Here is a 72,089-nt window from a genome sequence, read left to right as displayed (position 1 = left end):
AGGACACAGGTCCAGGGGCCCCTTCCTCTCAGCTCAGAGATACCAGCACCACTAGACTAGTGTCTCCTCACAGTATCAGCTCCACCAGACCCCTCTTATATATTTCTAAGTTTTAGTTATTTCAACCTCTTACCTTTTTTTTCCTTTAGCCCTAGAGTCATAGCCACTTCCAGCATTCATTGACTTTGGGAGTTTTCTTTTTACCCTTTTAGTTACTTAGTCAACAAACTTATAGCTAATTTTTTTCTAATAAATTCTCTACTTTTTAAAAAAATGATGTAATTTCTTTTTTATTTCAAAGAGGAAGGGAGAAGGAGAGAGATAGAAACATCAATGATGAGAGAGAATCATGGATCGGCTGCCTTCTACACACTTCTTGCTGGGGATCGACCCCACAATCCAGGTATGTACCTTGACTGGTAACTGAACTGTGACCTCCTGGTTCATAGGTCAATGCTTACCCACTGAGCCACACCTGCTGGGCAAAAGGGATGTAATTTATATATTCTCAAAGGACTCTGCCTGACACTACATAATTGGAATACTGAAAATATAAAATTAGGCAAATCTCTAAAAGTAGAGCAAGAGACAAAGAAAATAAAATTAGGAAATTTACAAATTTTCCAGGAAACCAGCTGACTAATAAGCATTCTGAAAGGAGAAAACACATCGGAAGAAATAAGCAAATATTTCAAGAAAATTTCCCACAACTCAAGTACATGAATTTCCAGATTAAAAGAATCCATTGAGTGCACAGCACAATAGATTAAAACAGAGCTGCCTCCACATAACATGACTATTAAATTTAAGAACACGGTAAACACAAAACAAATTCCCATAAGATTCATAATAGGAAAAATGAATGTCACATACAAGGATCTCTAATCATGTTACCATAGACAGTGAATCAGAGGTCCGGGGAGTCTCCCCCATTGGCCAAGATGGCATGGAGTTGGGGGCAGTGGTTACACTAGGCATGCTAGAAGTATGAATGGATAAGATCTGAATACACCAAAAGCTAGAAAGATGAATGGATAGGGACCCAGCTCTAAAAGCTAGCAAAATTGGATAGAAAAGAAAAAACCCTTCCCTCTCTATCCCTAGAACAACTCCGGGCCTGAGCAAGAAGGAGAAATGGTCTTTCAGACGCGAGTCCACGCTTCTCCAGGTCACCTGGCACCTGAATAAAACCTCTTTCCTTTTGTACCAGCACCTGCCTCATGAGTTTGGCTTTCTTTGAGGCAGGCAGTGGAACCTGTGTTTTTTTGGTTATAATCAGAATGGCTTTGGACATCTCAACAGTGGCAAAGTAACAAAAGACATTGGAGCAATGTCTTAAAAATGTAATATAACTAATCAATCAAGCATGGGAGATGAAAATAAAGATACTTTTCAGACAATGAAAAGTCTCAAAACTACTTCTCATGTGTCTTTTAAAAAGAATTTACTGAAGAATGCCCTCCAGCAACACAAGCCTGAGAGTGGAAGAAATGGCATGCATAAAATGAAGCCCTGACACAGGCAAGGTTCAAAGGAAATTTCCACATTGACCATGAAGTGAGGTACCAGGTAACAAGTGTGTCATCAGCATAAAGAGCACCAGTCTGGATTAAAGTGAGATAATATTCACTCTAAATACCGATTTAACTAATATTTCTGCTATAACAACAATGGGAGTTTGAAAGGAAGAAAACAGGAATGACAACCTGAAGCGCTAACCTAACACTTACCCAAAGATAAAAATATAAATCTTATAGATGCAAGCATCCCTCATGTGTTGTGTGTGCATTTGTCCACACATGCGTATGTTTTCTCCGTATTTATTTCTATGAGATTTAGGGGAGGTGGGAATATTTAGAACTAAGTGACAGCTATATTTCTGCTGAAACTTGAAGTTTGATAATAATGAAGATTTATAAATATATAAATACATATATTTATATATATATAAATACATATATTTATATATATATAAATACATATATTTATATATATATATCTCAACCTAAAATATGGAGATATAAAAATTCCAGATCAAGGAACTGAAATATTCAAAAGTATTTGCCTCCATAATTCTATTTTGAACTTTGTGGAGTGGAGCAATATCATTATAATTTTATTTTGAACTGTGCCATCTCATTAAATTTGTTAAGTAAATGTGTTACTTGATAAAAATAAAATGAATTTTTGTAAAAATATATTCTTATTGATTTCAGAGAGGAAGGGAGAGGGAGAGAGAGATAGAAACATCAATGATGAGAGAGAACCACTGATCGGCTGCCTCCCGCATACCTTCCACCAGGGACCGAGCTCACAACCCAGGCACATGCCCCCGACCGGAATTGAAGGAATTGAACCTGGGATCCTTCAGTCCACAGGCTGATGCTCTATCCACTGAGCCAAACCAGCTATGGCTAAAACACCAGTCTTATAGGCCAAGTTGATTTGTTTGATCTATAATGCATTGTATTTATTTCAGGACAAAAACCATAGATCTTTTCTATACATTTTTAAAGTGTCCAAGTGAAAATAATAATTAACCACCCAGATGCTTTATCTACATGAAGACAGACAGATATTTTCAAATGTCCAAACAAAACACCAGATTGTTGATTGGGACTGTATCTGATACAGAGTATTCTTATAATGAACAAGTAATGGCACTCTTTATTCACACTTTTTTAGTGATAAAGAATACATTGTTTATGATTCAGTTATGTGTGCTATGGGACAGTGGAAATAATCTTTGAATGTCTAGCTACCAAACAGTTCTCATTCTCAACACAGTAAGATTCATTGCATTTAAAAATGCAAATTTATAAAGACAAGATATAGATTGATTGAGAGTTACTTATTTTTCAGGGAACACGGATTAAGTACATTAGTAGACATTATTCTCAGATCAAAGGATGAAAAGTAGATCACAGTCCTTGCCTTCCAATGATTAATGATATGTTGTTTAACAACAAATAACTACATGACATTTTCTTGTACTTCTACTTAAGAATTTCAATCCTCACTTCACATGTAACAGGAGACTCAGAGATTTCATGTCAAAAGTCAAGGAATGTTTAGTGACAACATTGGGATTTGAACTTAAATTTATTATGCTCTAAAACATGATTTTAGCAACAGCAAATTACCTGTATTCTTAGAAATAATTGTTTTATAGATAGATCAACTGTTAGCAGATGTCCTTCTAAGATTAACTCTATATGTGTTACTATTTAGTAGTTTTGACAAGGTTAATACAATTAAGTGCATATATACAGGTTTGATCCCTGAGATCTAAGAGGGTTATGTTTTGCATGTTTCTATGAAGAAGAAGGCCACCGATGCCTATGGTTGGAGCACAAATGCAATTCCTATGTCCTTTATATTTCAAATACCATTAGATGGTAAATTTTCTGTTTTCTAAATATTTGAAACATTTTAGAGTAGTTTAAATAATGTCTACTAAGGTACTGATTAGAACCTAAAAGTATAATATTATTTAATCCAACCCCCAATTTTATTATTAAAAAAAGTTAGAGACATTAAGTGACCAATGAGAGATCAGAGAAAATGTGAGGGCAGTTTGGGGTTTAAATCCACACAAGCTAACACACAGTCTTGTGCTATTTGGACCAGAGAGGCTGAAAAGGAACATTGAAGCATCACCATCAGGCTCTTTTTTCAACATATTGCATTGTTTCCTAATGATTTTCTTATAAAGTCTTTTGAAAATGACTGGTCAAGGCCCAAAATTATCCTATTATAAAGTATGTATATTGTAATAAGTGAGAAACTAGGCACTATTGGAAAGTTAGACTTGAGTAAAAGTGGATTGTCTTTTAAACTCAATATGAGTACTATGCAACATCAAGGAACAGTTACTTAGCTTTAATAGGGCCCAAGAGTAAATAATAAGATTGAACTGATTGACAAAAAGTCATGAGACTATTAAAACACATAAATAATATGTTATTCAAAGATACATACATGTTAGGATATAGCACATTATAGTGAGTGCCCATGATGGTGATACGTGGATGAGAGGAAGTGAGAGTGGATATTAGGATAAATGGATATACATCAAGTATAATTTTAAAAAATGAAATAAAACAAAAATGGACCTTGAACAGCCTGCTAACCTTATAAATAGGATTAACTGAATTCTCTGTACTTGAAGTCCAAAAATAAATATAATATAAATAATTCTTGTTGATATTCTTTAATATAATGAAGTTATCTTATAAAAGATAATTATAAAGATAGTAATACATACAACCCTACACAATTTATAAATAGAAAAACAACTAATCATTGGATTATTGCTACATTTAGAAGAATCATTTTATAATTTTTTTCAGATTTATAGACATATAATTGACATATAACATCAGGTAAGTTTAAAGTGATGATTTGATACACATATATTGGGTGGGCAAAAGTAGATTTCCAGTTGTAATGCAAATAAATAATACAATAATTAGTAAATAATAATACAAGAATAAACTCAGTTTCACATATGCACAACTGGAAACCTACTGTTGCCAACCACTGTATATTAAGAAATGTTTACCATAATAAGGTTATTTAAGACATCCTGCACCTCACATAGTTATTTTGTTATTGTTATTATTATTGTGAGAACATTTAAAATCTACTCTTGCCCTCGCTGTGTTGACTCAGTGGATAAAGCGTCGGCCTGTGGACCAAAGAGTCCCGACTGACTTCGATTTCAGTCAAGGGCACGTACTCGGTTGCAGACTTCTCCCTGAGTGCATGCAGGAGGCAACCAATCAATGTGTTTCTCTCTGTCTCTCTAAAAATCAATGGAAAAATATCCTCAATTGAGGATTGAAAAATACATACATACATACATACATGCATGCATAAAATCTACTCTTGCTTGGCTGGCATGGCTCAGTGTTGAATGTTAACCTATGAACCAGGAGGTCACAGTTCAATTCCTGGTCAGGGTACATGCCCAGGTGGCGGGCTTGATCCACAGTAGGGGGTGTGCAGGAGGCAGCCAATCAATGATTCTTTCTCATCATTAATGTTTCTATCTCTCTCTCCCTCTCCTTTCCTCTCTTAAATCAATAAAAAAAATTTTAAAAAAGAAGAAAAATATCTAGTCTTAATGCAATTTTAAAGCATACAATACTGTATTATTAATAATAGTCACTGGGGTGCTGTTCATTAGATCCCTGAAACTTACTCATAACTAAAAGTTTGAACCTGTTGACCAACATATGCTATAAAAAATTTTTAAGAACTTCTATAGACCAAGATAATTTAACTTCCTAAACATTTGGAACAGTTGCTAAATTTCCTTCAGTGAGAATATCTGGTTCTATTCCAAACATTTATTTTCAACATTTTTATTGCATGATTAATTACATTATATTAATTGCTTCACTGATGTTTTAAGTATTACTTTCTATGCCCTTTTTATTTCATAGTGCCAATAAATGGAGTATGCATTATTAAATATATTTGCATCCTGTCACACTTTCCTGTCACTTAGAACTTAAACGTATCCATGCAAATGAAAGTAACATTGGTGACAAAACATGCTTTATATCAGAAGGCATAGCAGTTTCTAGGGACTTATGCATCCTATATTGGCTAGTAGATAAGTAGAAATCAGCAATTTAAGTTAGATAGGATAGCTTGCACCAATACATAAAACCCTGATGGTAAAATGCAAACAAAAATGAAAATAATCTTTAATATTTACATAGTTTGGTTGAGTCTTGACAGGATAGTTAACCTCCTATTGGGTGTAGCTCTGGCAAGCCCTATGCTCTGTACTCAAGTAGTAGTTATATCAATTAGCATGCTTTTAAACACATGTAACAGAATATCCAACTATTAATGACTAAATTAATTATTAACATGGTGCAATATTGGTGAGATAACTGTATGCTTAGAATGAGCAACAGTCTGGCAAATCATTTAGACTCTCAGAGCCTCCATTTGTTTTTGTGGAAAATAGTGATGTTAGATTGCACAAACTCTTAGGGTCAAATATCTTTTAACATTATATAATTCCAATTGCATTCTAATGATGTTAGCTATTTATATGAATGTTGTAAGGTTATGTGTCTAATCTAACATTATTTGAGGTGAATTATGGCAAAGCAGGAGGAAAGCTCTATTTCAGAAATTTCCTACAGAATCTATACTAATTAAAGGGTAATATGCTAATTAGACTGGACGTCTTCTAGACATCATTCAGGACGTCCTTCCTGAAAAAGCTGGAGCCAAGGGAAGCCGGCCAGGGTCCAAGGTGCCTGTGGTTGGCCCGGGGCAAGCCGGTGAGGTCCCGGGTGCCTGCAGCCAGCCTGGGGCAAGCTGGCCCGGGTCTCGGGTGCCTGTGGCTGGCTGGAAGGAGGGAAGCCTGGGTCCTGGTGTGCCTGCAGGCAGTGGGGGGAAGGAAGCCTGAGTCCCAGGTGCCAGAGGAAAGCTGGTGCTGGCAGCTGGGGGAAGGAAGGCCTACTCTTGCACAAATTTTCGTGAATCGGGCCTGTAGTCTGTATATATAAAAGGCTAATATGCAAATTGTCCCTGCAGGAGTTCAACCGGGAGACTGGGAGTTTGATCGCTCGCTATGACATGTGTTGACCACCAGGGGGTAGCGTGGAATGAAGGAAGGCACCGGCTGGCAGCCAGTAGGCCCTGATAGACCCTACTTGCCGACCAGGCCTAGGGACCCTACCCATGCACGAATTTCATGCATTGGGCCTCTAGTATGATTATAATTTGGGTGGGGCAGCAGGTAATTAGCTAATGAGAGACGAGCTACTGATGTAATAGCCATGGGGAGAAAGAACAACTTTGCTCACAAGGCCATGGTGAGTAAGGATGGGTGAGGAAGCATGTGAAGGTTGATTTCCCTTTAGGTTTTGCAAATGTGTCCAGGAACAGCCTTATTTTTTCATGAGTGATTGCAACACTCTTTACTATCTACTGACACTCATAAGAATAGGATCATCAGTAAAAAGTGGGGCCATAGCAACAGCTAAGTCGTTAACCCAAAGTGTATCAATCCCAAGGAATGTCTACATCATGAATGTTTCTAAATTTAGTCCAGGGATAACAGAAAGGTTGCTTGAATCTTTTACTGTTACTATATTTCCCCCTTCTTTTATGTCTACACGTACAAAATACTTATTTTTTTCAGACCTATTGTAAAAACATGGCTAATTTTCATGATATAAGCAAAGGAGAACTGAAATATACTCTGCAGGTAACGTAGACCAAGCTAGAAGTCATTCTGAAATTGATACATAAAAATCCATTTGAAATATTTTCTATTTCAGTGAACAGTTAGTAAGAGGAAAAAAGACATGCTATATCTTTTGGTTCTCTTATCTTATAGTCATGAGAATATCTAAAACAGATTTGTTCTGTTTGTCTCTCAACACACACACACTCAAATACACATACCAGGCAAGTGTAATTACCAATTAATAAATCACATTTATTTATTTGAATGCGATTATTTGAAAGGCTATTTTAATAGCATTCATGTTAGTGTATGTATCATATTTTTTACTTCAATAATTGATTGATGAATCTGTTGGGAATTAATAAATAAGTTTACATTTTCCAAGTTGGAACAAAATATATGAGTTTTATAGGTTGATAGTTATGAAGAGTGAAGATAAATAAAATTGCAAACATAAACGTATTTCATAAAGTTTCTTATTATCCTTGCTAATGATGGACATTAATTTAATCTGGTTTTACAATCCTAGACCAACTCACAACAAATATTCTTATTTAAAAGACAAAAAATTGTAATTAATCTTAATCATTCTGTTTACAAGATGTCAGAAGTACTTAAAAATTACAGGTTTTAACAAGTTAGATGCACTTTAGATTTTAGGGGAGACCATATTTATATAGCTGTGTTATGGTACTTGGTAGATTAAACTTGTAGGTCCTGAGCCACATGCTGTGATGATGGATTTAACACCTCATGATGAGCCCTAAGTAATATTTACTGCGTGTTTTTATTTGCATTAAGTTGCTTTATGTTAGAGTAATAAGAACCTTATGTCGAGTTTATTAGAGTAGTATTAGGTTTAAGACCTCCAGACTTTTCCCCATCTGTTAACTAAAATAACTTTTACTTGTGAAGGCAAACCAAAATAAATGTACTTCAATTAAGCTCCTTGTTTCATAGCCATATAATTTATTTTGCACTTTGCATTTTCAGTCTCTGTGGGAGTTGGAGAATATGCAGAGGTAATGGTATCTTTATTAAACTGCTTGACTCCATTCAAGAAGAAAATAAATATAATTAATGAAAATCATTTGTAAATTAAAGACAAACAAGACAAGAAAACTAGAAAAAAATGCTCAAGCATATAATTATAAATTTTACATCTCTCCCTTCTTTTAGCTTTTTATACAAATAACATTTTAAGAGTCAAGGTCAGTATTTCTGCTCTGAATTCATTTTACTATTTTTTACATATTTAATTCAGTTATAGTTATGAAAAATTGCAGTCTATTTATGGATCATGCAGACAAGTAGCTAAATAGAGGATAACCTTCATTTTTAAGGCATATGTGTCCAATTGAATTAGCAAATTAACTACATTTTATCACAGTGAAATATGTGTGAACCCTGGGCTACTGCAATTAATTCCTACAGAAGGGTCAAGTGTGGCCAGATACAGCCCATCAAAAATGCTGTTTCTTTTCTGATGCCCTAATTCTTTCTCTTTATCATTCATATTTAATGGGAAATATCTTTCCTGCAATAGCTACAAAAACATCTGACCTATCTTTATTTTGTTGTTTTTGTTTAACAAATGGTCTTCAAACCCCTATCCTAGACCACTTAATAGTTTTTTATATATTTTTAAAAGTATCAAAACTAACTAACTACAGCAAGTTTGTAAATCTGGTGAAGTATGTCTTTCAGTGAATTATTTTCCCTTTTGATATTTTTTCTTGATTTCTCTGATCTTTATAGCTACAGTGTTCTCTCTATTTTACCTCTAACAATATATCTGTATACCAAGTCATTCTATACATAAGGTCATAATGTTTGTGGATTAAGTGTCCTTTAATCTGATTCTAATAATGAAATATTAGGATTAGGGGAATGGCCAATGAACTCTTTGGAAGGGTAGGAAAGCTTCTTCAAGCTTATCATGTGGGTGATTCCTTACCCATTCTGTGGAAGGAATATGTTTTAAATGGGGAAAAGTAGCATAGTTACAGACTGTGAAGTCATTCTGTTTATATTTTTGCATTATTTGTAAATCATTTAAAAAGAATTTTCATTTCATCTATAACACCAACATCTACAGAATCATCGTAAGGAGATTTACATATATAAGACGACACAAGCAGTCAAGTAAAACTATTCAGTCATTTTGTTCAAATTGTCTGACATTTGATCAGTCAACTCTTTATTACATATGGCCTTTATATCTATAGATTGTACTAATAATTGTGCTATTGTTTAATTGGTTAAGTAGCTTAGAAGCTAAGAAACAGTTAACACGTTTTTTAAGTGAAAGATACAGAAACATTGAATTAATTAAAGATGATCTACAGAGAATAGCTATGAAAGTTTTAACTATGAATTGAGGAAATTGTGGGTAAATTATAATTAAATGTGTTTATTTTAAGAAACAAAATTAGGGTAATTTACATCATAATAAGGCTTCTTGTAAGCTTAACTTTGGGAAAGTTTTCCTTTGTTAATACTTCTAATATTCACTTCATATACTTAAAAGAATATTTAAATGACTTTAACTTTGATGTTGCATGAAATGCATTATTTTCTAAATCTGCATCATACTCAATGAAATTGTTTAATGTCTACTTTGGGTTGGAATGTAGAAATGACTTTTTTTCATTCTTGTTAATACAACAAAATTGCAGGGAGGCCTAGGGAGGGGACAGGAACAGGGTAGAGGGATCAATGGTGGGGAAAGGGGGACATCTGTAATACTCTCAACAATAAAGATAAATTTTTAAAATCACAATTTAAACAAGACCCCTATACATGTGAGAATTTGGCAAGGTACAGAATACAAAATTAACACCCAGTAATTGATGGTATTGTTATACACCAATAATGAACTCTCAGAAAGAGAAATGAAAAAAAAACAGTCTATTGCACACACAAAAAAATTAAAAAACTTAGGAATAAACTTAACCAAGGAGGTAAATGACCTGTGCTCAGAACACTACAGGACATTGTAAAAAGAGATAGACATAGATATAAACAAGTGGAAGGATATACTGCATTCATGGATTGCTAGAATCAACATCATTAAAATGTCCATAACACCAATACAATCTATAGATTCAATGCACTCCCTATTAAAATACCAATGGCATATTTCACAGATCTAGAACAAACACTCCAAAAATTTATATGGAAAATAAAAAGACCCTGAATAGCTGCCGCAATCCTGAGAAAGAAGAACAAAGTTGGAGGAATCACAATACCAGATATCAAGTTACACTATAAAGCACTGTAATCAAAACAGCCTGGTTCTGGCACAAGAACAGGCATATAGATCAATGGAACAGAACAGAGAACCCAGAAATCAACCCAAGCCATTTCACTCAATTAATATTTGACAAAGGAAGCAGGAGCATATCATGGAGTGAAGAAAGTCTCTTCAATAAATGGTGTTGGGAAAATTGGACAGGTACATGCAAAAAAATGAAACTAGACCACCAACTTACACCATATACAAGGATAAACTCAAAATGGATAAAAGACTTAAATGTAAGTTGTGAAACCATAAAAATCTTAGAAGAAACCATAGGCAGTAAAATCTCAGACATCTATCGTAGCAATATGTTTATTGATACATCTCCTAGGGCAGTGGTTGGCAAATGCGGCTCTTTGGCCCCTTGAGTGTGGCTCTTCCACAAAATACCACGTGCGGGCGCGCATGTACAGTGCAATTGAAACTTCGTGTCCATGCGCAGAAGTCGGTTTTCGGCCTGGGCGAGTCTATTTTGAAGAAGTACTGTTGAGATTTGGCTCTGTTGACTAATGAGTTTGCCAACCACTGTCCTAGGGCAAAGACAACTAAGGAGAAAATAAACAAATGAGACTACATCAAAATAAAAAGCTTCTGCACAACAAAATAAACCATCAACAAAATGAAAAGGGAGCCCACAGCATGGGAGACCATATTTGCCAGTGATACATCTGATAAAGGGTTAATCTCCAATGTATATAAAGAATCCATACAACTTAACAAAAGGAAGACAATCCAATTAATGGACAAAGGACCTAAAAAGATACTTCTCCAAACCAGACATACCAAAGACCAAAAGACCTCTAAAAAATGCTCAAAGTCACCGATAATTAGAGAGATGCAAATTAAAACGTCAATGAGGTATCACCTCACACCTGTCAGAATGGCTATCATTAGCAAATCAACAAATGGTAAGTGTTGGCCAGGATGTGCAGAAAAGGGAACCCTCATGCACTGCTGGTAGAATGCAGATTGGTACAGCCACTGTATAACAGTATAGAGTTTCCTCAAAAGATTAAAATGGAATTGCCATATGACCCAGTGATTCCACTTCTAGGAATATATCCTAAGAAACCATAAACATCAATCAGAAAGAATATATGCAAACCTATATTCATAGCAGCACAATTTACAATAACTAAGATCTGGAGACAGCCCAAGTGTTTCCTTAGTCATCAGGCGATGAGATGATGTTTTGACTCCTGGTGGGTCGGTCAGACCCTGCTTATAGGTTCTGCTTACTGGATTCACAGCCGAGTCACCTCCTCAATCGCTTAGCTGAGGCCTTGAAAAGAAAACTTAAGAAAAACTTAACCCCTTCTTCACATATAAGAAACTTAAGATTTAAAATAATATGATTATTTTTCACATTAATTCAGGTGCTCTATCTATCAGATTGTAAATCCCTCTATCACATGTTGCTGCCCACATATTGTGAAAATTTCCCAAGCACTTTTGAGAAGTGATTAGTAGTCACTAAAAGCACAAGGGTTTAAGAAAAAAATTAGGTAATTAGACGCAAACATTTATTTTTTTAAGTTTTAAAAGTTCTAAGATAATTATTTTATATTTTTATTTTTTTTAATTTTTTATTGATAAAGTTATTACATATGTGTCCTTATCCCCACATTACCCTCCATCGCACCCCCCACTCATGCCCTAGGACACAAACATATTTTATTTCTCAACATTATAGCCTGCATTTTTGCTTGCTATAGACCTAGAAGGGAAGAATCAGAAGTTAAATCCCTATGCATGACATTTTATTAATAGGAACTTCACTGCTTGAAAAGGTGTCTGTACTTTGCTGAAAATTTTCTAGATCAAGTGGGTGAAGGACATAGCAGTTTTAGTTAGTAATCATCTAGTTATTTTCCTGAGTATTTTAATACCATAATCTAAATTGTCATCTTTATCAGCATCTATTAGAATACCAGATCTATTTATTGATGGCATAATCCTACCACCATATCAAACTATTCAGATTGTATTATTTAACAATAGAATGTAGGCTGATTCAAATGAGTTGTAAGAAAATAATAAAACTGAACTATCATTCTGTCTTTTCTAAACCATGATTTACAATAAAAATATTTTCTGATACTCTCTCCCTATTTTATTTTCTCATTCTGTTGGGGAGTGCAAGGATCCACCCCTCACTACCCTTCTTGAAATATTATGGCTGGACTGATAATAAAATTGAAACAAGACCAGATGAACAGAGGAAAAAACAAGTTAATGCATATAGTTGGGAAATCAGAAATGATGCTCAGAGAAATGATGAGCCAACCTGTTTTCTTTAAATACTTTTTAAATAAAGAAACAATAAGTTTGTGAAAAATTGACAGGACAAATACACTTAGGTTTGGGTGCCCATTAGTGAGGAAATTAATTGGGTAGGAAATTAGTAAAGGAGTAACAAGGTTTGTTTACAATCACTTTTTGTCCCTGGTTTCCTTAACTCTAGTGATAAGAGGATCTCTCTCAGCCCCAATGGAAAAAGAAGGGCACCTTTTATGAGGAGATGTAATTCTTGCATTCAGGGAGACAAAAGAGGGCCAATGTGCCATTCTTGCACTGGCTGCTGGTCAAGTAACTTTCATCCAGAAAAATCTATATGCCATTATGGGATATTTTAAGGCAGCCTGCCTGGGCCCCAACAATTCTAGGTAATAAACATGAGGGGAAAAAAAGTCAGGGGAAAATGCTAACTTTTAGAATTCTTGGTGGGAGGAATTGAGACAAAAAAAGAATTCTTCAATAGTCAAAATCTTAAAATTTTAGAGAGTTAAAAAGTTTTTAATGTTTATTTGTCTTGAGAAATAGGAATGATTTAAACTATTCCTGATCAGCAGAACAAGTGATCTTGAAAAGACCATCACTGTTACTGGAAGGGCAAAACTTGGCCAGTGAATATTAATCGTAGCAAAGACCTAAAAGAGGTCTTTGATCACATTTTTCTTATTTTGAATGTTTTGCACAGGATATTCTAGATTAGTATGCATGTGTGCGTGTGGACTACAGGATTGAGTGTCTAAATGGAAAACCTTTCAGTTTCAGTGGTATAAACACAAATAGACAAGTTAAATATCACCAGGGAGAGTATTTCACTTATATAATTTTGGGTAGCTTTGCTAAAAAATATACCTGTAGACAATAGGGCTATAATAAGAAGTGTGGGTTTTCAGTACTGTTCTTCTGAGTTGTTTAATCTACCTTGCCCACATTTCCCAATTATCTCTTAATTAAAGTACAAATAAACCAAGGTAGTTTAATGGTATGAATTTAGATGAAAAGAGGACCTTGACTTGAAAAAAACAAAATCAGTTTGGCTACTTCCAAATATGAATGATTTTTTTCCCTCAAAGCAAAAAACTGTGACAAGCTATTATACTAGTAAATCTATGTCCCATGTGTTGCATTTGTCTCTTCCCCTTCAGTTTCTAAAGCTTCAAGGAGAGCTCTCACATGGCACCTTTGTCTTGGCATTCTCTCACCCTTTCTATTGCTTATTACACTGTAGAGGGCAGTACACCTAGGACCTACCCAAAGGCTACATGGGAAAGAAAATGACAATTAGCAGTAAAATAACATGGTGGACTCATTTGTCAAAAATATAATTTTAAAATAATGGGAAAAGCATAAACATTTCATATTGTTTATATCATGGCACATCTGTATACAATAATACTATATTACATCAACATAACATGTTAGAGGAGGGATTCTAAATAAAGTTTCATGGGTTGGCTCAAAGATAGGATTCCAGTGGTCTGTAAATATACTGTACTCGTGAGCAAAATTTCAAGTTTGTAGTAATATGTGCATTTTTCTAAGGAAAATACCCCTGGTTTTCATCATATTGTGAAAAGATTCTGTGACACTACCCCTTAAGATAATAGCACCTTTCCATTAGAGTTCTTAAAGCAACTTTACTCTGATTATTTCTGAAAATAACACTAGAGAGAGAAAAAAATGTCATTCTTATTCACACATAGGAGAATGAGACTCATGAATGTTAAGTAAGTGGCCCAGTCATACAGGTAATAATTTTAGAAATTGAGCAGAGATCCCAGGAAATCTGACATCTAGTTCAATGTTCTCACATAAAAAATGATTTAATTAGTTTAAATACACTGGATAGACTTCTTTTAAAATACAAACATAGCCCTGGCTGGTTGGCTTAGTTGCTTGGAGCATTGTCCCATACACCAAAGAAGGATGTGAGTTTGTTTCCAAGTCAGGACACATACCTAGGTTGCGGGTTTGATCCCCGGGTGGGGAACGTACTGAAGGCAATCGATTAATCTTTCTCTCTCACTTTGATGCCCCTCTCTCTCACACTCTTTTTTCCTTCCTCTCTCTCTAAAATCAATGAAAACCTATCCTGGGGCGAGGATAAAAAGAAACAAACGAATACAAAAATACAAACAGAAATTCAAATTTATTTTGCCCACTAAAAATAAAAACTATTTTTTTTCTGTTTAGAAACTGTCACTTCACTTGTCAAATAGATCTTTGGTCTAACACAATAGCCCAATATTCCTGCAATGTTATATTTTGGATTCTGGCAAGAGGAAACAAGCCTATGAAAACCGTGACTTGAATTTTGTGGAGAGTCAGAGGATGAGGGAAACTTATTTGCAAAGCAGTATTTCAAGGCTTTGCCCTCGATGATAAAAGAAGGTTATTTGAGAACTGTTTTATGTAAGAGGAAATACGATACTGATGCATCCAAACAAAAGACTACATAAACAAAAATGATTTTTTTTATTTTGCATTTTTCCCCTTTTAAAAATTTGGCTTGATTCCCTCCACCCCAACTGAACATTCAGTTAGTACTAATAAATTAGGAAGTAATCTTTGCTCACTGATGGAAAATGCTGTCTTTTGTAATTCACAGAGTTAGGGAAAATATATGTGATTTTAGAAGTAAATATTTTTTTGGTTAATAATAAATTGACTTTGCTCATATTCAAATGATTGTATAATGGATTTGTATAATGGATTGAAATAGGTGACCTAGTTAAAAATTTTTAATGGCTTTTGGTAACCAGACAAGCAAGGGGTCCAGGCTGCCTGTCACTACTTGAGCCAATTCAGCAGAGACAGGGTTGAATCATATATGAGCGTTTATTCCAATACTGCCGGCAGGATGGGAGAGCAGCAGGTCATCCACTAAAATCTGCTCTGCACCCCACCATAAGCCAGCTGCTTATATTGGGTAGGAGGACAAAGATTGTATGGGGAAGTAGGCAAAAGGGTATGCCGAATGGGCAGTTTACAGGTAATGCAGGCTGGAGAGTTGCAAAGGCCTTTGGGTATGCAAAGGGCTGGGGATCTTCAAAGGGCTGGTGATATGCAGAGGGCTGGGGGCTCTGGTTTCTGCAACAAGATTGTTAATCTTTCCATGATAATAGGCAGCTCCCAGATGGACAGGATGGGCCGCATTTCCAGGTGAGCTCCCAGGTCTCGCGGGCAACTCCCAGCCAGGTTAGAATGTGCCTTCCTTAACCAGAACAAAGCAATCACAGTTAACAGAGCATGATTAATATTTCTTACAATTTTAGCTAGTCCCCAAATATTCTATTTGTGCCCCTATCATTTCTACTTCTATCAAGTCAAGGCAATATTATGATAATAATACTACTTCTCAAGCCTTCTATAAAAAGTTTTAAACATGTTTTAATACATCTTCCCTGTGATAGAAAATAGACTCCTTAATTGTAGTGAGCTTCAACTTCTCCAGGACACAAAGATACACATATCACTCAGGATTCAACCAAAGAAACATAACCAATAGAAGATATATTTTAAGAGATTTATTGCAAGCAATTGGCTTATACAATTATGGAGACTAGCTAGTTAAGCCCAAAATCTGAAAATGCAGGAAAGGCAAGTTAGAATATTTTTTCTTTTTATAAACCTCGGCTTTGCTCATAAGGCCTTTCAATAGATTGAATGAGGTCCACCTAGATTATCTAGGATAATATCCTTTACTTAACATCAACCAATTATGAACTGTCATTCCTGCTACAAAACAACTTCACAGAAACACCTACATTAATGTTTGATTGACTGAAAAACTACGTATCATATCCTAGCCAGGTTGATACATAAAACTGACCATCACAATGCATAACTTACTAAATTGCCACTTGGTACAATAAATAATGCTTAGACATTGCACCCCCAAGTATATATTATTTATTCCATGATTGTACTAGTCTATATTGTTCTAAACCAGGGGACAGCAAAATTTTCTAGTAAAGGGCCAGAGAGTAAATATTTTAGGCTTTCAGACCATATGGCTTCTGTGGCAAGGAAAGTACATGAATGAATGGACATGGCTGTGTTCCAATAAAACTTTATTTACAGAAATAGATGGTCTACCTTTGGGCTACAGCTTACTGACCCTGCTCTACAATAGTATTTAAAATCTCAACATCATCATGGATTTTGGAGCATTTTTTGAACACTTGTAAACAAGGTGTGTATAAGACCCTGTGTTGGAGCCCAGCCAAGTTGGAAGTAGCATAAACATCTTAACATCTAGTGGGAGGAATGGATAAGCAGATAATTAAATGCAAATGCAAATCAAAGTGAAATTTCATATAATTAAAGTTTATACAGAGGACTCTGGGAAGAAAGATAAGGCTGTCCTTAAATGTGTCTGTGGGGATTGTCCCAAATAGTTGACTTCTGATTTGATCCTTAAGAAAATCTATGAATAGATAAGAGGGGTTGGGGAGCACAGAGAGAGAGAGAGAGAGAGAGAGAGAGAGAGAGAGATGGAGGAATACATAGAGAGAGGAAAAAAGGACAGATTCACTGGAAACTTTTTTGGAGGTAGAAAATTAAATAATATGCTTGATGGGCAGTGAATAATACAATGTCACTGGAGGAAGTGTGGAAATAATAACTAAGCATGAATTTAAAATTGTAGGCCAGGGCCATATGGTAAATGGACTTTGAATATTCCACTAGGAAGTTTTCTTTTTAAAAAAATATACTTTGCCCTATGGGCAAAACTTTGCCCTAGCTTATTTGGCTCAGTGGATAGAGCATCAGCCTGTGGACTGAAGGGTCTCGGGTTCAATTCCAGTCAAGTGCACATGCCCGGGTTGCAGGCTCGATCCCCAGTGAGGGGCGTTGCAGGAGGCAACCGATCCATGATTCTCTCTCATCATTGATGTTTCTATCTCTCTCCCTCTCCATTCCTCTCTGAAATCAATAAAAATGTATCTTTAAAAATAAACAAATAAATAATATATACTTTAATAATTGATTTCAGAAAGGAAGAGAGGAAGAGAGAGAGATATAAACATCAATGATGAGAGAGAGTCATGGATTGGCTGCCTCCTGCACGCCCCACACTGGGAATTGAGCCCACAACCCAGGCATGTGCCCTGACCAGGAATCCAACCACAACTTCCTGATTCATAGGTTGAGGACACTCAACCACTGAGCCCTGCCGGCCAAGTAAAATGGTACTTAATTGGCAGATTCATTTGTCTTCTGCATACCTTGGAAAGTTTCAGAATACTGCAACAAAATTAATGTATTTCCAACATTTTTCTCAGAAAGCAATATTATCTTATTTCCTAAGACTGCATAGTCATAAATAATTACACATCCCACTAGAGGCCCAGTGCATGAAATTCATGTACGAGGGGGAGGTCCCTCAGCCCAGCCTGCACCCTCTCTAATCCGGGACCCCTCGGGGAATGTCCGACTGCCGGTTTAGGCCCAATCCCACAGGGATCCCTTTCGCAATCCAGGACCGCTGGCTCCTAACCACTCACCTTCCTGTCTGCCTAATGACCCTAACTGCTCCACTGCCGGCCTGGTCACCCCCAACTGCTCTCCACGGCCAGCCTGGTTGCCCCCAACTGCCCTCCCCTGCTGGCCTGATCTTGCCCCCAACTGCCCTACCCTGCTGGCATGATCGCCCCTAACTCCCTGCCAGCCTGATCTCGCCTCTAACTGTTCTCCCCGACAGCCTTATCGCCCCTAACTGCCTCTGCCTCAGCTCCCACCACTGTGGCTTTGTCTGGAAGGAAGTCAAATGTCTGGAAGATGGCCGGTGAACCTGGTCTAATTAGCATATTACCCTTTTATTAGTATAGATAGGTTTTAACATGTTGTGTTTCCACTTTCATTTATTTCAAGAATTGTTGTTTATTTATTTTTATATATTTTTATTAATTTCAGAGAAGAAGGGAGAGGGAGAGAAATATAGAAACATCAATGTTGATTGAGTATCATTGATCGGCTGCCTCCTGCACACCCCCTACTGGGGATGGAGCCAACAACCCAGGCATATGCCCTGGCTGGGAATGGAACCATGACCTCCTGGTTCATAGGTTGATGCTCAACCACCAAGCCACGCTGGCTGGGTGCACTAGAAAGTTTTCTAAAGAAAATGGGAGATCATAAATTATATTTGAGGAGAATATATATGTGTTTCCAAAGTTCTATATAGTCTCATTCAAACAATTAGTTGCATAATATTTATTGATTACCTGCCTAATACTGATTTCTCTTTTTTATGGAGTACTCCAGTTCTTTTTTTATGTATGAATCTCTCCCTGTGCAGACCATACACTTTGAGAAGAATAGTTCCAGGAGCAGTCCTGACTCTGTTCTAAGAATAACCCCATCTTCCTTGCTATGGGTACAAAACAAAGCAGGGGAAAAGATGCTGTATTCTGTGAGTAAGGCAACTTGGAACAGTTTTCCATTTTCAGATAGTTTCTGGGACACCTAAAGCCTAACTTAACGAAAAAGTTGTCAGCATAAAGACTGTATGAGTTCTATGTACTAGGTATAAAATTGGGAAGTGGAGTCAAAACAGTTAAAATATCCATGGAAATTAAGTAACCTAGTTGAGCTAAGACCGGGTTTAAACAGGAGTAAGAAACAGATGTTATAGTGTACCCATATTTGGTATTATCATGTTTCTACTATGATACTGAAATATAAATTTTGCTTTAAAACTTAGAACCTTATGTAAAGCAACCTAATGAGAACACATTTACAGAGAGAATTTGTTTTCATTTTGTAGAAGTACACCATGGTCCTTTCCCTTTTTTTGACTGTGGGGAATGAGTGTCTCCCTGAGAGAAATAAATTATGCTGCTAGAAACTATATGTAGCAAATGATTTATTTAAGATATACTTTGAAAAGTGTATATGAAATGCTCAAAAGGTGAAGAGCTATAAAATGTCTTAGCCACTTCTCACAAGAAATTATGCATCTTGTAAATTTAGTGTACCTGCTGGAGTCTGTTTGCAGTTTATATTTAGCTTTTCAAGGACCAAAAAAGATACTTTTGATCTCCTAACATTGGTAATTATCTCTAATTATAGGAAGAGTTTTCTCTGTGTGTGAAACAGCCCATTTTTTTTATTTCTGTTGGTTGCATATTTTAACTTGCACGGTGCTTCCAAGCATCTGTTGGATTTAGATCATTAGCATTTCCACCAATATAGCAGTCAATGAGACCACAAGAGTGTTTGCCTGCTGATAACCATGAAGAGAAAAAATCCACAAAGTCATTTGTTTTCCCATTTCCAGTTAGAATCCTATCAGTGAAATTTAGCTTAATGTTCAGTCATAGAATATACACTGTTACAAAGCAAAACATGCAAAGTCAAGTTCAAGATGAATACCTATAGAGTCTGGATGTGTTTTCTCCTGAAACTGACTCTGAAAATTATAGAATTGTTATTTGGGTTATGTTTTTGTTCAGTGGATTCATATTGCATTGACACATCAAAATTCAGGAAATATGACTGTTTCTCCATCTCAGAAATGGCTAAGGTTTTACAGAGTAGTAAAAGGAAAGATTCCAAAATGTACTAAAGAAGCGCCGAGAAGCATATAAGGATCAGGGATTGAATGAGGCATCCCACCACTAATCTCACAATTGAGCCTCAGTTCATATAAACTCATAAGTAAGGCTGCATCAACTTACCTCTCCATGGCTTCTCCACTTTGGTACCTGGGCCCATATTTCCTCTATTCCAGGGTTTATAAGACCATTCTTTATGCTTGGGCATTGCTAATATCACAAACAAATAAACAAACAAACAAACCACAGAATCATATTACATCTTGAAGGACTGATACTTTTTAAGGCTTAAACATTCAAAATAAAACTATGTATTCCACAAATAAATAAATAAATGAATGAACCACTCAGGTACCCTTTTGGTAAACTGTCTTCTAACCATCAAGTTGACCTGGTTATATATACTCTCCTCTGCATTGGAATTATTGCATTAATGGCTGCATTCACTCACTCTTCTTTCTATCCATGCTCTGTATTGCTCTCCAACTCTAGAGGTCAACCAAAGGAACGGTATGCATGCATATAAGCATAACCAATGGATTCAGACACCGGGGGGTGAGGGTGTGAGTGGGGGGATGGGAGGACAATAGGGGGATAAGGACACATTTGTAATAACCTTAATAAAGAAAAAATAATTGAAAAAAAGTTCAAAAAAATCACACAAACAAAAGCATATTTGCAAAAATGATGCAAGAAGAAGTTTTAAAGGCATTTGTGTTTTCTGTTTGCTGTTTTTGTCCTCTGTCATCAGCACCAGAAAGCTTTGCCTGGGCTACCTTGCTGCAGGATGAGACACATGGAGTGAAACTGAATTGCCCCAACTGTTTCAACCAAGGCTAAACTATGATAATTCAGCAGCCAGCCAATCTCCAGAAATGCAGATAATCCCAATCAAGATCAGCAGAGTTATCTAGCTAACCTGCAGCTTACCACAGACAGATGGACAAGTTCAATCCAGATATGTTGTTTCCAGTCCAGATCAATGAATTCCTGCGGATCAGGAGTTAAACTCATGTTTATTTTTGTTTGACGCTGAAGTTTTTCTGGCTGTTTGTTATATAGTATAATTGTAGCAATGGATACACTTTTGCATGAAGACAATATGAATCATGCCCAGAAGACTTCCTGCATTCTGAAATCTCTATCTGCAATCAAGGTAACTCATCTTCACAGGTGCTTGATATAAATTTTAACATGTGTAGACTTTGCTGGGTAAATATTGAACTGGAGCCCTGAGTCTGTTCTGGATAAATGAACTGAACATACCACAAATGATGTTCATACTCTACACTCATCTACACTTCCCTCCATACCCCAGCTAAGATACTATGTCAAGTCTGAGACATGGTGGTAGGATTTATGTCTTCAAGAGCTGCTGGCAGACAAGAAAAGGTACATCAAGGGATGTCCAGAGCAGAGTCTGGGTAAATTGAGAGACTGGTAGATAGTAGGCTACTTGTGAATACTATAATTTCATAATTGGTGAGGTATTCCTCAAAGGAAAGTGCTCATTTTTTTCTTTATTCTGCACAGATTTATTCATGTTCTATTGTGTACCCTGGGGATACAAAGATAAATAACGCATCCTCTCAGCCCTCAATGGTTTTAAAGCCTAATCAAGAGATAAATGAAGAAAATATTTTTGTACAGTTTTATAAATATTCTTTTGTTTGTTTGTTTTAATCCTCACCTGAGGATATTTTTCCATTGATCTTTTAGAGAGAGTGGAAGACAGAGGGAAAGACAGAGAGAAACATTGATGTGAGTGAGAGAACACATCAATTGGTTGCCTTCTGCACGTGCCCTGACCAGGGCCCTGGCCAGGGAGGAGCCTGCAACCAAGGTACGTGCCCCTGACCAGAATCGAACCTGGGACCCTTTCTTCTGCAGGCTGATGCTCTATCCACTGAGCCAACAATGATCAAGGTACCATGGAGAAACATAGTGAGCAATCATGTTTGGCATGGGACTACAGGTGGAATTCATGGAAGGTTTCTCAGAATATACATTTTAAAAATGAGGTTAAATAGAAGTTCTCTAGGAAGACAAAAAGAAGGAGATAAAAGCTCCTAGAGGAGGGGAATAACAAAAGTACTTGAAGAACTGAACAGAAATGTGATCTCATTAGTTTGAAGATCAGTAAATTTCAGGGCACCATGAGTCAGGGCTTAACAAATGATGAGGAAGGAGAAGTAAGAAGCTATAGGAACATAGAGAATTGTGGGAAACATGAAAAAGAGGTTTGGCTTTATCACGTAAGTGATAGACATATGAAACAGCGAAGTATAAAAATTAGATTTGCATGTTGGAACTGTCACTACAGTAGCAGTATTGTGCAGGATGGGCCTGGAGGGAAAGAAGCTATACCAATAGATTAGATATATTCTGTCCATATGGTAGCTACAACCAGCCACATTTGTATACTGAGTACTTGAAATGTACTAGTCAGAATAGAGATGTATGTGCTGACCAGTGTAAAGAATACACTGGATGCCAATGAAAACAATTTTTTAAAATATAAAATATCCTACTAATCATATTTGATAATGACTAAATTTTGAAAAAGATAATATTCTGAATATATTAGGTTAAATAAAATGTACTATTAAAAGTAATTTTAGCCTGGCTGGCGTGGCTCAGTGATTGAGCATCAACCTATGAACTAGGAGGTCATGGTTCAATTCCCAGTCAGGACACATGCCCGGGTTGTGGGCTCGATACCCAGTAGTGGGTGTGCAGGAGGCAGCTGGTCAATGATTCTCATCATTGATGTTTCTCTCTGTCCCTCTCCCTTCCTCTCCGAAATCAATAAAAATATTTTTTTAAAAAGAAAGAGTGCCCAGGGGGAAAATGTAAGGTAGAAGGGAAAGTAGGACAGAGGAAAGGAGGAAGTACAAACAAGGGTGCTGTCTTAGTGAAGTCCTATAGAGGGTTCCTTCAGTTTCAACTCATGGAGGACTCTGCCTGGTAGAAGTGAAATCACACAGAAAAGGAAGGCACAAGAGTGGACTAAAGGGATCTTAGGGGTTAAGGTCAGGCACCAACATTACCCTTACCCCAGGGATCTCATCTGTAGTACCCAGTTCAGGTCCCACGCTAAAGACCCCTAAGAACAGTGTTACCAAAGCTTTTCCTGGTGGATATCACCCAGTAACCCCTCTTCAATGACATTGAATTTCAAAGTGCCATCCTCAGATTCAACCTGAGCCTTTCTTTGTCACCTGCTGTTGCTAAAGCTCTGATTTCTCTCTGGAACCTTAGCCACCACCCTTCTACCACCTTTCAAAGTAATCCTTGGGCTTCCTTTAAAAATGTACTTCTCTACTGGCCAAATGGAGTCTGTGCCTCCTGAATGCTATTGAGACCTAGAGCTTGTATCTACCCCATCATAGCCAATGACACCAATGTCTATTTTCCTACAAAGTTTAGTTACACTCTTCTTTAGCCAGGTGAAAGTTAGTTCATTCCACTGAAATGTATGAGTTTTTGCAATTATTCCTGAGTACTTACTGTGTGCCTGCAAGGTTATCACATTATGAAGATGAATAAGTCTCTCTCCATAAGCTTGCAGTCTACTGTCAAATTGATGTGTGATATTCAATTAAAGAATAATAAACTAACTGCATATATATGTGTACACACATATACATACACTGTGGCAAGTGGAAGAGTGAGAACTTAATTCTATTTTTGTTAGTTAATTTAATTTTTACATTAAGTATTGCTTTGTATTAGTTTCAGGTGTACAGCATAGTGGTTAGACAACCATATACTTTATAAAATGTTTCCTCCAATATTTCCAGTACCCCCCTGGCAGCCTACATAGTTATTACAATATTATCGATTATATCCCTTATGATTATATTTCCATCACTATTTTGTAACTACCAATCTGTACTTCTCAATCCCTTTACCTTTTCACCTACTCCATGCCCCCCACTCTCCTCTGGCATACAGCAGTCAGTTCCTTGTGTCTATGGGTCTGCTTCTGTTTTGTTTGAGATTTAATTCCTTTTAAAGGGTTTGAAAGGTTTTATGGAGATTAGTAATTTCACTAGGGCTTAAGGATGAGTAAGTTGGAAGCAAAATTGCAGGAAATGAGATAGTTTGCCCAAATACACAAAGGCAAGGAAAATAAAAGGCTAATAGAGGACTGATACCAGTTTACTGTGGCTGGAAGACTCTTGGGATATAATTAGATCTCTTCCAAGGCACTCTTCCTCTTCAAACTCTGAAGTATAGGCTGATTATTTTTTTCACAGTCCTCAGTGCTCTCTCTTCTCAGTGTCACATCCCACCGTTATTATTCCATGTGTCAGAACAAGTCCTGCTCCTTGTGAACACCTACTAACCACCTCATCGTCCCCTGACATCAAGATTTTGACCCTGGATCATAACCTCCCTCTCCTCCCCTAAATCTGTAATTATTTGGGAAAGTTTAAAGATTGTGTGCTTGCCCTAACCGGTTTGGCTCAGTGGATAGAGCGTTGGCCTGCGGACTCAAGGGTCCCAGGTTCGATTCTGGCCAAGGGCATGTACCTTGGTTGCAGACACATACCCAGTTGGGGAGTGTGCAGGAGGCAGCTGATCGATGTTTCTCTCTCATCGATGTTTCTAACTCTCTATCCCTCTCCCTTCCTCTCTGTAAAAAAAAATCAATAAAATATATTTTAAAAAAAAAGAGATTGTGTGCTTATCCACCCAGCACACTGGCTTCTCAGCTATTGACTAATGTCAAGAATCTTTCTTTCTTATGAACCCTACTATGAAAATTGCTGTCATCTATAATTTCAAGAATAATAACTCCCCCAACTGTGGGACTCTTATTTCTCAGGCTGTAGCCGACATATCAGTCTATTTTCCTTCTTTGCCCTCAGCTCCTACTGAGAAAATTTATTTCAGCCTTGAATGGCTTCAATTTTGGCATCAGGTCACATGACCCTAACCTTTCTGACTATAACTCTTTTGAATGGGGAGAAACTAACTCAAAGGCGAGCAATTTATTGCAAGCCAGCAGGCAATCAGAATCTCTGATTAAAGGACAGTCATTGTAGCTAGAAGACATTGAACATCTGAAGTGAGCGATCTGATAAAGTAAGATCCAGAATCAGTATACAGCAAGCCAAAAAGAATGTGTATATGTCAAAGTTATGAAGGAACAAATGTTAAAAGCTTTTCAGACATCAGCAGCCTTCAGAGAGGATGATGGAACAGATGTAATAAAGAAGCATGGATGGAAATTCGAAGAAAGAGCAAAGAGAGAAATTGAGAGAATATGTATTTGACGATTTTTCTATTCTTCATGAGGCCCGGTTATATTTTCTGCAATTTTCTTTTCAGTGAGATTTTCCTAGATTTTTATAATAAATTCTTTATTTACTTGAAGGTGCCTGATGTACTGCACTTTCCACAAAATAATCTCTAACACAGATACGACCCCTGTTTGTTTCTATCACTATACACATCTAAGTGGCTCAGAGGCTTCCTCCTTCCCATTTATGTCAGAGGGAAAAGCAATCAGAATCAGTTGTGGACTTTCAGCCTTACAACTCCAAACAAATTTATTTTGCTGACTCCTAAAACTAAGCAGTGCTATTTATCATTTAGATCAGTGGTTCTCAACCTGTGGGTCACGACCCCTTTGGGGGTCGAACGACCCTTTCACAGGAGTCGCCTAAGACCATCGGAAAACACATATATAATTACATATTGTTTTTGTGATTAATCACTATGCTTTAATTATGTTCAATTTGTAACAATGAAATTGGGGGTCACCACAACATGAGGAACTGTAATAAGGGTCGCGGCATTAGGAAGGTTGAGAATCACTGATTTAGATGCTTTAGAGTAAAATGGTCATCTTGTAAAAGTTTATAAAAGAATGTTCTTTAAGTAATGTTATGATTTTACACTTTGCATGAGTGTCTGCTATATGAGAATGCTAAATTGCAAGTACCAATAATACAATTTTCAGGTTCAGAATATAAGAATAATTTAATGGGTAAATATTGTCTCACTTTATTTTAAAGCAGGAAATAACATTTACAGAAAAGGTTATCAAATATTTGACATCGTAGAACAGGAGTCAGAGAACTATGATTTGCGGACCAAATCCAGCCTGCTGCCTTTTTGCAAATAACATTTCATTGGCCCCACAGCGACACCCATTCTATGTATTGTCTCTGGCTGCTTTCATACCACAGTTGACCCTTGCACAACATGGTTTTGAACTGTGAAGGCCCACTTATATGCAGATTTTAGAAATAAATACAACAAATATATTGTCTTTTTCTTACTATTCTCTTAATCACATTTTCTTTTCTCTAGCTTACTTTATTGTAAAAAAATACAGTGCATCAAAACTATCACATACAAAATATGTGTTAACTTACTGTTATATTATCAGTCAGGCTTCAAGTCAACAGTAGGCTATTGTAGTTAAGTGTTTTGGGACTCAAAAGTTATAGATGGCTTTTTGACTGTGCAGGGGGTGAAAAGAATTGGTGGCCCTAACCTTTGCATTGTTCAAAGGTCAATTGTACAATGGCAGAATTGAGTAATTGCAACAGCAACTATATAGCCCACAAAGCCTAAATACTTTCTATTTAGTTCTTTACCGAAAAAAAAATTTTCCCCCTTAGCCCCGCTGTTGCAATAGTGGATACATTATTAACCAACTTCACAGAACAGCCTCAACACCACATAGACAACTTATGAAGTGCTCATATTTCTGTGCTTTGCATTCACAAAATGTTCAACCTTCTTCTAAGGGCTGACTGGAATATTTTTTTTTGTACAGAACCATGATAAACAGGGAAGAATTGATTGGTTTTAAATATAAAGCATATTTAATAAAAAATGATAAGAAACAAAAGGTATGTTATTATCTAGAATGAATAAAGGTAACAAAACAAAGAAATCAGTTATAGGAAATATAATTCATTAGGGAAATTAAGAAATAGAAAAAATGAGATTGTATTTGAAAGTATATTGTAGTTTCAAAGGGGTTTGGTAGCAAGATAATAAAATAAATATGATCTAAAATTCAAATGTAAGTGCCAGTTGAATAGAAAATAAGCTAGGCTATTAAAAAGAAAAACAAAGGTGTTTCACAATCAAAATTAAGGTTAACTTGTTTAAAAATGAAGAGTTGTGGAACTGAAGAGACAAACTAAAATATGAACTTAGTTTCTCATATCCTAAATAGCATCATAAAAGAAAATATCTGTTGCAGAAAACATACATTGACATGATATTAAATAGTGTACCATCATATATATATATATATATTCATATACATATATATTAAACTGAAAGAACAGGTCTTCAAGCATGACATATTACTGTGTTTTACTAAGTGTTCTCTGCCTCCAGATTCACTCTCCTCCAACATCCATCCAGACTACATGTTTGCCATTTATTTTTCATATCACTCTCCCCAATCATAATCGCCAATGATTTTCTATTGAACTGCACTATTTTAGAGCTGAAAGCATCAAGTGCCATCAAGTCGACTAACCATTTTTTACACATGGGCAATGAGACATGTAAGGTGAAATGATTTGCCCCGTGCTATACCTAAAAAAATGGAACTACAGATTGAACTTGGACAATTAGATCAGTGTTGTTCTACCACACTGAGCTTTCTGGAATACAGTTTTCTCTCTTCTTTATTTTCACTGATCTGTTACTTAAAACTGCTCCTCTCAATAGATGATCTGTAACACCCTGAATATAATAATTATTCAAAATGCTTATTGAACACAATAGAAATCAAAAGTATAGTTTTAAACTCCGTAATTACCACTACACATTCAGTTATGATTGTTTGATAATGAATTAGAATATAGAGGAATTACCAAAAGAACACTCTAAGAATATGCATTTATCTATAGAAAATTTAAATCTTTATAAGTATAATAGAGGCCTGGTGCACAGATTCTTGCACCAGTGGGGTCCCGCAGCCTAGCCTGTGCCCTCTTGCAATCCAGGAACCCTTGGGCTGAAACTAGCAGTCTGACATCCCCTGAGGGATGTAGTTGTGTGCGAAGAAGCAGGTGGCCAGGGAGGAGCCTGAGCCTGGGCCGGGTGTCATGCTGCTCACGCTCATCCCAGCCCCACTGTGCCTGCTGCCGCCACTGCTCAGTAGTGCTGCTGCAGAGGCAGGAGAGGCTCGCCAGTCGTGAGCCTGGTGTCTGGTGTCTGTAGGTCAGCTGAGTGGCCCTCCTACTGTGGGAGCACACGGACCACCAGGGGCAGCTCTTGCATTGGGCATCTGCCCCCTGGTGGTCAGTGTGCTCCCACAGCAGGAGCACCGCTGTGACCGGTCATTCAGTTGTTCAGTCGTTCAGTCACTCAGGCTTTTATATATATAGATTTGAGAGTAAACAAAACCATTAAAGGTAATCTGTTTATTAAATTACAGTATTATTTTAATATACTTGAATAAGATTTACAGTATAATTATATAATTAAGGCCTTCCATATGAGAGTGGGAAGAATAATTACTTGATCATAATTCAGTTATTTTAAAACCCCAACCTAAGAAAATGATTGGATCAGGAGAAAGAGAAGCAGGTCAGAGAGCCCCATGTAATTAAAAGTATTCAATGCATAATGGAGGGATGAGGACACATTTGTAATACCTTAACCAATAAAGAAATTAAAGATTTAAAAAAGTATTCAATGCAATCTAATACCACCACACTTAGAGGTCAGGATCATAATCTAGACAGTATAGTTAAAGTTCTGGATCCTTTTTCTCATTTAAATCCCAATTTCAAATGCCTAAATGCAAGCATGATTAAATTTAAGTCTGAAGTAAACATACATACTTGTATACAAACAACTAAAGTAGTCCTTGTGTAAACATGATAATATTTTCCACATACAATTTCACCTGAAGAGAGAGCTGGGGGGTGGAGGTGGCCAATGGGTAAAAAAGGAGACATATGTAATACTATATGTAATATTTTAAACAATAAAGAATTAAAGAGAGAGAGAGAGAGAGAGAGAGAGAGAGAGAGAGAGAGAGAGAACAAGATGATGATTTCAGAAACACGGAAAACATGCATTCTTAAATTCCCACTAATTCTAAATGAGTTCTCATTATATGTGTATATGTAATGTTTTTTTACTTGCCTATCATAAAATTATAACATTAGCAATCATTCCCAAAATTTTACTCACTAATAGAGAAAGGGTAAAGGTAACAGATAACTATTTCTGAAGTAATACTAATGTAACAAAATGTGGATATAATGATAGATCTTAACTGATCCCTTCCCTCAACTGAAATTTGTGTATTTTTAAAAAAATACTGTTTCCATTTCCAAATCATTTTTACTCTTTAGCTTTAAAAATTTAACTTTTTAATAAAAGTGAACTGTATATTAGATAAATTATCACTAATTCATCATCTCATCTTTTATTTTTAGCCTTGGCTGTGTATGTTATAATTTATTCCAATAAGATACCCTCTATATATCTGGTTTTTACATTATAATTATAAATATTACCTTTGATTATTTAACACAGAGTGTTATAGAAAAGCTCTGGGAATAATTATCTTACTGCCTCACCCCAAAATAAAACAATATTTTAATTTTCATTTGTAATACCTGTATTCTTAAATGTGTAAAATTATACATGTTCTTGGAGTTTATCTAACGCAATTGCCTCCATAATCAGGCAGCTCTGAAATTTCAAGAATGAGTAAAACTTTTGGGTGCAGAAGATGGAAATATCATAATGGCTGATCATGGGCTTTAGACCAATAGAAAGCACAGTGAAAATAGAAAGTAATTGAGGACCTTAAGTTCATGGAGAGAGCCAATAGAACTATGGTACTTCTGTTTCACCACTATGTCAGACATTGTCTCTAATTATACAAGTGTCCTCATTCCCTACCACAACTGTTTTCTAATGATAGACTCCACCTCCAAAAACAGAGGCTATTCATGCTGGATACTTGTTTTGTTAGTCCTTGTTGTAGCTGTAAATGGACATCCTTAGCAATCCTGACCAAAACGCAAGGCTGCTTGAGATATTCTTGAGAGAGAAAAAAATCCCTGTTAGAAGGTAATATGTGAGGAGTTGTGGCAGCCACAAGAAATCTTTTTTTTAAATATATTTTTATTGATTTCAGACAGCAAGGGAGAGGGAGAGAGAGAGAAACATCAATGATGAGAATCATTGATTGGCTGGCTCCTGTACGCCCCACACTGGGTATTGAGCCTGCAACCCTGGCATGTGCCCTGATCGGGAATCAAGCCGTGACCTCTTGGTTCATAGGTCAACACTCAACCACTAAGCCATGCAGGCCGGTGCCACAAGTAATCTTGTGAACCTAAGAAAAAGCTGAGGTGGTTAGCCAACATGTCAAGGAAGATAGTCCAAAAGGTAACCAGAGACTGTATTTCTGATTTCATAAACTGAACTAAACCAACACTACATCATCTGGTTTCCGGTCTTGTCATATGAGATTGTAAAGAATAACTACACTAACTTCAGTATAATTCTGTGTCTTGAGAAGAAATTGTGGATAAGGTTCAGTATAGGTCATCCAAAGATTTATCCATCTTACACATATGAGTCACTTTTTTATCTCTAGTACTAATGAGGGGCCTAGGAGTAGAAGATTGATAATTCTGAGTAATTAAAATCAATAGAGTAATAGAAATTGAGATGAGGGATTGAATGAGGGTGGGGCGGGGTAGATGTCTCTTAAACATAGATCCACAAGAAGGAAATAGGTTTCCAAGCATTTTCTCCCCCTCAAATGTGAGGGAAGGATATACTGAAAGTTTATAGGAATTAGGGGTGAGTAATTTAAAATTAATTGTATCCAACTGCCTGTAGTTAAGTGTAAAATGTCATTGATGGTGCATTTACTGTATTTTCTTTCATTTTTCATTTTAGTGAATGTGAATATGTTAATTATGAATATGTTAATTACACATTCATATTCACGCTCTATCACCCATCCCAACCCTCTCTACTCCTTCATTTCTTCATTAGATCTTAAATTTTTGAATCATGAGTTTATTCACACTATAGTTTAAGGACTCTAAACCCCACAGCTTCATTTTTCTTATATAAAACTTGACCTCTCTCTTTTGTTTTTATTTTTCTGTATATATTTTGTATGTTTAAATCTGTTTAATTAAAATTCTGGAGGAAAAAACACACAATTGTCTTCTTATACCATTGACAGGTTTAATATAATAAGTACCATGACTTCTTAAGTTATTTATTAATAATGCTGATTATTTTAAATATATTAATCTAATAATACTACTTGAAGGAATGTATTCCATAGAAAAGTTCACACAAGATTTAAGGAAACTATATTTATTTTATATAAAATATAAAGACCTGCAACATATTTTAAGTAAAATATGGACATGGTAAAATAACACATATAGTGTAATATAATTTAAATTTAAAAGCTTTAAGGTTTAATTACATGTGTAGACATATACTTTTCATTTAGAAAATATAATAAAACAAATGCAAGAAATGAACAAAAATCACCTTTGAGAAAATGTGTAACAGAGGTCAAGGAAACTTTTATTTTCTGTTTTGCATGATTCAGAATTAATAAAATTACTTTAAGCAAGGTTAACTTTTCCATAAAGACAATGAAATTATATGCATTCATCAAAATGAATAAAATCTAATTTAACTTATATGTAAAGATATCTGAGAGCCTGGCCGGTGTGGCTCAGTGGTTGGGCATCTACCTATGAACCAGGAGGTCACGGTTGGATTTCTGGTCAGAGCACATGCCTGGATTGTGGGCTCAATACCCAGTGGGGGGCATGCAGGAGGCATCCAGTCAATGATTCTCTCTCATCATTGATGTTTCTATCTCTCTCTCCCTCTCCCTTCCTCTCTAAAATCAATAAAAACATATTTAAAAAAGTAAAAGTTTTCTAAGAGCCCTAGCCAGTATGACTCATTTGGTTGGAGCATTGTTCTATGAACCAAAGGATTGCAGGTTCCATTCTTGGTCAGGACACATACCCAGGTTGCGGGTTTGAACCCCAGTCTGTGTGTGGGAGATAACCAATTGATTTTTCTCTCCCTCCCTCTCCCTTTCCTTTCCTCTATCTCTAAAATAAATTTTTAAAATTCTAAGAAATATTGATTTCTTAAAAATCTAATAGAAAGATAATTTAAAAGTATGACTTCAGTTATGTACAATATGTGTTCAGCTTTGAAAAGGAAAGATATAATATACAATTTCAAGAAAATGAAATTATTTGGCTTTGGACAGCAGGGCAAAATGAAAATCTTAAAGGTGAAGAAATGACACATATCATTCATTCACAGAAAGAAAAGATAGCATTACTAAATTTATAAAAGACAATATGAAAAAAACTGAGTACATATGCTGAAATATGTACAAGGAAGAGATTACAATGTCTAAGTTCTTAAGTAAATGCACAGGATGGAGATTTTAATATCAGTAGCGAGGAACTTAGAAAAAGAGTGGTTGAAATATAGGATCAACTTCCTCCTCTAAGTTTAAACTAGCACCTAGGCCAGTGATGGCGAACCTATGACACGCATGCAGCCAAAAACCAAAATCAATCAATCAATCAATCGATCAATTGTTCCTTGGGTATTATAAGCCTCTGGTCTCAATGCAGGGCTAACAGTTAAAGGACAAGTGCACGCCTCTCCCTCTGTGTCCTAAGACCCCCACAGGAAGCAGTCACTGTGCTGACTCTTTTGGAAGTTCAGTTTTCTGTGATCACTGTAGGCATTTCCACTAGTGGTTCCCCAGATGAGTGTCACGTGACACATTCACTCTCTAATGCAGTGATGGCAAACCTATGACACGCGTGTCAGAGGTGACACGCAAACTCATTTTTTGGTTGATTTTTCTTTGTTAAATGGCATTTAAATATATAAAATAAATATCAAAAATATAAATCTTTGTTTTACTATGGTTGCAAATATAAAAACATTTCTATATGTGACACGGCACCAGAGTTAAGTTAGGGTTTTTCAAAATGCTGACACACTGAGCTCAAAAGGTTCGCCATCACTGACCTAGGCTGTGGCTTTGTTCTCATGAGTTGGGAAACTGTCAGAGATTATAATCAATATTGTAGATATTACAAGTACCTAATTTATTCTAATAAGCACCATCTATGGCAGCTAACAGAATTATTTGATAACTAGAGGCCCGGTGCACAAAATTCGTGCACTGGGGGGTGGGGTTCCCTCAACCCAGCCTGCCCCTCAGTCCGGGAGCCCTCAGTGGATGTCCTACTGATGGCCACAGTCTGGCAGCAGAGGCTCGGAGCAGGCGTCCTGTGTGTGTGTGTGTGTGTGCGTGCATGTGTGTGTGTGTGTGTGTCTGCTGGGGCCTGCCCCCAGCTGCGCCACGTAGGCTCGGAGCAGTTGCCGTGTGTGTGTGTGTGTGTGTGTGTGTGTGTGTGTGTGTCCCCGCTGGGGGTCTGCCCCCAGCCACATTGGAGGCTCAGAGTAGGCTCTGTGTGTGTGTGTGTGTGTGTGTGTGTGTGTGTGTGTCTGCTGGGGGCCTGCCCCCAGCCACACTGTGGAGGCTTGGAGCAGGCACCCCTCTCTGTTGATCTCTCAGGCTCCTGGCCTCCACTGCGTGTTGTACTCTCCCTTGAGCTGTGGCCAGGGTGGGGTGCTGCCTGCAGGCCATGCTTTCCTGCTCTGGGATCGCCATGGCCACCCAGGAGCAGGCGCACACGGGGGCTGCCAGCAGGCCGCCCTTTCCTGAGACCCAGGAGCAGGCGCACATGGGGGCTGACTGCAGGTCACCCTTTCCTACTCTGGGATCGCCATGGAGACCCAGGAGCAGGCCCTGCTGGGTGCTCCCTGTGGGTGGCACTTTCCTGCTCTCTAATCGCCATGGTGTCCTGGCTGGGGGTGGGGCTTAGGCGGCGTGGGGCTTAGGCAGCACACGGGGGTCCCGGATGGGGGCGGGGCTTAGGCAGGCGTGATTAAGCCCCACCGCCCAGGGCTGCACACAGGGCCCGGATGGTGGCTCGCGCTGTCCCGCCCTGCCTGCAGTATGCAAATTAGCTGCCATCTTTGTTGGTGGCTAATTTGCATATCACGCTGATTAGCCAATGGGAGGCGTAGTGAAGGTACGGCCAATTACCATCTTTGTCTATTATTAGATAGGATGTTGGCTGTATAAAAAATGATTGACAAAATTTCTCTCTTTGCCTACTTTTATTAAATTGCAGTCCGGTGAATTTATATACTTCTGATTTTACTTGCATAGAAAAAAATGGCTACTAAGTTGTTGAGGCAAAATAGCATTTCATTTACACATTTCAAAATGTGACATTTCAAACTATGTAAAATCAAATTTTTTATTAAAATAGCCGAAGACTAAAACTTAGGAAACTATACCTTAATCCAGTACTAGTCAAGGTATTGACCCTGGATCAGCATATCAGCATCATCTTGGAACATTATAGAAATATCTCAGGCTCTACCCCAGCAATTAGTGTTTTAATTGACCTTCTAGTGATTCTGATGCAACTAATGTTTCAGCAATATAGCTTTAATCCATAAGAACACAAATGACAAAGGACAGAAAAATGAACAAGTGAAGACATGGCTCTAGCTTGTCTTTCTGAATTATCTGACATTTTATAATTCAGATAAAGGCTTAACATTCTTTAGATTTATTTCACTCACACTTGAGAAATACCAATTTTTGTTTCTCCCCTGAGTAAACTGAGTGCTCATGGAGCTAATTCTGTGTGCAGAAGACTGAAATCTTCTGTTATCACTGTTGCAGTTCAAAGGCCTTCCCTTAAAGCTCACACCTTCCATAGAAGCTGGCAAATAATGAACACTGGGCTCTAGAACTTTGTGCTGTACTAATTAACACGCAAAGCCATTTCACACCATCTGGCTGCAGGCCAAATTGCCTCAACATCAAAAGCTGATTCTTGAGTGGACACATTAGGATGGAGTGTGTTGGTACTGCTGTATGATGAATGCGCCACGGGGTGAGCCTGCAATGTGCTTTATTCAATCTGCTGTTATTAATGAATCCATTTCCATGATTATGATCTCCACCTGCAAATGCTAAACATCCAGAGCAGTTTTCTTTTCTCTTTTTCATAAAATGTGATGTGGATGCAGCCACTTTGGAAGACAGTTTGGCTGTTTCTTACAAAGCTGAGCTAAAAATAGTCTCACTATATGATCCAGCAATCAGATTCCTAGGTAGCAATCAGATACCTAACTGATTTGAAAACTTATGTCCACAGCAATACCTGCACATGAAAGTATATAGCAGCTTTATTCATAATCTACAAAAACTGAAAAGAACCAAAATGTCCTTCAAAAACAGAATGGATAAATGAAATGTACTACATCCATATAGTAGAACACTATTTAGTAACAAAAGGGCATGAATTAGCAATGCAAGCAAAGGCATGGATAAATCTTAAAGGCATATTAAAATAGAAGAAGACTAAAACTTAGGAAACTATACCTTAATCCAGTACTAGTCAAGGTACTGGAAAAAAAAGTTGAAAAAGCTACATACTGCATGATTCCATTTATATTATAGTCTGTAAAGGCAAAGCTTTAAAGATGGTTAACAGTACAGGACTTGCCATCAGAGGTCTGAGAATGGAACATGGTTGAATAGATGAAGCACAGGGGATGTTTTAGGGGGCTGAAATCATTCTGTTTGATACTGTAGTGGTGGATGAGCCTGTCAGAGAAAGACACGTGTGACATGACACTATGCTTTTGACAAATCCTTTATAATATTCTAGCTCAGAAAGAGAACCTAATGTATGGAAAAGTTTTTAAAAAAATAATTTAAGCCTGGCTGGTATGGCTCAGTGGTTGAGTATTAAACCATGAACCAGGAGGTCACAGTTTGATTTCTGGTCAGGGCACATGCCCGGATTGCAGGCTCAATCCTCAGTAGGGGTGTGCAAGAGGTGGCCAATGAGTGATTCTTTGTCATTATTGATGCTTTTATCTCTCTCTCCCTCTCCCTTCCTCTCTGAAAACAATTAAAATATATTTTAAAAACTAATTTAAGACCCCAAATAGCCGCAGCAATCTTGAGAAAGAAGAATAAAGTTGGAGGAATCACAATACCAGATTTCAAGTTATACTACAAAGCCACCATAACTAAAACAGTCTAGTACTGGCATAAGAACAAGCATATAGACCAATGGAACAGAACAGAGAACCCAGAAATCAACCCAAGCCATTACACTCATTTAATATTTGATAAAGGAGGCAAGAGCATACAATGGAGTCAAGACAGTTTCTTCAATAAATGGTATTGGGAAAATTGGGCAGATACAAGCAAAAAGAATGAAACTTGACCAGCAATTTTTACCATACACAAGAATAAACTCAAAATAAGTAAAAGACTTAAATGTAAGCCGTGAAACCATAAAAATCCGAGAAGAAACCATAGGCAGCAAAATCTCAGACATCTCTCCTACCAATATGTTTACAGATACATCACCTAGGGCAAAGGAAACTAAGAAGAAAATAAACAAATGGAACTACATCAAAATAAAAAACTTCTGCACAGCAAAAGAAACCATTAACAAAATGGAAAGGGAGCCCACTGTATAGGAGAACATATTTGACAATGATACATCTGATAAAGGGTTAATATCCAAAATATATAAGGAACTCATACAACTTAACAGAAGAAAAACAAACAATCCAATTAAAAAATAGGCAAAGGACCTAAATAGACACTTCTCCAATGAGGACATACACATGATAAACAGACATATGAAAAAATGCTCAAAGTCACTGACCATCAGAGAGATGCAAATTAAAATGACAATGAGGTATCACCTCACAACTGTCAGAATGGCTACCATCAACAAATCAACAAATGACAAGTGCTGGCAAGGATATGGAGTAAAGGGAACCCTAGTACACTGCTGGTAGGAATGCAGACTGGTGCAGCCACTATGCAAAACAGTATGGAGTTTCCTCAAAAAATTAAATATGGAACTGCCATTTGACCCAGTGATCCCACTTGTAGGAATATATCCTAAGAAACCTGAAACACCAATCAGAAAGAATGTATGCACCCCTATGTGCATAGCAGCACAATTTACAATAGCTAAGATCTGGAAACAGCCCAACTTCCAATCAGTAGATGAGTGGATGAAAAAGCTGTGGTACATTTACACCGTGGAATACTATGCAGCAGTAAAAAAAGAATAATGTCTTACCTTTTGAGACAGCATGGAGGGACCTGGAGAGTATCATGCTGAGTGTAAATAAGCCAGTCAGAGAAAGACAAGTGTTACATGATATCACTGATATGTGGAATCTAAGTAACAAAATAAACTGATGAATGGAGTGGATCCAGAGACATGGAAGCATGGAACAGAGTGTGAAATCTCACAGGGAAGGCGGGGGACAGTGGGTGGGTGGAAGGTAATCAATCAAAGACCTTGTATGCATATATGCAAGGCCCACAGACACAGACAATAGGGCGGTGAGGGCCTGGGGTAGGGGGTGGGAGAAGGCTGGAGGGAGTCAATGGGGGAAAAGGGGGGCATATGTAATACTTTCAACAATAAAGAATTATTTTAAAAAATCATTTAAGAGGTCAAAATGTACTGCCATGAAAGACTCTGTATTGCAAATATATAAGATAACCTCATTGAAGAAGTAGGGAGTGAAAATTATTGACCTAAGTAGCTTTGAAAATGATTGGTAACTGTAAGCCAAAAGACAAAAGGAACTGCACATAAGCACTTTACTCTAGTTGACAAGTTGTTCTCCCTGGTGTAAGGGTTAACAGATCTAAAACCACTATGCACATATGGTGGAATTGAACAATTAAATAAATGGATGGTGGATAGGGTACTCTCATCTTCCACTGTTGGAGAGAGAGGTTACAAGATGGAAAGGCTTGAACAATTAATTTAATACTGAATTGGAGTTGGAATCATTGGTATTAACTCATGTTAAGTTTATTATAAATACAGATGGTTACAAATAGAAATATTTATAGATAGGGATTTATATACATATGTTTTAGTACACACACATGTATTTCCATGCTCTGTCAGCTGAGAGGGTCTAGAGATAAGGACACCCCTGGAGCAATGAGCACATTCAATGCTCAACTCTTGATTTCTAATATCATCCTCCAAGAAAAGGAACAAGGGCTCCTTGGAAAAATGGCTGATTCTAGGACTGGGGTAGAGAAATTAAAAATGAACCTGGACCATCTTGTAATGTCATAAAATAAGGAAATGGTAAAACAAACTATCCACAACAATGGAGTTATGTCAGTGATATAGGAGCCAACTGAAAGAGAGAGTTTCCAGTGGCCAAAGCAGAAGCAATTTGAACAAAATAAAAAATGTAGTATTGGATTATAACTCAAAGTATTATAAAATCTACTAGAGACCCAGTGCACAAAATTCGTGCACTCAGGGGGTCCCTCAGCCTGGTCTCGCAGTCTGGGAGCCCTTGGGGGATGTCAGTTGGACAGCCTTAGTGCAGCTGCTGAGGTGGGAGAGGCTCTCGCCACCACTGCTGCTCTCGCCAGCGGTGAGTCCAGCTTCTGGCTGAGCAGTGCTGCCTCTGTGGGAGCGCACTGACCACCAGGGGCAGCTTCTGCGTTGAGCATCTGCCCCTGGTGGTCAGTGTGTGTCATAGTGACTGGTCATTTCATTGTTTGGTTGATTTGCATATTAGCCTTTTTATTATATAGGATGTGACCATACTGAAATAAATGACTGTATGAATAACTTACTGGGAAGTAGACAAATATCCCATGCAGAAAAATTCCAAATTAACTTTATAAATTTTTTCCCTTTCAAAGAGGTGGCGTATAACTTCCAACCCCTTAAGTATGGGCTGTGAATAGTGACTTTCTTCCAAAGAGTACAGTATACATAGGGGGAGGAAGAGTAACTATAGTGGAGACACCTCACAAACACTACCTCAGCCAGGTAACCAAGGTTAACATCAACAGTGGTAAGGAATGATGATCACATGAACCCTTGATATGATGGGATTAGAATGTTACTTGACCTTTGTGGTCTTCCATCCCAAACCCCAAACTCCAGTCTAATCATGAGAAACACATCAGCAGCAAAAGCAAGGAAAGTCTGCAAAACTGTCAAAGGCTAGAGAAACCTAAGGAGACCTAATGAATAAATGTAATGTGGTAAATTGAATGGGATCCTGTAACATAAAAAGGGACATTAGGGAAAAACCAAAGAAATCTGAATAAAGTATGAACTTTAGTTAATAACGTTATATCAATACTAATGGTAATAAATGTACCATACTAAGGTAAGAAGTTAATAATAGGGGAACCTAGCTGTGGAGTATATGAGGACTGTCTTTACTATCTTTGCAAATTTTCTGTAAATTTAAAATTCTTCTAAACTAAGAAATTTTATTTAAAAACTAGAGGCCCGGTGCACAGGATTTGTGCACTGGTGGGGGCATGGCCTGGGGGATCAGCCTGCTGTGTGAACGCCGCTCATCCAGGTCAGCCAAGCGGCTGTGGACCCACCCTCTGCAGCAGAGCAGAGGGAGCACACTGACAACCAGGGGGCAGCTCCTGCATTGAACGTCTGCACCCTGGTGGTCAGTGTGCATCATAAAGACTGGTCGACCGGTCATTCTGGTCAGTCCGCCATTCGGTTGCTGGGCTTTTATTATATAGGATATAATGTGACTAAGTGGTATATATTGAGCATTGTGTGATTATCCTTGCCTTGTTTGGAATGGGCTCTTTTGGAAATTTTGTTATACCTATCAAGGTGGTGATCATAGCTCTGGGGCTTATTTTGCAAGTATCAGGCATAGCACTATATTAACAATTTTATGATCAAAATATAAATTTAAACATCTCAGTCATCAGTGAGGAAGGTAGAAAGTTCTTTTCTCCCTCCCCTGCTATAATTCATTCCTCAATTTAGTGAATGCTCTTGACACTTTTAGGTTACTTAGAAATATAGGAGCTTCTGTTATTCAGTGTCTTTAACAATTATGACCACTTTCCTGATCCCCACAATTAAATGGGCTCCCTGTAGAACCTTCTTCAAAACCTGTAAACAATGGAGATTACAATTTCTTTTCTCTATAAATTGAAATAATTGATTTAAAAATAAATGATTCTATTCAAAGGCTTTAAAAATTCACAGATGATAGTAATCTCATTCTCCCCCCTCATCATCATGAGCATTACCCCATCTTTATATTTGCTTTTTGCAGCCAAAGTTACTTGTAATATTCATTGGGAACCGTCTCTCAAATTTCTGCTAAGTCATTAACTCATCTGATATTAATTTAGCACCTGCTATTTGCCAGATGTTGACTTAGACTTTAGGATACAGTAGTGTATGAAATAGACAAAAACTTTTCTTTCATGCAGCTTGGATTCTGATGGGTGTGAATTAGAAAGAGAGAAATTACAGGAAATTTAATAAATTATAGGACATCAGATCATAAGATCTATGAAGAAAAATAAAAGCAAACAAGATAATAAAAGCTGATGAAGAGTATTATGTTATTTTTTAAAAAATAGGGTGGCAGATAATGTCTCCTGATAAGGATAAATTAGGGAATATACTTGATAATAATAAGGCAGTGAAACATGTGGTTGTATAGAGCAGTACTGTAGTTACCAAAATCCCTGAACCAGCAACATCAGCGTGATTTGGCAACTTGGTAGGAATGCATATCATTGCATCCCACCTTAGACCTAATGAATCCAAAACTCTGGGAGTGGGACCCAGCAGTACGTATTTTAACAAGCCCTCCCTGTACTCCTAATGCAGTTAAAGTTTGAGATCACTGGTGTAGGGGAAATTCATTTCATGTAGAAATAATAGCAAGTACAAAGGCACTGGGAAAGGAGTGTGCTTATTTTGTTTGAGGAACAGCAAGAAGATCAAAGGTGGCAAAAGCAGAGTGAGTGAGGGTGAGAGAGCAATAAAAAAATTGGAGGTGGATGTAGAGGTTAGTGTGAAGATTTAGGAAGCAAACTGTGCTGTGACTTATAGATCATGCTGTGACCTTGGTGTTTATTCTGAATTAGGAAACCTGTGGAATGTATTGAACAGAAGAGTGACATGATCTGACTGACATTTTTAGAGGATCTCTCTCTCTCTGTTTTGTTGATGGTGGACTGTAGGTGTGACCGAGTAAAAGCAGATAAGAAAGGAGGTTATTGTATTAACCTAGCTCTCATTTTATGTAGCTAGGCATACTGATTTTATAGCTTTGTTATGAGGATTGAAAGAATCATGATTGGTATACTACTTCTAGTTCCCTAAGTGATCATTGATTTCAAAATCAAGTCTATTAGTGTTGGAGTAAACACCTTGAGGTAAAGAAAAAATAATCAATGCTTGTCTACTCTTATTCTTAAAAGTATCTAAGTAAAGGCACTTTAGAAAGTTACTAAGTATAAAATCTTCTTTTTTGTTGTTGATAATCCTCACCCAAGGATATTTTTTCCATTGATTTTTAGAGAGAGTGGAAGGAGGGAGGAGGGGAAGATGGAGAAAGAGAAACATCCATGTGAGAGAGACATGGATTGGTTGCCTTCTGCACATGCCCCAACTGGGGCCAGGGATCGAGCCTGCAATGGAGATAGAATTGACCTGTGATCAGAATTGAACCTGTGACCCTTCAGTCCTCGGGATGATTCTCTAACCACTGAGCAACCAGCTAGGGATAAAATCTGCTTACTATAAAGTAATGTTCCTTTGGATTTTCTCCATTTGATTTTCTACTAAATCTTCTTTAAATTCATATAAGATGATTCTTGTGTCACAATATTATAAATGATTATAGGAATATGCTTTCCTCTCTTCTGAGGCCCATGTGAAAATTATCTTTCCCCATCTCCTTGAAGATTAATAATATGCCCTTAATGAGTATGGGCCTAGGTGGTGTGTATCAGTGTAACACGTCAGCTCATCTCAACCTCTGCCTTGGTGATCATGAAACACATCACTAGGATCTTCCTTTAGCTTGGATCCTGAAGTAATAACATGAAATCTATAAATAATCACTTAACAAATACAACAATGTGGCAGTATGAGCAGAATTAAGATTTGAACACACGAACAGTTAAGAAAAAGCCAGTTCGCAGTTTTCTTTATGATATGAAATGTCCCTTATTAACAAAGTCTAGTAGTATTGTATTTATTACAGAGACTAGGGTAAAGAGTATAGGGCATTGTTTGGGGTCTGAAATTGTAATCCGAGCTCGTGCTAGGGAGGTAGGTGGAGGTTCTTGGGACTCTGATGAAATAAGCATTTTCAGAAGACCCTCCGGATGGGCTGTGGAAGAAGGCTTTATTCGCGTGGAGTTACATTTCTCAGGTTCCAAAATCCCATTTCCCCTAAGCCATTCCTGAAAGAGGGGCAGCTGGGTGTTCCTCAGAGCCAGAGGAAGGGCCAGTGCCCAGAGCTTCCTTTCCATGTTGCAATCGAATGTAGTTCAGTTCCCAGGCTAATTAGAGCCCATCAATCCATGTGTGGAGTCCAACATGTCTGTGTACCACCTTTGCACAGGGAAGCACAGCCCCCACAGCAGGAGTCCCAAGATATCCTGGTGTGTGTGTGTGAGCTAGAAGACAGAGTGAACTTCCTTAGTTTGGAAGTGTTTCAAGTGCCTGTAGTGGCCACGCCCATCCTGTCTAATTATCTGTTTCCAAGTGTGATTGACAAGAAGGCACTTGCCCAGGTCACTCAGACCTTACTGGGCACGCATCTATCTGGTCTTCTCTTTCCTCCTTCCCTGTTAAATAATAACCAGGTTATTACAACGGCATCACAATTAATGAGCTATAATGCCTTAATAAAGACAGATTCCCAGTTATATACTTCCTTTCTTATGAAGAGGAGAGGACTATGCTTAGAGGGGCTGGGGATGTGATTTATGGGCTGTGAGTTGAATAGAGCTAGACTCATGCCATTACTCCAGTATATTTTCAGCAAGTTCTCAGTTTGCTCTCTCTTTCTTGTCACACTTGCTTTGCTCTTACTCTCGAGCTCTGAGTTGTGGTATAACTTTAGATGAGAAAGCATGTATAAAGGCAGTTAGTACACCCCACATTTTTTTAAATAGGTACTTTTATTGATTTCAGAGAGGAAGGGAGAGGGAGAGAGAGATAGAAACATCAATGATAAGAGAGAATCATTGATCAGCTGCCTCCTGCATGCCCCCCACTACTGGGGGTCGAGCCTGCACCTCGGGCATGTGCCCTGGGAATCGAACCCGGGACCTTTCAGTCCGCAAGCTGATACTCTATCCACTGAGCCAAACCAGGAAGGGCCACCCCATAATCTTTCAAATGTCTACTACTTAACACCTAATTTGTGGCAGCCCTATTGTAGAGAGTGGGATAAAGTACCAAGTGAAACAAAAATACCTGTCTTCAAGGAGCATAAAAAATGAAAGCAATCACTGCAGATTTCTTACCTTTCATTTTCTACAGATAGTGTTCCTTCCACTTGCAAAAATCTGCTATATTAGCTCTCCTTTTCTTTCTCAAAACCCTTTCTAATTTTTATTAGTATGGAATGCTGGGCAGGGTCAGTTTTTTCATTAATATTGGAAGGTAAAGTAAGACTATATATTTTTTCACTTTATAATCTTCTTATTATATGGAAAATGGTAGATCTATTTTAAGACTGCATTTTCTATCCATGAAACTAAGAAAATCTGAGAGTCACAACATAATAATAGAACCTTTCATCCAAATGTGACTATTTTAAAACATTTTCCCAATTTTCCCTACTGCCCCTTCACAAATTTTTGCTTCTGGTGAAAGATCCAATCAAGGATCACTGACTACATTTGGTTGGCATGTCTCTTTAACTTCTTTTAATGTAGAAGATTTCCACCACTGTTTTTGTCTTCTATAGCAGTGATATTTTGAAGACACCAGGTCAATTGTCTTATAGGATCCCTCACATTTTGACTTATCTAAATGTTTTCTTATGGTTAGATGCATGTTAAATATTGTTTTATAAGAATTCTATCAATGTAATGTGTATTTCTTATTACAGTGTATCAGAAAACATGTAACGCCAACTTGTCCTGTTATGGCTATGCTAGTTTGAAGACTGAATTAACATGGTGTTTTCTAGCTCTCTTCATTGTAGAGGTGCTTTTATCCATTGCAATTAATAAGTTGTGGCTTTACATTAGGGACCGTATTAACATCCTGTCCTCCTACATTTCACCTAATGGTTTTAACATCTGTTGATGATTCTTGCCTGAATTAATAAATGTATTAGTGGTTGCAAAGGTCATTGGTAATCTTCTAATTGTATTGTTACATGTAAATATATTAGCTAGAATTTTTTTATGCAATGAAGAGCTTCCACTTATCTCTTGTTTTTGAGTATTACTATGGACTTGGATATTTTTAAATATTCAGTATAATATGAACCATTACCATTATTATTTGAGATGTTGAAATTGTCCTAATTTGACCAGTTGGAGGCCAGTCAGGGAAACTCTTGTTTTCCTATGGTAACCTAATGGAATCTTTTAAATGTTAATGCAAAACTTTATTTCTTAAAGCCTGAAGACATATATTTTATTATTCCAGCGACAAAAATCATGTTTCTTTTATATTTCACCTAGTAACTTAGAAATGATAATTCTAAGCATAAGTCTCCATTTTATGCAACCGAATGAGCAGAGTAAAAAAAGTATTGAATCACTTTACAAATGATGAACTCTTCCCAACAAACTAAACATAAAATACCGGTATCACAGCTGTTTTCAGCTGCACTTTTTTCATTGCTGATCTTTCTGGGGGGAAAAAACCTGTAACCTTTTAATGAGGGTTAATTAGAAATGGGAAATATGTCACAGAAATCTCAGGAAACTTACTAGTGTTCTTGAGTGGTATTGGGTAATGGGTATAATGATTTATCACTCTTCATGGTTGCTGATAAAGCAATTCTCAATAAAGTCTTGGAAATTTGTTACCATTGATATAAAGTATATTATTTTTAATTAGCCATTTCATCGATAGCTGAGAAACAGATCACACCATCTATCAGGAGGAAAGCTTGTTTTAAAATCACTGCTGCATATATGCAATACATGTTTAATATTTGGTTTTCTGTGACCATTAAAGTTTGCTCTTTCACCATTTCAGTATAGAAAGTAAATGCTCACCATTTTTGAGTGTTTGTTTCCTGGTACTTTGTATAATTATAATGAACTAGAGGCCCAGTGCACAAAATTTGTGCGCGGGTAGGGTCCCTAGGCCTGGCCGGTGATCAGGGCTGATCAGGGCCTTCCAGCTGCTGGCCAGGGCCTTCCCTGGCTGTTGGCTGCTGGCCGGGGCTTTCCTTCATTCCACACCACCCCCTGGTGGTAGGCACATGTCATAGCGAGCAATGGAACTCCAGTGGGGACACTTCGCATATTAGCCTTTTATATATAGACTAGAGGCCCGGTGCACAAAAATTTGTGCACTGGCGGGGTGGGGGGTATCCCTCAGCCCCACTTGTGCCCTCTCACAGTCTGGGACCCCTCGGGAGATAATGACCTGCTGACTTAGGCCTGCTCCCAGGTGGCAGAGGACAGGCCCAATCCCTAGGTGCCTTCCCCGCAGCCCCTGGTTGGGCTCAGAGCAGGGCCGACTGGGGAGTTGGGGCATCGCCCCCTGTCATGCACAGAGCAGGGCGGATCAGGAGGTTGTGGCGCCACCCCTGTCACATACAGAGCCAGCTGATCAGGGGGTTGGGGCGCTGCCCCCTGTCACGCACACAGCAGGGCCCATCGGGGGGGGGGGGGGTTGGGGGTCTGTACCCTGTCACACACAGAGCAGGGCCGATCAGGGGGGGTGGGGGAGCTCCCCCCTGTCACCCACAGAGCAGGGCCAATCAGGGGGTGGGGGTGCTGCCCCCTGTCATGCACAGAGCAGGGCGGATCAGGAGGCTGCGATGCCACCCTCAGTTAACCTTCAGGGTAGGGCTGATTGGGGGGTTGGGGCGCCGCCCCCTGTCACACTCAAGGCAAGGTCGATGGGGAGGGTTGCGGCGCCACCCCCTGTCATGCACAGAGCAGGGCGGATCAGGGGGTTGGGGCACTCCCCCCGTCACACTCAGGGCAGGGCCGATGGGGAGGTTGCGGCTCCACCCCGTCACACACAGAGCAGGGCCCATGGGGGGGTTGAGGCGCCGCACCCTGTCACACACAGAGCAGGGCTGATCAGGGGGTTGGGGAGCTACCCCCTATCAGGCACAGAGCAGGGCTGTCAGGGGGTTGGGGCGCCTTCCCCTTTTATGAACAGAGCAGGGCGGATAGGGAGGTTGTGGCCCCACCCCCAGTCACACACAGAGTCGCAGGGCGATCGGGGGGTGTGGGCGCTGCCCCCAGTCACGCTGCTCCAGGGGCCAGGAGGCCTCATGGCTCCACTGATCCCAGTGCTGGGAGGCCTCACGGCTCCGCTTGACACAGGGGCAGTGAAGCCTCGCTGCTCTGCTGATTCCGGTGCTAGGAGGCCTCGCTGCTCTGCTGATCCCAGTGCTAGGAGGCCTCGCTGCTCCACTGATCCCAGTGATGGGAGGCCTCACGGCTCTGCTGATCCCGGGTTTGGGAGGCATATTACCCTTTTACTATATAGGACAGAGGCCTGGGGCATGGGTGGGGGCCGGCTGGTTTTCCCTGAAGGGTGTCCTGGATAAGGGTGGGGGTCCTGCTTGGGTGCCTGGCCAGCCTGGGTGAGGGGATGATGGCTGTTTCCAGCTGGTCACACCCCCTTCAGGGTGGGGGTCCCCACTGGGGTGCCTGGCCAGCCTGGGTGAGAGGATGATGGCTGTTTCCAGCTGGTCACACCCCCTTCAGGGTGGGGGTCCCCACTGGGGTGCCTGTCCAGCCTGGGTGAGGGGATGATGGCTGTTTGCAGCTGGTCACACCCCCTTCAGGGTGGGGGTCCCCACTGGGGTGCCTGTCCAGCCTGGGTGAGGGGATGATGGCTGTTTGCAGCTGGTCACACCCCCTTCAGGGTGGGGGTCCTCACTGGGGTGCCTGGCCAGTCTGGGTGAGGGGCTGAGGGCCGTTTTCAGGCTGGCGGGTGACTGAAGCTCCCAACCTCTCTTTTATTTCTTTTCTCTTTTTTATTCTGGGATTTCTTTACCTTCTATGGTTGTCACTGGAGCTGAGAGCCGTCTTTAGCTCTGAGGCTCGGCTCCAGCTCTGAGACCTTGGCTGCTGAAAGCAGGTTTCTGGCCTTTGTTTACCTTCTGTATTTGAAACACTGTTGCGGTCCTGCTGGCTGAAGCCCGGCTGACTGAAAGCAGGTTTCTGGGGTTTTGTTTAGCTTCTATATTTGTAACAATGTTTCTTAAACTGCAAGCTCAGAGGCCAGCAAGGCAGGCGGGGAACCTGGCTTCCTCCATCACTGGAGCAAGCAAGCCTCTCTGTTCGCGTCAGCTGCCTGGCTGCCGGCCGCCATCTTGGTTGGCAGTTAATTTGCATATCTCACTGATTAGCCAATGGGAAGGGTAGCGAAGTTACGGCTAATTACCATGTTTCTCTTTTATTAGATAGGATGTTTGCCCTTTGGGCTTAACTACATTAAATTATTTTGCCATCTAAGTATGGCTTTCACAAGTAGATAAATGATCTTCACAGTTCTAGCACCATTTGTGGCACACATATACATTCAATATATATTTTTATTTTATTTTTAAAAATATTTTAATTGATGAGAGAAGAAAAGAAAGAGAGAGATAGAACATCAATGATGAGAAAGAATCATTGATTGGCTGTCTCCTGCATGCCCCCCTCAGGGGATCAAGCCCACAACCTGGGCATGTCCCCTGACTGGGAATTGAACCTGGGACCCCTTGATTCATGGGTCAGTGCTCAACCTCTGAGCCACACCCAGCTGGGCCAATACATATTTTTATAAAAAGTAGATTAAGAATTAAAGAAAGAAAGAAATGTGCGGTGGAGTGTGATGGTGTCTAATAAAGATGCACCTTTTATTCTTGGCTGATCTTCTTGTCCTGTAGCCAGGTCTCAATCTCTCATTCCTTTCTTGCAAAGCCTGGCCCTAACGAAGCTAAACTAGGCAATTCGACATATGAGGTGGGAGATGTGGAAAAGTCAGACAAGAACCTCACCCAAGGAAAAAGGAAAAGGGTTAGGAGACTGGCTAAGTGTGAAAAAAAAAAAAAAAAAACCTCCTCATTAGAAAGTCCTAAGAGTGTCAATAGTTTGCAGGGAGGTGACTGTGGGGAGATGGCATTTGCAAAATATTGAAGCTCTAAGCCCAGAGATATTTTTCATAACACTTTTGCACTGATCCAGTTTTCTCCCTTTGGCTGAAGATGTATGGTTGCTGACTCTAAGTTCCATCTAGGAATAAAAAAAACCTAAAATATATAAATTTTCCTGAACAGAAGCACTTGGATTATTAATGTGAGTTATTTCCAAAAAATGAGCAAATCCCTTATATAAAAATACTTTTAAATCCCTTAAGAGAATTTGGCTCCTTCTCAACCCTAATAAGACCCCACTTGTTTAGAAAGTGTCCCAGATGCCCCTGTAAGGAATGAGAGGAGAAAGCTATGCTACACAGAAATATTTTCTGTTCTTAATGCAGGTAACTGCCTTAATTCTGTTTAAGAAGTTGTCAACTCACATCTAATGTATTTCTTCCTGACAAATCTTATAAGTGGTTTCCTGAATAAGGGTTCACTTTAATTTAGGGGCAATATAATATCTATTTGTATCAGTTGTATCTTGCTTTCTGAAATTACTGCATGGTACTGGTAACTACCTAACATGAGTAATTATATTTAAACACTGTAGTTTTTCTATTTATTTAATTATTCATCTCTTCTTCTATTAGAATATAAGTTCCATGAAGGCAAAGACTTTGTAGTGTTCACAACTGTGGTATCAACACCAGAAAAGTAGCTTAGCTTTACTTAGAGTAGATGCTTGATAAGCATTTATTATTGAATGGCATACTGGTACTTACATGATTTTGTGGGTTTAGGAGCATATATAATCTGTCCTATTCTTTTTTAAAAATATATATATATTATTGATTTTTTACAGAGAGGAAGGGAGAGGGTTAGAGAGTTAGAAAGATCGATGAGAGAGAAACATCGATCAGCTGCCTCCTGCACACTCCCTATTGGGGATGTGCCCACAACCAAGGTACATGCCCTTGACCGGAATCGAACCTGGGACCCTTGGGTCAGCAGGCCAACACTCAATCCACTGAGCCAAACCAGTTAGGGTTAATCTGTCCTATTCTTTATTCCACCCATCCAACTGAAGCAGAATACAGTGCTCTCCTCATGCAAAAATGAAATGAAGCTTTTTATTTGAGGTACCCTTGTGAGAATAGATGGTGCACTGGGGATAAAGTATGATCTTTGCTCTGGGAATTGAAGTCTCTATTCTGAAAGTCTTACCTCTTGCTCTATTCTCTCAACCTCCAACCTTTAAATATTGTATGTGAACTGGAAATACCAGTTTTGACTTCTCTTCTGCATTATTATTTTTGCTTTTCTGTGTATATGTGGGGGCAAGGGAGTGTTGTATTTTCACTGTACAGCACTCAGAATTTACTCAGATCAATAGATGAATTACACGTTGAGAAATGCTAATCATGCCAGTCATTTCTGTGGGCCAGTTGAGGAAGCATTTCCTTTTTATCCCCTTTTTACTATCTCTCTTGCTGAGAGTGTATCTAGAATTAAATATATTTCTATTATTGTAGCTCTCAATCTATTCATTATCTGGTGTCTGCTCTAGTCCCATTATTCCTCGCTAGCAGTCAATTCTTCCTTGCAACAGACTTGGTCATCTTAGTTAGCAATAGTAGGCATGGCCCCCGGATGTGAGCTACAGAGGGAGATATTTCATTATAACAAGAGGGAAAGCCCCATCCAGAAGTTTAGTACTCAAAGGTAGGGTATGAAATCTCCAAACCCTTCATTTCACCCTACAGGAGACTCAAAGGGAGAACTCTTCTGATTTCCACCTTTGCCTCACTGAGGGTAACACCTAGCCAGGCAACTCTTTGCTCAACTTGAGTTTCACAATAATCACATTTGCCTGTGTTAATTCAATTTCCTAATATAAAATTTCTAAAGAAACATCTAAAATTCTTGTTGCAGAAGGAGCATTAGGGGCAATGATAGAAAGCAACATTCAGGGGAAAGTGAGCCCAAGATTGCATTACAAAAGCTAGAAAGAGGAAAAATTCAAAGGCACAAACAAAAGTACTAAGTAGGAAAAGGAAATCTTCAAAATGTCCTTGAAGATGTCAATATTTCAAATTATTTTTCAGAGCATCCAAAGCCCTTCATTATCTAACACCAAATTATTTTTCATGATAATTTCATAGCACTGCACTCTTTGCTCTGGATATATTTTGAGTTATGTTTAATATGCACACTTATCCTCATTTGTGTTGGCTAATATTGTTCCTTCTACCTATAATTCTTTTCTCTGTCTCCTTTCTCTATCTAGTAAAACAATTGTCATATTTTCAGCTTATATGAAGTATATATTATTATTATTCTCTTTATATATGTTGAAACTGAAGTTAATAAATTTTGTCTTTTCATACCAATTTAATAACAATTGTCACTAAGTGTACAATTGTTAAAGAAATTGTCAACTCACATCTAATGCATAACATAAAATGTTTGACTTAATGGACATACTTCTGGATAGAAAAGCTAGGCTCAAAAATATTAATCATAATTTATTTATAGCTTCCTCTTTTACTTAATTTTGTTCCACATCAGACTTTGTGGTGCACAAAATAAGAATGATAAGGATGCTGATGAGGGTGAGGATGACTATTTCTCTACTGGTTATCTTCCCAATTTAATAGCAGCAAAAAATAATTAGCTCTTCAGGCTTGACAAAAGTCAATCCAGAGAAGATATGCTGAGCCCCAGGTAGCATGGGCTTCTCTGTTTAACTCTGAGCACAGCAACCATGCCAATAGATCTACCTATATTTTTCTTTGATCTTTGTCCTATTTTATCAGATAGAAGCTAAAAATCAGAATAAATTATGCCCAGAAATGTGCCATGATTTAGGGGAATCCAAGTATTTCATATAGCCCAGAACTCCTGGGGAGAGAATTCCAAGTAAAGAAAATTGGCAACCATTCTAGATTATGATAACAACAACAATGATAAACCATAAAAGATAAGAAAGAACATGTTTTCCCTAGTTATGACGTTTTCATCATTTCCATTTCTATTCGGTCTTGAAGAGGACCCTCTTTGAATTCCATCTGAATATTTTTGAGACCGAACATCCTTTCCTATCGTGATGAGCCAAGCATAATTAGGAAAAGTAAAAAACACAGAATGATTTAAAATAAACAATAAACATTAGAACTTGTCTTTTTAAGCAATGACCTTATTTTGAAGTACAAATGGCAGTATATAGATGAATAATAGTTATGGTAAGATGAAACAGTGAATTTAAACAAAGATAGTCATACCACCCAAATAGAATTTCATCAAAGAAAAATATAGTTGTAAGTAAATGAATCAACATTTACCCTATTTATTCTAAAGCAATCTCATTCTGTTTTTTTCTCCCATCTATTGTTTGATTTATGTTTTGTTTCCTGTTGACAAAGATTAACTAAATATTACTACAAAGTAATTTTATGTAGCATTAATTATAAATGTCTCTCTGGAGTAATGTGAAAGCAAAAACTCATTTAAAAAGCCGATCACCTACAGTGCATACTAATAAATTAAATCAACAGATAAGATACCAACCCCTTTCTCACAAATAGAAATATCTTTCTTGATCCATTTGAGTTCACATGTCACAAATTCATGGTCTATGGTCTAATTTCCATAATACGTTAATATTATTAATATACATTAAATACATTTACAGTCTTACAAATCATCCTGGGCCATGCAGTACATCACATCTACAGTAAAACTGTTAAATTGTGATTCTGTAATTAAGATAAAATACTCATATGCTTGATGTACATTAGTTAATTAAATCTGAAGTAGAAAAAGAAGAGATACACACACACACACACGTTCAAGTAAAACTGGGGAAATCTGAACAATATCATTGTATTGTATCACTGTCAATTTCCTGATTGTTATATTTTGCTATTGTTTTTGCAAGATGTTACCACTGGGGGGAACTGGGTGAAGGATATATGGGCTTTCTGTATTGCTTCTTACAATTGCGCGACTCTACAATGATCTGAAAACAAAATGTTTACCAAAAATATACAAGAAAGCATTACCTTGTATTTGACAGAGAAAGAGAGAGAGAAAGAGTGCTTTGGGAAATGGGAATTGAAGAGAATCAAAAAAGGAGAACTTAAAACCACTGCCATTGGGGCTGCATTTAAGAGCCAAGAGTGCTATAGGACACTCAAAGTAGCTAGTTTTGAAGATCCTGCATAATTTTATTTTACTCTGGTATGAAGTTACCCTGGCTGGAGTCAATAGCTTATCTCCTTATATTTTTAGGTATGCTCCTATGGGTTTCTTATATTTGTTTCTTCTTAGTCACTCTGAAATAAGTCAGTCTTCATATAAATTTACTCTAAATTATCCATATTGCTTCATGCTGCAATGGCCATGATAGGAGGTAGAAGTTAGAAATGCACATAATTGGGGATCGTGTGAAAGATTAACCCATTGATTCCATATTTTTCCCTCTTGCTTGTTGAAATTTTAATTGTTCTGATTAAAGTTATCAATTTATAAAGATATCTATTCTCTCTACATTCATCTATGATTTTAATGTAATCTCAACACAAAAGATCCAGATGATTCTATTATAGAAATAATTCAACAAGCTGAACATAAAGCTGAAAAGTATGGAAAAAAACAACATGAGACGTGTCAAGAAATACTTTCAAAATAACAAGTAAGGGAACTAACATTATTTTAAACCAAAATATGAAATAATACTAGTAATTGAAACAAGGTAGAATTGGTGGAGGGTAAAACAAAAGTTGATGAAGCAGTTCAATTCTTTGAACCCCTAAGTTATATGCACAAATAACCAAATATTATTAGTATTTTAATGATCCATTAGCTGACAACTTAATTCCCCTTAAATTCCTTGGAAACCAACAAGTGGAAACCACTTGCCTCACAAAATTACTTGTTATCTAGTAATTAGAGTTATTCACTTTCCCCAAATCAAGATGATTCTATTACAGAACAATCCTCTCTGTTTGCTATCCTGGAGGTTTTTTCCACCCGGGGCAATGTTTAGGGATAGAATGCAGGTTTTTTTTCTTTTACAAGGACCAAAGGAGTTTGTGAAACGGGCGGAGGGAAAGGAGAACCAGCATCTTCATCACATGTGTGCCCTTCCTAGGAAGATCCAGGAGTTTTACCAAGCATTCAAGAAGAACTAACATGTATCTTCTTCCAACTATTCCAAAATATTCAAGAGGAAGGCAAACATTCAAGCTCTTTTTTATGAGGCCAGCATTATCCTAATTCCAAAACCAGATAAAGACACTACAAAGAACGAGAATTACAGGCCAATATCCCTGATGAACATGGATGCCAAAATCCTCAGCAGAATATTAGCAAACCGGATCTAGCAATATATTAAAAAGGTCAGACACCATGACCAAGTAGGACTTATTTCAGGGATGCAAGGCTGGTACAATATTCACAAATCAATAAATGTGATACATCACATAAACAAACTGAAAGATAAAAATCACATAATCATATCAACAGATGCAGAAACAGCATTTGAAAAAAATTCAGCACCTAATTTTGATAAAAAACTCTCAGCAAAGTGGAAATAGAGGAATCATACCTCAACTTAATAAAGCCATATATAACAAACCTACAGCCAACATCATACTCAATGGACAAAAACTAAAAGTGTTTCCCTTAAGAACAGTAAAAAGACAGGGATGCCCACTTTCACCACTCTGATTCAACATAGTACTGGAAGTCCTAGCCAGAGAGATGAGACCAGGAGAAAAAATAAAAGGCATCCAAATTGGAAAGGAAAAAGTGAAACTGTTGTTATTCACAGATGACATGATATTGTACATAGAAAATTTTAAAGACTCCAGCAAGATGAGATTTAAAAAATGAATTCAGCAAAGTAACAGCACACAAAATTAACATCAAGAAATTGATGGCATTTTAATACACCAATGACTCTCAGAAAAAGAAACTATAAAACAATTCCATTTATCATTGCAACAACAACAACAAAATAAGATACCTTAAAATAAACTAAACTAAGGAGGTAAAAAAAACTTGTACTTGAAAAACTACAAGATACTGAAAAAGGAAATAGAGACCCTGGCTGGTTTGGCTTGGTGGATGGAGCTTCTGCCTGCGGACTGAAGGGTCCCGTATTCAATTCCAGTTGGGGGCACGTGCCCGGACTGTGGGCTTGATCCCCAGTGGGGGGCATGTAGGAGGCAGGCGATCAATGATTCTCTCTCATCATTGATGTTTCTCTCTCTCTCCCTCTCCCTTCCTCTCTGAAATCAATATACTATATATATATATATATATATATATATATATATATATATATGAAATAAAAGAAGATACAAACAAATGGAAGAATATACTGTGTTATGGATTAGAAGAATTAACATCACTAAAATGTCCATATTTCCCAAAGCAATCTATAGATTCAACGGAATCCCTATTAAAATCACAGATCTAGAGCAAATACTCCAAAATTTATATGGAATCAAAAAAGGCCTTGACTAGTCATAGAAATCTTGAGAAAGAAAAACAAAGTCAGAGGGATCACAATACCAGATATCAAATTATACTATAAAGCCATTGTAATAAAAAAAAGCCTGATACTGGCATAAGAACAGGCATACAGATCAATGGAACAGAACAGAAAACCCAGAAATTGACCCGTCATTAAGCTCACTTAATATTTGACAAAGGAGCCAAGAGCATAAAATGGAGTGAAGACAGTCTCTTTAATAAATGGTGTTGAGAAAATAGGACAGGTACATGCAAAAAAAAAAAAAAATGAAACTAGACCACCAACTTACACCATACACAAAAATAAGCTCAAGATTGATAGACTTAAATGTAAGTCATGAAACCATAACAATCCTAGAAGAAACCATAGGCAGCAAAATCTCATAAATCTCTCATAGCAATATATTTACAGATACATCATCTAGAGCAGTGGTTCTCAACCTGTGGGTTGCCAACTTGTGGGTCACAATCCCTTTGGGGGTCGAACGACCCTTTCACAGGGGTCGCCTAAGACCATCAGAAAAACACATATATAATTACATATTGTTTTTGTGATTAATCACTATGCTTTAATTATGTTCAATTTGTACAATGAAAATACATTCTGCATATCAGATATTTACATTACGATTCATAACAGTAGCAAAATTATAGTTATGAAGTAGCAACGAAAATAATTTCATGGTTGGGGGTCACCACAACATGAGGAACTGTATTAAAGGGTCGTGGCATTAGGAAGGTTGAGAACTACTGACCTAGAGCAAAGGAAACTAAGAGGAAAATAAACAAATGGGACCACATTAAAATAAACTTCTGCACAGCAAAAGAAACCATCAACAAAATGAAAAGAAGGCCCACTGCATGGGAGAACATATTTGGCAATGATACATCTGATAAGAGGCTAATCTCCAAAATATATAAGGAACTCATACAACTCAACAAAAGGAAAATACAAAATTCAATTTAAAAATGGGCAAAGGACCTAAATAGACACTTCTCCAAAGTGGACATGCAAATGGCCAAGATACATATGATAGAATGCTCAAAGTCACTGATCATCAGAGAGATGCAAATTAAAATGACAATGAATTATCACCTCACACCTATCAGAATGGCTACCATAGAATGGCTACCATCAACAAATGAACAAATGACAAGTGCTGGCAAGGATGTGGAGTAAAGGGAACCCTAGTACACTGCTGGTAGGAATGCAGACTGGTTCAGCCATTATGGAAACCAGTATGGAGTTCCCTCAAAAAATTAAATATGGAACTGCCATTTGACCCAGTGATCCCACTTCTAGGAATATATCCTAAGAATCCTGAAACACCAATCAGAAAGAGTACATGCACCCCTATGTTCACAGCAATGCATTTTACAATAACTAAAATCTGGAAACAGCTCAAGTGCCTATCAGCAGATGAGTGGATAAAACAGCGGTGATACATTTACACCATGTAATACTATGTAGCTGTAAAAAGAGGCTCTCTTACCCTTTAAGACAGCATGGATGGACCTGGAGAGTTTTATGCTAAGCAAATTAAGCCAGTCAGAAATACAAATATCACATGGTCTCACTTGTATGTAGAATCTAATGAACAAAATAAACTTATGAACAAAATGGATCCAGAGATATTGAAAAATGGAACAGACTGACGGATCTCAGAGGGAAGGGGCAGCACAAGAAAAGATTAATCAGGTGACTTATATGCATACTAGAGGCCCAGTGCACAAAATTAGTGCACTGGAGGGTTCCTAGGGGCTGGCGACAGCCAGGCAGGTATTCCCTCCCTTCTCCTCGGCTGGCCCCACCCTCTGGTCGAACTCCCGGCTGTACGCCCGGTCGAGGGGACAATTTGCATACTATGCTTTTATTATATAGGATAGGCAAAGCCCATGGACACAGACAATAATATAGTAAAGGCCTGGGGTGAGGGTGGGAGTGGATTTGAAGGGGTCAATGGTGGGAAAAAGAGGGACATCGGTAATATTTTAAACAATAAAGATACAGTTTAAAAAGAAGAGTCTATGGAAGGACCTGAGTATTACTATCTTTGTACAATCCATGCTTCCCATTGTAGGGAAGTCTTTGCCTGCACCAGAGTTACACATGTGCTAGATTGAACACCTCTGAGTTAAGTCAAAATGGCATTTATTTTTATTTGACCAGAAGTTCAGATATTGGCAGTCTCTGAGTTAACTCTGTTTCCACAGTGTCTTCTGAGACCCATACTCATTCAGTTCTTTACTGAGAGAAATTTTATGGCTCCAAGTAGCTCCAAGCATCATAGTCTTACGTGGTGACATCAAAGGAGAAAACAGGGGAGGAACGATTATACCTTTTTCAGAGAGAAGCAACTTCCCCAGAGGCCAACAGCAGGTTTTCCATTTGCCAGATAAGAGGTACATGCTCCCACTTAGATCAGTCAAAGGCAATGGAAACAGAATTGCCATAGATATATTAGACCAATTGCGATCCAGCTTCTGATTAACTGGGCTATGTACATTAGCAGGGTCCAAGAAATCAGAATGTTTTTAACAAAGAATTGAAGTGTAGTGGCAGAAGTTGCCAATGCTTTTCACATATCCTCTAGGATTATTGTATTATTTGTGTGCTCTTTACCACGTTTAACTACACCAAGTGCTTATGTGCTGTCACTCCAAACACCCAGCACCTGTCTTTCTCTCTGTTTGAGGACTGTCCTCCAGCTGCCAAACCTGCTATGTTTGGGAGCTTGGGGAGCCAGAAGTGCCGGGGAATTTACTCTGTCGTTCCATGTTCCCTGCCAGGAGATGTTTAAGCAGAAATTGACAAGTGCGGGGAGTAGAAATGCTCCAGCTCCCTTGTGCCATGATGAATACAGGTCTCAATTATAATCAACATTGTCTCTAAAGCTCCTCTGTGGTATTTAAAGTTACTTCCACAGGACTTTGCTTGATATCTTACCGTTACTTACGCCCCTCCCCATTCCAGCCTTTCTTTCCCACTCTCTTAACACTTTTCCCAGAAATACTTCCTAGCAAATCACTTTTGCATAAGCCTTTGCCTCAGGGTCTGTTTCTGGAATACCCAGCCTAATATAAGAGAGTAGGCTATTGGGTAATCATCAAACTTTTCGGGAAATCCCAGAATAGAGGGCTTTGGGTTAGAGATACCTGGGGAGAAAGCATGTGACTAGTTCAGTGCTTGCAATATAGAGCCTATCAGTGATTCTTAAAGCAGCAAACAAATTTGCTAGCTTACTTCCACAACATGTATAACTTTCAAACAGACTCACTCTCCGAAGATTTCTTGGTATGGAGCAGATAATTGTGAAAATAAATTCCAAACCTATAATGCTTTGGTTTATGAAATATAGCCCGATATAATTTTATCACACAAATCCCTTGTATAAATGAGAGAATTTAAAATTGAGGCATCTATGGATGTGGAATTTTATATGTTTAGACAATAAAAAATACATTAGAATTACTTTATAGTTCCCCAGTAGGACTCAGAGTAGCAGAATTATCTTTCCATGTTATACAAACTATGTCTCTAAAATTATAAGATCAATTCCCCAACTACATGCTGAAATCTGTTTTCCGATTTGAAATCTATCTTATTACTTGATAGCAGTACCTCATATGTGGAATCTCTGTGTATATTGTACCATTCCTTGAAAATATTTATATTTTTAAATGTATTAAAATCACTTTTAAAACTATTTTTGTGAGAGTCTATTAATAGATAGGGATGGCTGGATAGATAGATAGATAGATAGATAGATAGATAGATAGACTGATACATCACATTTCTCACTGGAATAAAGGGCTGCTGAACAGATATTCCTTAAGAAGTTAAGCTACATTGGAAATCACACATGTTGACTATACCAATAGGAAAAATTGGTGAATGAAATAATAGGTAATAAAATTATCTCTGTAAATCCATCTGTCCACTATATTCAGTGCACTATAATATATATCTTTTAAATTGAACCTCATAGTAACTCCTTTGAAATTAAATCTAATTATCCCCATTTTTGCATACAGTTAAAATGAACTTCAACAAGATTTAAGGTACTTTCCCAAAGATATACAGCAAATCAATAAGATATCTTAGATTTAAACACAGGTCTATATGCACCTTAAGTATGTGATACTAAACCATTGTGTCTGCACCATTTTATGAGACAAGAAAGTTATGTCTTTTGGGAAAATCACTCTGAATTGTTCTACTGATGTTATGCTAAGCAAAGCACAGTGCACTTCCCATCCATTCTGTAGATATGATCAGCAATAGCATGAATCTGAGCAAATAAAGGTAGAACCTGAACTAACAGTGATGGATCGAAGAGCAAATCCATGGGTTTTCCTGCCAAAGTATCTCCTGACCCTTATGGCCAGAAGTTTGGTTCCCATGCATTTCAGGAACATGACAGAAAAATCAGAAACTTATTCCCCATAGAAAGTAACAAGCCATATGCAGGTTCTTCCAAACTTCAGTTTGTAAAATGGAACCACCATCTGAATGTCACAGAACCAGAGTACAAAATTCTTACCTCTAAGGTGAAGAGATTTGACTAAATTTATGCATCTTTTTATTTTTGTCAAAGGACATCGTAATGGCATTATTTCCAGTGCTCAGTTACAAAGAGAATAATGAGAAAAAGAAAAGATGTGGCTAGTTATAGAATTAAAGGATGTATTGATGCGAGAAAGAGAAGAGTTTATGCTTCATTATCTATATTTTCAGACCACAGTAGCAAATTTGGAAATCTAACATCATTTAAACATTCTTAAAATTTCATGGCCATATTTGTTGCTGGGATTTTTTTCAATTACCTTATTTTATCCTTTGGCCTCAAAATCCAGCTATAGGATCCTTCCTTTTTCCTTGTCTTTCTAGCTCCTCATTTTCCCCCTTGCCTACTCTTGAGTTATCTATGGCTAACTAATGAGAGCCAACATTTCTCCTCCTCCTCCTTTTGGTTAATAGTTTCATTGAGATGTAATTTACATAAGATAATACCCATTGTAAGTGTACAATTCAATGATTTTTATTTATTTATTTATTTATTTATCATATATTTTATTAATTTTTTTACAGAGAGGAAGGGAGAGAGATATAGAGTTAGAAACATCGATGAGAGAGAAACATCGATCAGCTGCCTCCTGCACACTCCCCACTGGGGATGTGCCCGCAACCCAGGTACATGCCCTTGACCGGAATCGAACCTGGGACCTTTCAGTCTGCAGGCTGACACTCTATCCACTGAGCCAAAACGGTTTTGGCTTTAGTAAATTTATGGACTAGTGCAATCATCACCATAATCCAGTTTTAGACCTTTTTATCACCCTGGAAAGATCCTTAATGTCCATTTGCAGTCAATCCTCATACTAACTTCTAATCCCAAACAACCATTAATCTGCTTTCTGTTTGTATACATTTGAGTTTTCTAGACATTCCTTATAATGCATTTCTGTGACATACAGTGTTTTTGATTCTGGCTTCTTTCACTAATCATGTTTTTAAAGTTCTTATATGTTGTAGCATGTTTCAACAGTATGTTTCTTTTGACTGATAGTGTTCCATTATACAAAATACCACATTTTGTTTATTCATGCACCATTTGATAGACATTTGGATTGTTTCCAGTTTGGGAACATTTTGAATATGTTGCATGATCATTTATGTGAAAGTATTTGTGAGAACAATGTGTTTTCATATCTCTTTGATAGATACCTAGGACTAGAATTATTGGGTTGTATGGTCAATTTATGATAAACTTTTAAAGAAGTACCAAACTGTTTTCAAAATGGCTACACCATTTTGCATTCTCAACAGCAGCGTATTAAGGTTCTAGTGTCTCCACATTCCTGCCAAAACTTTAAGTTTTCTTAATGGTGTGATTTGAAACACAAAGGTCCAATTTATCTTTTTTTCTTCATTTTTTGGATCTTGCTTTTGGTGTCATATCTAAGAACTCTTTGCCTAACTCAAGTTCATAAAGACTTTTATTTCTATGTTGTTCTCTAGAAGTTTCATAGTTTTGGCTCTTATATTTAGATCAGTTATCCATTTTGAGTTAATTTTTGTGTATGTTGTGAAGAGTCTAAATTCCTCTTTTGCATGTGGATATCCAAGTGTATTATAATTGTCTTATAATGTGGATATCCAATTGTCTTATAGTAAGATTGCTGAAACTAAACTACCTTGGCCCATTTGTCAGTTTGGCCATGAATCTATATGACTGTCCTATGCCAATACCACATTGCCTTGATTACTATGGCTTTATTGTAAGTTTGAAATAGGAAAGTATAAGTCTTCCAATTTTATTCTTTTTAAAGATTATTTTACTTATTCTGGGTATTTGCATTTCCATCAAAATTTTAAGATCAGTTTGTCAGTTTCTACCCAAAATAATCCGGCTAGGATTTTGATAAAGATTATGTTGAACCTATAGGTAAACTTTGGGAGAATCACTATTGTAATAATATTGTGTTTTCCAATCCATGGCTAGATTGAACTTTTTAGTAAGGAAGAGTTAGCACATTCAATACTAAAAGAAAAGGGGTTGGCATTAGGCGCATAGACAGTCTATCCATTCTATCAATATTAAGTCCAATTGCAGTGAGCAGCTTGATAGAAAAAGAATGAGATGATTTTGTTCTGATTGCTTCTATTTTTCTTAACTAGATTAGTAATAAGGTCATCACCTGAGAGCTAGAACAAGGAGTTATATTTAATGAGATAAGGAGTTGTAAAAAATTCTTTAGGGAGTGCAAAAATGACTTGACTAAGGGGTTATGAGAGAATTGGGAGACTATTGAGAGCATTTTGTTACCTCTTTGGAGAATACTGTGACTGCTGACATAAGAATTGGTTCATGCTAGCTTGCTGGGTATATATTCCCTGGCATCTCAGGCAATAGCCAGCACAAACAAATAGCCCAGTGATGGCGAATCTATGACACGCATGTCAGAGGTGACATGTGAACTCATTTTTTTGGTTGATTTTTCTTTGTTAAATGGCATTTAAATATATAAAATAAATATCAAAAATATAAGTCTTTGTTTTACTATGGTTGCAAATATCAAAAAATTTCTATATGTGACACGGCACCAGAGTTAAGTTAGGGTTTTTCAAAATGCTGACACGCTGAGCTCAAAAGGTTCGCCATCACTGGAATAGCCAGAGCCACAGCATACATGTCAGTAAGATCAGGTAACTTCAGTCACATGCATGAGCCCTGATAAGACCAGCAGAACTCTTCAGCTGAGCCCAACCTACTAGTAAAAGTGTGAGCTAAAAAATGTTGCTTTAAAGTTTTGAGATTTGTTTCTCAGGTTGATTATTAATCAATGATACATTGTATGTACTTATTCTGAGTCAAACATTATTTTTTATATATATCTTATTGATTTTTTTTTACAGAGAGGAAGAAAGAGGGATAGTTAGAAACATCGATGAGAGAGAAACATCGATCAGCTGCCTCCTGCACATCTCCTACTGCGGATGTGCCCGCAACCAAGGTACATGCCCTTGACTGGAATCGAACCTGGGACCTTTCAGTCCGCAGGCCGATGCTCTATCCACTGAGCCAAACCAGTTAGGGCCAAACATTCTTTTGATGACTTTGCATTTATTAGCTTATGTTAGGGTGACCACTTTATCCCAGTGTGCACAGGGCCTGTCTGGTTTTAACACCATAAGGTGCATATCCCAGGAAACCTCTTAAATCCTGGGCAAACTAGGACAGTTGGACACTCAATATTTAGCTCTCTCTCTCTCTCTCTCTGTTTCTTTATGACTTCAATCTTGTCTGTCGCATATACAATATGTAGAAATATGTGTATAGATTTTATATAGGAAGAAACATTTGATATACTCCCTCCATCAGCACCTGAGTGATCTTGGGCAATTTAGTTAAGCTTAGAGTATCAATTTCCTTGGTTGTATAATGGAGATATCAGTATTACCTACTCAAAGGGTTGAGGGGGGAATTAAATGAGCTGGGGATGCTTAGAAGAACTCTTGATTCTATATCATTTGACTGTTATCAATATTGTTACTAAGTTGTGGTCAAAACCTCTGTATTGGTAAAGAGTGGGCAAATTTGAAGGTGGTATTGCTTTAAATACTATGGGTACTACTTTCAACAACATAACATGCAAATGAACATTTGCAGAGAAACTGCGACATTTTAGTTTTAGTTGAAATCCTTTTTTCCCCCCAGATCTCTGGTAATATTAAATTCAGTTAATTTAGGAAGAGGAGAGAAGGCTTTGATTCAATTCTTGATAAGCCTGTCTTAGAGAATGCATGTGGGACTGCTTTTTCATGTGTGCTTGGTAAGTGGAAGTTACGAATTTTAAAAAATGAGATTTAGTCGTAATCATAGTAACTCATCTACTGTGGATTAAATATTAATAGCAATTTTCAACAAAGTAATATAATTATTTTTGGTAGGAGTTATCAGTATCATTTGAATATTTTTAACACATCTCCCAAAGAAAATAATAAGACAGATTTTAGCAAAGAAATCATGAAGTCCCTATTATTTTATTGAAGAATAGTGAATATAAATTTTACCATGTTACTGATATCCTTTAAATAGAATAATAATGAAAATCTGCCTTCTGGAAGAAATATTTCACTGCATTCATATTAGCCTAGTGATTATATGTGTTTGACTTGCTCATAGAATGTGACCTGAAAGCCAGAAAATAAAAAGGAACTAATTTTGCCTGTTAAGGGGGCTTCAGGGGGAAAAGGAGAAAAAGTGGTATTAGAGAAAAATAAAAGTGATTATAACATTAAATATTGGAAAGCAAATTCAGGTTGGCAAATTTTAGAGAAATAAACATGATAGAATTATATGATAATCATTAAATCTATTGCCCATTGCATAGATTTGGAGATTCCTAAAAGAATAAAGCAGTTAATTGTTAAGATCTTTACCTAGTTTTCCTGGAATCAGTAGTTCCAGAAATAGCAGATGCAGGGAGAATGTGTCCTCCACATTGAGGAGAGGATGCCCATTCTACTCATGAGGGGGGATAAAACCTTAAGTTTTGCCCACCCTGCATAGCTCAGTGGTTAAGCATCAGCCTATGAACCAGGAGGTCCGGTTCAATTCCCAATCAGGACACCTGCCCAGGTTGTGAGCTCGATCCCCAGTAGGGGGCGTGTAGGAGGTAGCCAATCAATGATTTTCTCTCATCATTTATGTTTCTATCTCTCTCTCCCTCTCCCTTCCTCTCTGAAATCAATAAACTATAATAATAAAAGTATAATATGCTAATTAGACCAGACAACCTTCTGGACGACCTTCCAGATGACCCTCCAGACTAAGCCACGGCGCTGGCCAAGCCCCTTGCATGAATTTCGTGCATCGGGCCTCTAGTATATAAATACAAGTAAGGGTTATATTTGATAGATTTACATAGGCCTGGTTTAGAATCATGAGTCAAAGAATAAGAATTTGAATACGTATGTGCCTGTGAGTGTGTGTTTTTGTGCATGTGGTGGGGGATGGGGAGGGTTGCCACTGACTTCATGAGCTAATTATTTCTGTTAATATTGAGCAGAGTTTGGCTTATAGTTCAGGATAGCCTCAAGGTGACTGTAGCATTTTTCACCTTGCTTAGTTTCAGTAGATTAACCACAGCAATCAGCTATCTCCAAATATGTTTGGCATCATGGTGTACCAAGCTACACTTGCCTCCAAACTTTTCTGATTTTAATTTCCTTTCTGCAGATTTTACCTTGTCTTTCTCAAGTCCCTTTGGAATATTAGTTTTTGCTTGGTCTATTCTTTTTTCAATATATTGACAGTGTATGTTGTGTTGTAAATGAAGAATCTTTATAAGCAGACATGAATTAACTTTCTCCTTGAATCTCCTCTTAATGAATAAGATATTTAGTCTGTTGTTTTAAAGATCCTTGAACATACATTAGTTTGATCTGCTTGATGACAAATAATATTTCTATAAATAAAGTAGCAAAAAATTTGTCTACATAACTGCCTCTATAACCAGTGTGCTGACACTAATACATTTTTTCCTGACAATGAAAGAAAAATTAATCATTTTGGAAAACTAATAAAATTATATATATGAAAAAGTATAAAAATAAAAATAATTTCATTTCCATCTCATCTTTTTTCTTCTATGCACTTTTCTTTCTGTATATTTCCCACAAAATTAGAATCATACTACATGTAATGATTAATGACATAGGTCTTATACAGTTTACATAATAGTATTTATCAAATATTACACAAAATATTTTTCTGATATTATTACAGTAATAGTTTCATAGTGATAATAATAGCCACAATATACTGAGTGCCAGGTTCTAATCTAAGTAATTTAAAGGCACCTTTCAATAATCTGCACAGTAACAATTTGAGGTGAGTAATATTATCTTCATAATATTAATAAATTCTTTATGTGCCCAATTGGGAGATATCAATATATCGCTGAAAACCAGAAAAAAATTTATTGCTTTTTATTTTTTGTATCCTTAACTAGCTAAACAACAGCTCACCAGGAGAGCTAGAGGGTATGGGTGGGGTTAAGTATATGGGGGGGGGGAGAAGACAGATCTAGTGTCTCAGAAATACTGAACACTATGAGGATCAGAGGACAAATAAAAAATGTTACTAGAGTCATTAAGAAACTGTTTAGCATCATTAAATTCAGGATCTAAGAGCTAGAGGAGCAGAAACAAGAGACATTAAGCTAAGAGAATAAGAACCATGAGCTTGGAACTCAGGCTATTGTCTTATAGCAAAAGTAAAAATAGAAACTATGGATAAATGATCAAAATCTAGAAACTAGATATGAGTAAGAATCCTTATATACCAGCTTGACTTTGTAGCTCTTAAAAATATTAATTTTTATAAATTTCAAGAGGAAATTTGTCTCATTACATTAGAATTCCTTCTCGGACTCAGAACTGGTCCCAAAGAGTAAATTACCCTGAGCCCATGGGTTGAAACAGGTAGACAGGCTAGAGTTACAAATAAATGAGCAGGTGAGTGATCAGCCAAGTCTCACCCTACCCTCATGTTCTCTAGTTTGGATTTTTAACTGTTATGTCTATGCTCTCTGATCTCTAACTCAAATACCACTGTATACAATGGACTACAATCCAGCCATAAAAAAAGAATGAAATCTTTCCATTTGCGACAACAGGGGTCTTGAGGGCATTATGCTAAGGGAAATAAGTCAGACAGAGAAAGACAAATACTGTATGATCTCACTTATATGTGGAATATAAAAAATAAAACAAAACAAGCAAATACACATCAAGGTCATAGATGCAGTGAACAGCTTGGTGGTTGCCAGAGAGGAGAGATTGGGGTGGGAAAAGGGGGTCAACAAGTACAAACTTCAGTTATAAAATAAATAATGGGGATATAATGTACAACATGGTGATTACAGTTGTATAATGTACAACATTGTATTGCATATGTGAAAGTTGCTAAAGTCGTCATCATAAGAAAAGAAAAAATGTAACTATGTATGGTGATGGTTAGTAACTAGATTTATTGTGGTGATTATGTCTCAATGTATACACATATAAAATTATTATGTTGTACACTTAAAACTAAATAGAAAAACATTTCCTCCTTCTTCTTGCTCAAACTGAAACTAAGAATTCTTCCCTCAAATACTGCTTCCCTGATGCCTCATAAGTGGTAGCTGTTTTCTTCCCTAAACTCCCCTTATCTTTTTCCCTACAAGTGGAGTTTCTCTTCATTGCTCTTCCCTGACCATTCTCCTTCTCTCTTCCTTAAAGCACACAATATTTGAAACTCATGTCATGAGGATATAATACCCATTACTTGTTATTACACCACCCACAGCTCCTTTGGCTCCTGCCTGCCATTTCACTACATAAGCTCCTGGTTCATTGACATTTTCTGGTATACTACTTTTGTTATTATAACTGATACCTGATTCCAATACCCATTTTGATGACTGTTCAGATATTCAATTCTTAGTCCCATTCATTTCTTTAATCCAATGATTTTGTCTTCCATCATACCTTAACTGTAAACTAATGGCCATAGAATTTGTTACTCTCAGTAAATATAACCTTCTCAGTATCCCAGTTCAAACCACCCACCCTCTAATTATGACCTGCTGTATTTCAGCGTACTCCTTCAACTCAACCACCACTGTACCTTCAGTTCTTTAATTCTATGTGATTTTTTGTTTCCCATGTGTCTGCTGTCCTCACTTCCTTTTGCTCAATTTAAATTCCATGCTCAATTATTATTAGTCCTTCTTTCCTTACACAAATCCTCAAATCTCATGCCTTCCTCTCAGAAAGTCATACTTTCTTGGACATACTATAGCTGGTTAAATCCACTTTACTGCCTAGTCCTTGATGGCACCCACATAGTTAAATAGAGCCGGAGCAAATCACATACCATGACATTTAGGCCCACTTAAATTCACTGTCACTCACTTTATGTGATCTTCATGCTGTCCCATAATCACGCTATATTTCCATAGTCCATTCTCTCTGAAGGGACTAGTTTATAATTCTTTCTTTCTCTTCACATTCCCAATACTTCCTTTCCTATTATCACCCTCAGCTGATGACACTGTATCCCATGTCACTGAAATAAAAAAGCTATTAAAAAATGACAAGTGCCACTACCAAATGTACCCATTTACTTGTATGCTCTACAATCTCCAAATGATCTATTTTCTATTCTCATGTTAATACTATGCATTTCTTTTTCTAGATATTGAATCAGACTCAATTATCACAGTTCCTTAGGATGCAATGAGATGAAATATACAAAATACATCTTTCAGAAATTTTGTAATTAATGTTCCCGTAGTTCAAGTAGTACAAAGAAAAGTCAGTTGGTGGCTCTTAACTGATCAAGTGTTTATGTATATACTTTTGAAGAGTCTAGCCATTATAAATGCATGATTCACACCTCTAAGCTGTTCAGTCTCCTCAGTGAATGCTCAGAATGACAAGTTTAAAGCATCTGTGACTTCATTAGCTTCCCACCTGTTTTCCAATGGTTATCAAGTAGCAAAGTTAAAAGAAAATCAATTACTTCCTTTTCCTATCCCACAGGGAAAGACAATTTGCGAAACAATCACCAGTGTCCAATTGCAATTGGCATTTTATGGCAACACACTATTTCCAAACTGACTTTAGTTTAAATTACCTGGAAAATTAAAGTAAGGTCGATTTGGGACAGGATGCCTAACCATCTAGTAGGCTTTGTTTCACTTTGAGCAGAATAGATATTACTGTATACATAAATAAATAAGTACTCTATAAGGAAAAACATCATTTTAATAGTAGAAATCAATCTTATCATTAGAATATCTGATCATAGTTAATGTATATTCATATAAATGATTTTCTCAAGATAGGGAATCTCATCAAATAAGTTAATGCTATCTATCTATTTTTTCAATTATGTACTTCCTTGTTTTGAAAACGGAAGACATATCCCAAAGCAGAATGCTCAGTTTCCTTACAAATGCGATCATTTCTTTTTTGTTGTAGTAACTTATACTTCTGTAACATTTAAAAAGCTTTATATTTTTCTAAAATGATTTACATGTAAAATATCATCCTCTAAGTCTAAAATATACTAATAATACCTATATTGGCACAGATCTTTAATACTTACAGTGTCCTTTTAAATACATCAACTTGATTTTTATACATAAGAAAGAAGGCTTTTAATCACAGTTGCTATACTGTTAGGAAGAACCCAGATTTGGGGGAGGGAAGGGGAGAATTAACTCTACTGATTGCATTCCATGGTTATATACTATTATCTGATTTTTTGTGTGTGTTTTAATAAATATCCCACATCCTGCCTGGTTCCCTTTTTCCTTTATCCATGCTAAGGAGAGCCACTAGGAGGCATCAAGTAGAAGTAACTGCCATTGACATAATCTATTTAGGCCCTGCTGGCTTGGTTCAGTGGTTGAACGTCAACCTATGCACCAGGTTACCCCTTTGCATGTCCTGCCACCATGACGCAATGTGGATTGCATTCCTCTTAATCTTCCAGCTTTCTCTTTAGCCGCATTCTAAAACATCCATTTTGGCTTCAGTTGAGGCCTCATCACAATGATTAGAGATCCAAATACAAGTAAAATGAAGATTGTTGTGTTAATCTAATGGAAAAAGAAAGACCTAAACCATTTTTTAAAATATATTTTATTGATTGTTTACAGAGAGGAAGGGAGAGGGATAGAGAGTTAGAAACATCGATGAGAGAGAAACATTGATCAGCTGCCTCCTGCACACTCCTTACTGGGGATGTGCCCGCAACCAAGGTACATGCCCCTGACCAGAATTGAACCTGGGACCCTTGAGTCCGCAGGCTGACGCTCTATCCACTGAGCCAAATCAGTTAGGGTTAAACCATTTTTATTATTATAGTACTAAGCATAAAGTTAATATCACATTTATTATTTTAGTAATTGTGACATTAAAATATTAGGTATAAAGCATAATGTTAGTTGGATATTTTTTCTAAGTTTCATTTTTAGCTGTCTCTTCATAATTTTCCTCATAGTTCTTAAATTCTCTCTTACCTGCCTAGTGGAATAGAACATATTTTCCTATTCAAATCAATGTTTGATAATTATCTTGAGTTGCCAGTGAGTTAAATAATAAGAAGGGAATGTGACCCAAAATTAGATATTGTTCGATTATAAAATGTCAGTAAAGTGGGTATTCAAGAAATAGTAGATGTTTCACGAGGCAATATGAGGGAGAAAGGAGAAGAAATGCATGCCAGAGTATTAGAACTCTTTAATCCCTTTAAACTGCAAGAATGGTAAAAAACAAACAAACAAAAAAAAAACTGTGTGCACATCAGTTCAAATACATTACCATGGCTATTATAAAAATAATTAAATTAACAAGTGTTGTTGAGGATGTGGAAAATTGGAACCCTGATGCGTTGCTAATGGGAATGTAAAATGGTGAAGCCACTAGGGAAAGTAGTGTGGTAGTTGCTCAAAAAGTTAAACATAGAATTACCATATGGTCCAGCAATTGCACTTCTAGGTATATTCCCAAAAGAATTGAAAGCAGGAACTCAAAGAGATATTTGTTCACAATGTTCATAACAGCATTATACATAATAGCCAAAAGGTGGAAACAACCAGTGTCCATTGACAGATGAATGGATAAACAAAATGTGGTTATGTGGTGTGTGTGTGTGTGTATGTTTGTACATATTTATGTTTATGTATATATTTACATATATACATATTTACATACATACATAAACATATATTTATATGTTTATTATAACATATATAATTGATATTTATGTATATATTTTTATATATTTATATATTTACTAGAGGCCCGGTGCACAAATTCATGCACCAGTGGGGTCCCTCGGCCGGGCCTGTGGGATCAGGCTGAAACCAGCTCTCTGACATCCCCCAAAGGGTCCCTGATTGAGAGACTGTGCAGGCCAGGCCGAGGGACCCCACAGGTGCACAATCAAGGCTGGAGAGGGATGCGGGAGGTTGGCCAGCCAGGGAGGAACCACGGGAGGGCTACAGGGCATGTCTGGCCTGTCTTGCTCAGTCCCAATCAGCCGGACCCCAGCAGTAAGCTAACCTACCAGTTGGAGCATCTGCCCCGGAGGTCAGTGCACATCATAGTGACTGGTTGACTGGTCGACTGTCTGTCCCCTGATGGTCAGTGCACATCATAGCGAGCGGTTGAGTGGCCTTAACATATCATTAGCATATTACACTTTGATTGGTTGAATGACCGACCAGCTGACTGGATACTTAGCATATTAGGCATATATATATATATATATATATATATTTTCACATACACATATTTGCATATATACATAAACATATATATTTTATATATGTATCTATAATGAAATGGATATAAATACATCTATGTATATAAAAGACTAAGCTACCATTCAACCATTTGACCCTTTGACTATTCTACCAATAGTTATGATGCACACTGACCACCAGAGGGCAGACACTCAATGCACAGGTATGGAAACATGGAACAGACTGATGAATCTCAGAGGGAAGCGGGGAGGGGATGGACAGGAAGAGATTAACCAAAGATCTTATATGCATACTAGAGGCTCAGTGCACGAATTTGTGCACTGGTGGGGTCCCTCAGCCTGGCCTGCAGGGAATCCGGCTGAAACCTGCTCTCCAACATCCCCTGAGGGGTTTTGGATTGCAAGAGGGCACAGGCCAGGCCGAGGGACCCCACCGGTGCACGAATCTGTGCACCGGGCCTCTAGTATTTATATATTTACATATATACATAAACATGTATGTGTATATATTTATATACATATATATATAATATATATACTTTGTAATACTATTAAGCTTTATAAAGGAATAAAATCCTGATATATTAAAACATGATGTTAAAACCATGGTCCAGCAATTGTCAATTCATTCATTCATCTGTCAATTTATCCATTCATCTGTCATGTATCCAGTTAAAACCATGATGCTAAGTGAAATAAGCTAGATATAAAAGGACAATTGTAATATGATTCCACTTTTATGAGGTATCTAGGAAAGCAAATTCATCTAGGCAGAAATAAAATGAGGGTTGCCAGGGACTGGAAGGAGGACGGAATGGCAACTACTGTTTAAAGGCATGGAATTTCTGTTCTGGATGATGAAAAGTCCTGGAAATGGGTAATGGTGATGGTTGCACAACATTGCAACTGAAGTTAATGCCACTCAATTGTGCACTTAAAGATGGTCAAAGTGGTAAGTTTTGTGTATATTTCACCACGATACAAATAAATCAAGTGTGCAGGGGGAAAATAGCTCAAGGATGGAATGTGCATCCTCATGTGACACTTTAAGAAAAGCAAGGGGATCATTTTCAGGAAATATTTTGCAGATTGGTTTATTCTCCCAT

The sequence above is a fragment of the Myotis lucifugus genome, unplaced genomic scaffold (genome assembly GCF_000147115.1).
Source record: "Myotis lucifugus unplaced genomic scaffold, Myoluc2.0 scaffold_20, whole genome shotgun sequence".
NCBI lineage: Eukaryota > Metazoa > Chordata > Mammalia > Chiroptera > Vespertilionidae > Myotis > Myotis lucifugus.
Note: the sequence above shows the minus strand (reverse complement) of the source record.